This window comes from Miscanthus floridulus, chromosome 4, assembly GCF_019320115.1.
Source record: "Miscanthus floridulus cultivar M001 chromosome 4, ASM1932011v1, whole genome shotgun sequence".
In the NCBI taxonomy this organism is placed as follows: Eukaryota; Viridiplantae; Streptophyta; class Magnoliopsida; order Poales; family Poaceae; genus Miscanthus; species Miscanthus floridulus.
Genome location: NC_089583.1, coordinates 59,689,754 through 59,761,842, shown reverse-complemented (window position 1 = coordinate 59,761,842; position 72,089 = coordinate 59,689,754). Strand labels below are relative to the sequence as shown.

The window sequence follows — 72,089 nt, the reverse complement described above, 5'->3', positions numbered from 1 at the left end:
TTCTAAGCATGTAATGAGCATTGAAGGCAAAGGGTCTAGCATTCTTGGGCAAGGGTTGTGGCAGTGGAGTTTGACACTCATGAGCAAAGTGGCCTTCTTGTCCACACTCAAAACATCTCTTTGGCTTTGGCTTTGGCTTTGATTGTTGTTGTTGAACTTGAGCCTTCTTCTTCTCTATACTTGCCATATATCCAATGCCACTTCTATCCATCTTCATGATGGTGTTCATGAGTAGCTCACTTTGGAGGTGCTTGCCTCTAGCAAACTTGCTCAATCCAATCTTGAGATGCTCTTTCTCCAACTTGAGCTTTTTATTTTCTTCCTTTAGAGCATCATCTTTCTTCTCTTCCTTGAGCTTCTTGTTTTCTTCTTTGAGCTTCTCATTCTTAAGAATCAACTCTTTATCATGATCAAGAGTTTCTAGTACAATGGTGTTGTGGCTTTTCATTTCTTCAAGATCTTTCATGAGCTTCTCATTTGCGTTCTTGAGCTTGACATATTCATCATAGTCATTGCACTCAACCACTTGCTTGCCTTTGCCACTAGATCCTTGCTCAATGCTCTCATCAATCAAATCATCACATGATGTAGCTATATCAATCTTAACAACATGGTTAGTAGCATCATGTGGCTCATTTGGTAGGAATTCTTGAGCAATGACAAGAGTATCATGATTGATCTTAAGAGTTGTATACTCATCTTTTAGTTTGTTGTGACTAGTGATGAGCTCATTGTGCACCCACTCAAGTTTATCATGTTTATCTTTAAGCTCTTTCTTAGAAGATTTGAGCTCCTTGAGTTTGGATGATATAGCATCATTAGTTTCTCTAAGCTCATCATTAGCCTTTTCCAATGTATCGCACTTAGCGAAGAGTGAATCATTTTTAGCATCAAGCTTTTCATTTGTAGCTCTACTCTTTCTAATGATCTTAGTGTATTTTCTTAGTATTTTGACAAGATCATCATATGTAGGTGAATCATCATCATCGCTATCGCTATCATCATCACTAGCTTGCTCATCATCACTACTATCATCATTCTTAGTTACCTTGCGTTCACCCTTGGCCATAAGGCATAGGTGTGTAGAGGATGATGGCGATGGTGGCGGTGAAGATGCAAGATCAATAGCAATGGCGGCCACCTTCTCATTGTCACTATCATCATCGGATGATCCACTTGATGAATTAATGTCCGTGAGCCAATTACCGATAATGTAGGCCTTTCCACTCTTCTTCTTCTTATAGAAGTCCCTCTTTTTGCCATCTCTCTTCTTGTATGGCTTGTTCTTTTTCTTCTCATCTTCATCTTCATTGCTTGAGTCATCTTTCTTGCCCTTGTTCTTGTTCTTGAGCTTGTCTTTCTTGGGCTTTGTGCATTGATGAGCTAGATGGCCAAGTTCGCCACAATTGTAGCAATCCATTTCGGAGATTGGCTTTCTTCTTGAGGTAGTGAAGAACTTCTTCTTCTTGCCATCAAACTTGATGCCACTCTTATTTAGCTTCTTTAGCATCTTGGCGGTCTTCTTCACCAGGAGAGCAAGACTTTCTTCATCATCTTCTTCATCACTTGCGCTCTCATACTCAAGTCCTACTTTGCCCTTATCTTGGCTAGCTTTGAATGCTAAGTCCTTCTCTTTCTTCTTTGTAGAGGATGAGCCATCTTATGGCATGATGTGCATGTACATCTCATGAGCATTGATCTTTTCTAAGATTTGTGTCGGTGTAGCGGTGGAAAGATCACCTTGATGTAGCATGGTCACAATGTGCCCATATTTATCAATGGGGAGGACACTCAAGATCTTTCTCACAACGTCAGATGGTGACATTTGAATAAGTCCAAGCCCATTGACTTCCTCTACAAGAACATTTAAACGAGAATACATCTCATTATCACTTTCTTTGGGAAGCATTTCAAATGAATTTAGCTTTTTAATCACAAGATGATAGCGTTCCTCATGCTCACTCTTGGTTCCCTCATGGAGCGCACAAACATCCGACCATAGTGCATGGGCATCTTTGTGGTTCCTTACACGGTTGAACACATCTTTGCAAGGGCCTCTAAAGATGGTGTTGCGAGCCTTTGCAGTCCATTTTTCATAATTAACCTCATTGCCTTGTAGGTTAGTAGCATCCCGAGGTTTTGGGAAGCCTTGTGAGGCGGCTCTAAGAATACCAACATCTAGAGCTTCTAAGTACGCCTCCATGCGGATTTTCTAATATGGAAAGTCATCTCCCTCAAAGATAGGAGGAGGTCCATCCCCATAAGACATCTTGCTCTAAGTGGTTAAGCTTAAAAACATGAGCACGAGGCTCTGATACCAATTGAAAGGATCAAGATGCCCAAGAGGGGGGTGAATTGGGCTAATTCTAAATTTTCTTGCAATAATCAAATCCTACGGTTAGCCCAATTAACCCCTTGTGCCTAGAAAAGTGTTTCTATTAATCTAACGCACAATGGACTTGCACCCTATGTTCCAAACTTACTCTAGCATGGCAATTCTATGAATGTAAGAACAAGTATTGAATTGCTCAAAGTAAATAGAGAGAGGAACACGGTGATGTTTTGCCTAAGGTATCGGAGAGTCGCCACTCCCCACTAGTCCTCGTTGGAGCACCCGCGCAAGGGTGTAGCTCCCCATTGATCCGCGCAAGGATCAAGTGCTCTCTACTGGGTTGATTCTTTGACACTTCCATCGCGGCGAATCACCCAAAGCCGCTCACAACTTGAGTTGGGTCACCCACAAGCTCCGCCGGGTGATCACCAAGCTCCCAATCACCACCAAGCTATCTAGGTGATGGCGATCACCAAGAGTAACAAGCACGAACTCTCACTTGACCATACGAAGCCTAATGAGAAGATGGATGCACACTTGGCTACTCTTGATTCACTAATGAGGCTACTCTCTTGGATTCTCAAATCTCAATCACCTTACTAGGACCTTCTCTTCTTGGCACTCACAAACATGTTTCCTAGCTATTGGAATGAGCAAAAGTGACTCCACACACGAGTGGAGCTTCTATTTATAAGGCAGCCTAAAAAACGAACTGTTATGAGCTTCTGCAGGGTGACCGGATGCTCCGGTCGTATTGACCGGACGCTCTGGTTAGTTCAACCCGCAAACCAGTGAATATATGTTGACCGGACGCTGGCAGGGTCTAGGTCACCACTGACCGGACATGTCCGGTCGCATTAAACCCTTACTGGAACCTTACTGTACTCGACCGGACGCTGAACCCCTAGGGTTCGGTCAGTAATGACTAGATGCGTCCGGTCGTAGATTCCCTTCTCTAGAACCTTACTGGAGTCGACCGGACGCTGCCTCTCAGCGTCCGGTCACTTGACCTATCCAGCGTCCGGTCGCACCGAACACAATCTGCTTGATCAAATAAACTGATCGGACCCTACGGCCAGCGTCTGGTCGCACCGAGGCCAACGTCTGGTCAGCATTTGACCCTCCTTTCACTTCCCACTCTCGATCATGTGTGAATGAAGTTTGCTCCAAAGGATCTTAGGCATTCATAGGAGCTACCTAGAGCTAGTTTTAACAAGTGTGCACCACACCTAACTCACTAGACTCACCTAGGTCAAGCTACCCATCCATACCCCCCTTAATAGTACGACCAAAGGAAAAACAAAGTCCTAAACTACTCTAAGTGTCACTTCAACTCCAATCGACACTTAGAACTAGTCATCCTTAACCTTGTCGTCCATCCTTTGAAAACCAAAATGATTTCCACCGTAGGGGTATGACAACCTTGATTGCCCAATTGATCTCTATTACCATGACCTAACTTACTTATCTCTGCAAAACACACATTAGTCATAGTAATCTTGTATTGTCATTAATCACCGAAACCCAACTAGGGGCCTAGATGCTTTCAAACATCAAGTGAAGAAGATAATTCATGGGATGATGATGATGATGAGAAGATGGCTCTCTTTGTCAAGAGATTTGGCAAGTTCATGGTGAAGAAGGGCTATCATGCTAGAAGAAAGAAGTCTTCATCCAAGAACATGGAAGAGTCAAGAAGATGTTTCAAGTGTGGAAGCAAAGATCATCTTGTTGCTCAATGTCCATACAATAGCGACAATGATGATGACAACAAAAAGAACAAGAAGAAGGACAAGATGGCCTTCAAGAAGAAGAAGGGTGGTTCATATGTGGTCACTTGGGATAGTGATGCTTCCTCAAGTGATGATGATGATGATAGTGATGATCACAAGACCACCAAGAAGAAGGTTCTAGCAAGCATTGCCATCAATGAAAAGCCTTCTCTCTTTGACTCTTCATCATGCTTCATGGCTAAGGCCACTAAGGTACAAACTTGTGATGATGAAAGTGATGAAGAATATGATGATGATAATGAAAATGAAAATGATAGTGATAGTGATAATGATGAACCTACTAAGGATGAATTATTCGACATGCTAGAAGATGCTAGAGAACACTTTGACATCAAGAGAAGGGAATGCAAAAGCTTGCGTAAGGAACTAAAAGCCCTTAAGCAAGCCTTTGATGAGCTCAATGCATCTCATGAGAGGCTAGAGGAAGCCAATGAGAAGCTTAGCAAAGCTCACAAAAAGCTTGAAAAGGCTCATTCCTCTTTGCTTGATGAGCAAAATAAAAAGAAGCATGTTGATACTTGTGATGTAGGTTTAACTTGTGACATAATTGATGAATCACTATGTATGCCTATCATTGCTCCTTCTACTAACCTTTCTTGTAGTACTTCCACTTCCACCTCATCTAGTGGTGATGGTCTCACTTGTGATGCCTCACTAGTGGTTGAGAATGAGAATCTCAAGAAGGAGGTTAACAAGCTCACTCACACTTTGGCTAAGGCCTATGGTGGTGAGGACCGCTTGCTTATGTGCTTGGGTAGCTAAAGAGCTTCTCTCTACAAAGAGGGATTGGACTATACCCCCAAGAAAGGCATGGCGGCCTTTGCTCCTCACAAGACTAGTTTTGTGAAGAACAATGGTCGGTTTTGCACTAGTTGCAAGCAAGTTGATCATAAAGAGCAAGAATGCACCAACAAAAGCAAAAATGCTAATGTATCCTCCATTAAGCTTAATTCTTCCTATATGCTTATTAAGGGTACAAATGGTGTAAAGGCCAAGTTCATTGGCAAACCATGGATGGGCTCAAAGAAGAAAGCCATTTGGGTGTCAAAGAGCCTAGTGACTAACCTTCAAGGACCAAAGCAAGTTTGGGTACCTAAAAAGAATTGATCTTCTTTTGTAGGTCAATTATAAAGCTGGAGGAAGGCATTGGGTTCTTGATAGTGGGTGCACTCAACACATAATTGGTGATGCAAGAATGTTCAACTCAATCAATACCAATGGCAATGATGGTTATGATAGTATCACATTTGGTGACAATGGCAAAGGCAAGGTCAAGGGGCTTGGTAAGATTGCAATATCCAATGACATGAGAATATCCAATGTGTTGCTAGTAGAGAGCTTGAACTTCAATTTGCTATCCGTGGCTCAATTGTGTGATCTTGGATTCAAATGCATATTTGGGGTAGATAATGTAGAAATCATAAGCGTAGATGGCTCTAACTTGATCTTCAAAGGCTTTAGATATGAGAATCTATACTTGGTTGATTTCAATGCTAGTGAAGCTAGATTATCTACATGCTTGTTCACTAAGTCTAGCATGGGTTGGTTATGGCATAGAAGGCTTGGTCATGTTGGAATGAAACAATTGAATACATTGGTTAAGCATGACTTAGTTAAAGGCTTGAAAGATGTTGTGTTTGAAAAGGATAAGCTTTGTAGCTCTTGTCAAGCCAGTGAACAAGTTGGAAACACCCATCCTAAGAAAAGCATGATGAGCACTAGTAAAGCATTTGAGTTATTGCACATAGATTTGTTTGGGCCAACACAATACACTAGTATCGGTGGAAATAAATATGGATTTGTGATAGTGGATGACTACACTAGATACACATGGGTATTCCTTCTAGTGGATAAAAGTGATGTGTTTGCAACATTCAAATCATTTGTCAAGGGCATTCACAATGAGTTTGAAACAACCATCAAGAGAGCTAGAAGTGACAATGGTAGTGAGTTCAAGAATACTAGAATTGATGAGTTATGTGATGAATTTGGAATTAGACATCAATTCTCGGCTAAATACACTCCACAATCAAATGGCCTTGTTGAGAGGAAGAATAGAACACTTATTGATATAGCAAGGTCTATGCTTAGTGAGTACAATGTGAGTCAATCTTTTTGGGCCAAAGCTATCAACACGGCTTGCTATTGTAGCAACCACCTCTATTGTCACCGATTGAAAGAGAAGACACCATATGAGCTCTTGAATGGTAGAAAGCCCAACATTGCATACTTTCGGGTCTTTGGTTGTAAATGCTATATCTTGAAGAAAGGCACTAGATTGGGCAAGTTTGACAAGAAATATAATGAAGGATTCCTACTTGGCTATTCCACTACAAGCAAAGCATATAGAGTTTGGAATTTGGATAGTGGTACTCTTGAGGAAGTTCATGATGTTGAATTAGATCAAGTGGTTCTATTTCATTAGGCTCATTCATGAAAATCAAATGAATTTGATGTTTATATGGTATCACTATTGCTTCTATGCTTGACTTGATCTAGTGATAGCATATGACATGTTTATGGGTTTGTAAACCTAGTGTTTAATCTAGAAAATAAGCTCTAAGTGTTTAACTCAACATGGTACAAGATAACCCTTATTAGGAGGTGTGAAGAAGCTTGTCCTTGGATCAAACCGAGTTAAATATCTTTGGCAAATAATCTAGATTGGACCAAATTTGGGAAAATAATCCTCACCCCATTGATTGACATTGATAATCTCGAACCTACAAGTAATATTATCTACATTTAGAACCTTTGTGGTCATTGATGACAAAGGGGGAGAGAAACAAAGATAGTAGTAAAAATAGTGAAAAAGGGGAGAAACATAAAGATATACTTGATATATGACATAGGGGGAGAGAAGTGAAAAAAGGAAAGGGATAAATTAAAATTTTGAGCACACAAGTAGGAGGAGCAAGCTCATGAAGTTGTATGGTGCATTTGAATGTGTATTTCATATGTTTTGCTTGCCTGGCACAAGTTTTAAATTTCAATATCCATGCGTGTGTGGTGTATGATAGTTGTAAGATTAAATGATGAGATGAAATCACTATATAACTTTCTTTTCCAAGTAAGTTTTTACAAATGGTATCTTTTCAAAGTATGTTTCCAAGTGATAGAAAGCTAACCATGGTGCTAAGGATGGTATAATGGTGCACTCCGATTGGTATCACGCTTCAAAGGTCCATCTTTTATACCTTAGCATCATTTGGTAGACATTGACTCCTATATTTCCTATATAAGCATATGTGCAAGCTACAATCCAAACTCTTAGCACATATGTAGGGGGAGCAATTGCTACCATTTGGGGTTCATGAAACTTGCCCATATTCTTTTACAAATGGTAAATAGGCTTGGGCAAGCAACATGGATTCAATTGAATTTACTTCATATCTTTGTATAAGGGTTGTCATCAATTACCAAAAAGGGGGAGATTGAAAGCTCTAGTTTGGTTTTGGTGAATTGATGAAACCCTAAGTGCTAACCTAGTTTATCAAGTGATCATGAGATAGGTAGCACACTCCAAGTTGTGAAGCAAACAAAGATCATAGCATGATGAAGATGATGCCATGGTAATGAACAAGTGCTCGGACTTGGAAAGAAGAAAGAGAAAAACAAAAAACTCAAGGCAAAGGTATAAACCATAGGAGCTATTTTGTTTTGGTGATCAAGACACTTAGAGAGTGTGATCACATTTAGGGTTGATAGCCATACTATTAAGAGGGGTGAAACTCGTATCGGAATACGGTTATCAAAGTGCCACTAGATGCTCTAATTCATTGCATATGCATTTAGGATTTAGTGGAGTGCTAACACCCTTGAAAATATTTGTGAAAATATGCTAACACATGTGCACAAGGTGATACACTTGGTGGTTAGCACATTTGAGCAAGGGTGGAGAAGTTAGAAGTAAAAATGAGTTAGTGTCGCTGGTTATACAGTGACTGGACACTGGACCTCTAAGGGACCGGCGCGTCCGGTCATGTGTGACAGTGAGATGCTGGCATCGGTCTATTGACCGGACGCTGGGTTGATCGGCGACCGGACGCTAAAGGGCTGCGTCCAGTCAAGTGGTCGGTCTGCACTAGTGCTTAGGGTTATGCACCGGGCGCTAGGCTATGTCCGGTCAAGCTTGAATGGACGCGTCCTGGTCGATAAAAATCGGTTTTGGACCCTTACTAGAAATGACCGGACGCTGAGGGTCCAGTGTCCGGTCAACTGACCGGAGCATCCGTTCGGTCAAGGCAGATGACCGTTGGAATTCAGACACGTGGCTAACTACGAGTGACTGGACGCTAGGGGCTCAGCATCCGGTCAACTGACCGGAGCATCCGACCAGCCCGCATTATGCCTAGTGAAGGGGTATAATGGCTATATTTCATGGGGGCTTCTATTTAAGCCCCATGGCCAGCTATAGCTCACATCTTTTTGCCATTTCCATTGACATAGCAACCTTGTGAGCTTAGCCAAAGCCCTCCCACTCATCTCCATCATTGATTCATCATCATAGTGAGATTGAGAGTGAATCCAAGTGCATTGCTTAAGTGATTACATCTAGAGGCACTTGGTGTTCGTGTTTCACTATGGATTTCGCTTGTTACTCTTGGTGGTTGCCGCCACCTAGACGGCTTGGAGCAGCAAGGATCATTGAGCGGAGGGTGATGATTGTTTCTAGCTCCGATCGTGGTGATTGTGAGGGGTTCTTGACCTTTCCCCGGTGGAGAGCCAAAAGGTACTCTAATGGATTGCTTCGTGGCTTGTGTGATCCTCATCTTTGGTTGTGCGGCACCCTATTGAGGGTTTGGCGTGTGAAGCCAATTAGCGCGTGAACCTCCAAGTGAGTGAATCGCCAGAACGAGGACTAGCTTGTCGGCAAGCAAGTGAACCTTGGTAAAAATCATTGTGTTCATTCTTTGATTCCGAGGTGATTGGTCTTCATTGTTATTCACTCTTGTGGTTGATTGGTTCCTTCATCTATATGGCGGTATAACTTTCTTGATCACTCTTTTTACCTTACCACAAACTAGTTGTCAAGCTCTTTAGTGTAGCTAGTTGTGAGAGCTTGCATGCTTGGTTGGTGTGGCTCTTTAGTTAGCCTTTGAGAGCACACTAACATAGAGTAGTGTCATAGCTATTGTGTAAATAGATTCTACCTAAACTAGAATTGTGGTAGGTGGCTTGCATTTTGAGTAGGCTAGCGCAAAACTCGCTTCGCCTCATAATTGTCTAATCCTTTTGTTAAGTGTTGTTGTAGAAATTTTATTAGGCTATTCACCCCCCCCCTCTAGCCATTAGGACCTTTCAACCACTAAGGGGAAAGCTCTCCACATTACCTCACTGAAGGACAAAAGCCCATCGAATTGACTCAAATCGGAAACTAACTACTCTAGCTATTTGGGTGCACGGTGAATTGGAAAGGGATGGATGGTACATGGCCAATTTGAGGGTGATGGCACTCGGCTCAGAGGTGACAACGACGACGGCGAAAGCTTAAATCGGTGCCCGATAACATACTACTGCCCCGGGCAAGTTAGGCCCGACGCTGTACTCCCACTCATCCTTCGAACATGGGCAAATGCGAGAGGGGCCAGGCTCCTAGAGTTAGGCCTTAGCGTGGTGCGACTGGCTGGTGACTCTCTAGTCGAGGCGACAGGAAGGCGTGGTGTGTACACGCACGCAACCATGAAGACAAGGGCCGGCAGGGCCAACCCATGCATGTGTAGTTGCAAGGTCAATGAGAGCAGTGGTTGTGCCAGTAGTGCACATGAGCGTGCTCAGGTGAGTGGCAACACCGGGTCGAACGAGCCAAACATGCCGGTAGACACGACGGTGAGCACTGGCATAGACGGACATGATGGAAGGCAGAGCATCTAGGCCTACTGGGCCTGAGTGTGTGCGTGTGTGCGCGAGTCGCGAGCCAGGCATGCTACAGCAGTGATGACCAGGCGGTAGTGATGGCCGAACAGCCAGCGCGCTGCGATGAAGGTGGATAGCGGCGACTGGGCACGTGTGGGGTGTGCGAGCTGCGCCAGAGCTTAGCAGCAGGAGGCCATGGCCAGCAGCATAGGGAGCCACATGCTTGGACGTGGCTGCACAGGCGTGATGGTGGTGATGCGACCGGCGCGGCAGCACACACTGGGTAGGCCAGAGTAGAGGCACTAGGTCGAGAGGAGGCGGTGACCACGCCCAAAAGTGGAAGACGTGTCGTGCATGCTTTTTAAAGCTGCTACCACGGCCCATTCGACGATCTAAAAACCAAACCAGCCATTCTATCCTCCAGGGGTTATGTAGGGCTATTGACCTAAGCCACGACATCTTGCCACTTCCAAAGCCGATCGCTCTACAAAAAATTGCCGAACATGGCTTCGTCGACCCATTTACCGACTTACACGAAACGACTAAACCTCAAACGGTTTCGCGTTGAATCCCTTTTCCAAGCTATTTGTTACACTAGCTAGCGAACCCCATCTTCGGCCACACGTATTTCATCATTGCCTACGAAGTTCATACTACAAACTTTATCAAAGTTTGCATAAACGTTCTATAGTATTTTTGTTTGATAAAAATTCACTTAGAACCCTAAACGATATGAAGAGACATGAAATGTAACACTTGTTTCTTGTTTCAAATGAACATTTCAAGTTCTAAAAATTGATGTATACTCTATATTACACACATTTACACAAAAGTATGATGCTCATGCAGTGTTTTAGCAAAAACTGTACAATGTAACACCGGGAGTGTTACATAAACCATCTTCACTATGTTCAAGAGAGCATATTAGGCTACCAACCTGAGCTAAAACACGACACCACCTCCTAACTCAATTTTACAAAATAAATCACTAAACATTGCATTGTCTTGCTGTTTATAAACTTGAAATTATTCTAAGTCTTTGAGCTGAACTTGATTCCAAGTTGCATTTCTAGGCTATTAGAAATGTTAGCTACCAATGTTATTTTTCCATGGCAAGTATTTCATTGTCATCTATAAAGTTCATATTCCAAACTTTATTTAAGTGCTACATATATGTTCTATAGTGTTTTTTGTTCAATAAAAATTAGTTTTAAACCCTACTTGATACATATGAGTTATGGAATAGCTTCTCATTTAATATTTTTATTGATCATCTTAAGTTACAAAAATTTAATCTACACATTCCATCACATGCATTATGCTCATGACATGATTTGGTAATTTGTTTGTGGTGTAACACCGAGGGTTTTACAGCTCTCCCCCCTTAAACAAAATCTTATCCCAAGATTTCATATGAGTGCCTAGTGTAGGAAAAGGATAAGAAGTATACTTTTATCTTAAACCATTACCACGATACTTCAGGGACAAGATGGGGATAATGCTCTAGAATATAGCTCTCCTGTTCCCAAGTGGCTTCATCCTCTGAATGATTTTCCCACTGGACTTTATAGATTTTTACCACTTTGTTCCTAGTGACTCTCCCTTTTTCATCCAAGATTTTGACATGATGTTCAATATAAGAAAGATCAGGTTGGAGAGGGAGTCCTTCAATTTCCACCACTTCATCGGGAACCCATAGACACTTCTTTAACTAGGAAACATGGAAGACATTATGGACTGTTGATAGAATATCCGAGAGTTGGAGACGGCAAGCAACCGAACCGCATCATTCCAAAACTTTATAAGGTCCAACATAATGAGGAGCTAACTTTCCATGGACTCCAAATCGATGCACACCTCTCATCGGGGATACCTTTAGGTACACATGGTCACCAACTTCAAACTGCAAGGGCCTTCTCCTCTTGTCTGCATAAGCTTTCTGATGGTTCTAAGCTGCTTTCAAATGACTCTGAATAACACTGACTTGTTCTCTTGCTTCTTTGATAAAATTAGGTCCAAAGTAACCACAATCACCCACTTCCACCTAGTTAAGAGGTGTTCTACATTTCTTGCCATACAGGGCATCGAAAGGTGCCATATGAATGCTCTCTTGATAGCTATTGTGATAGGAAAACTTAGCTAAAGACAAACATTCATCCCACTTTTCTAGATAAGAAATGGCACAAGCTCTCAACATGTCTTCAAGTACTTGATTGACCCTTTCTATTTGACTGTCAGTTTGCGGGTGATAAGCTGAACTTCTGAGGAGGCGAGTACCAAGACAATTCTAGAGTTGCTCCTAGAAGCAAGAGACAAAGACTGACCCTCTATTAGAAACAATGGTAAGAGGAACTCCATGTAGGGTCACAACCCGATCAAAATACAACTTGGCATACTTTTTGACCTGAATACCTTGTATCCACCAAGAGGAAATGAGCAAACTTGGTAAGGCGATCCATAATGACCCAAATAGAGTCATACCCCTTTGTCATGTGGGGCAAACCCATAGACCCTTCCACAAATGTCACATTCTAAGATGTATTTGGTAATATCCTATTTCATATTTGGCCACCAATACAAGTGATGCAAATCATGATACATCTTGTTACTTCCTGGATGAATGAAAAATTTGGAGTTGTGAGCTTCATTCAAAATTTTTCCCCTAAGCTCATCACTTGAGGGAACCACCAATCGGTTCTTGAACTTCACCACACCTTGATCATCAATATTGAAATGAGGACCACGCCCTTTGGTGATTAGCTTCTTGCATTGAGGGATTTCCAAAGCATCTTACCTTTGCTCTATAATAATTTGCTCAAGTAAATCCAGAGACTAGGGCAATATGGGCTAACACTTCAAAATGGGTGAGGGGCAAAGATTCTTCATCAACCTGATGCGACTTCCAACTTAAGGCATCAGCTACCACATTAACTTGAGCCACCTCTGTTGCCTCATATTCAACTTGGATTGAGTGAAAATATATTTAAGACTCTTGTGATCCGTAAAAATATGTACTTTATTTCCCAATAGGTAATGCCTCCAAATTTTTAGAGCATGCACCACTGCAACCAGCTCTAAATCTTGGGTGGGATAATTCAACTCGTGCTTTTCAGCTGACGTGAAGCATAAGCAATCACACATCCATCTTGCATAAGCACGCAACCCAATCTAGTCCTAGAGGCATCACAATACACATTAAATGGCCTTTCATTATCTGGTTGAGCAAGAACAGGAGCAGAGGTAAGAAACTTCTTCAGGGCTTGGAAAGCCTCTTCACAAGCCAGACTCCATACAAACTTGACATCCTTCTGCAGCAACTTGGTCATCGGTTGAGCTATTTTGGAGAACTCGGGGATGAAGCACCAATAATAACCAGCAAGACTAAGGAACTAATGAATCTGATGCACTAACTTTAGAGATTTCCAATTTAACACATCCTACACCTTGCCAGGATCCACAGAGATGCCTTCAGGTGTTAGGACATGTCCCAAAAACTACACTCGATCCAACTAAAACTCACACTTACTGAATTTGGCATATGTGGCAGAACCGCCCAAAATAACACGCTTTCGGAGGTGCTCGTCTTCCACAAGACACTAAGCACCTCAAAAGTGAGCTACATCAGATAGTTCTGACAAGCACACCCCTAAGGGAGAACTCAAAACAATCCAGTTTTACATCTAGAATCCAATAACGAGTATGAGCTTACAATACTTAGTCCATTTTATACAACAAGAGTTCTTGGAAATTATTTATTACAATACCAGAGTTCAGAGTATGATAATTAAATAGCAGAATGAAAATAAACATCAAGCGAAAATGATACAAGGATCCATCTGTGCCCACTAGAAGAATCCTCCACACAAGAGCTACTCCTCAAGCTGCACCTACAACAAGGGTAAAATAAACCCTGAGTACACATTATACTCGTAAGACTTACCCGACTAGTGCAAATAGTTTCCTGACTCTCAAGGATATGACAAGCAATATGGGTTTGTTGTTTTCTTTTTCTTTGCGGAAAGCATCACTAATAGTTCATCCTTACAGTCAAGTTTTATTAGCAGTCATGATTACTTCATCAGCTAACCATTCTAGGTAAGCACTGTCTACTTTCAAGCAAGGGTTAAGCAATCAGAACCTATTTCACCATCTGTCATCTTCTAGTTTTTACTATGGTGCTAGACCATAGCCAAGTCATCCTGTCTCATGGAAATGACGATTCATGAACCAATATATCCTACCTGGGTACCCCAAAACACACACCCTATTTGTACCCCAGGCATAAACAAGACCCACCCATTCCACTCGTATCGTGGGTCTAGGTCCCCGTCCAAACTTAGACTCTAAACCCCACACTTGAGACCTGGTCTCAACATGGTGCTTAGACCTCCACCTTTCCCCACCTCTAATCAGTTGGTCTAAAAAGAGCCGGAATCCACGACAAGAGCGTAATGAGCCATCCCACTCCCATAAGCAAGTATGTGCTCAGGATAATAAGTCTGTGACCTGACTACCATCCACAGCAATGGACGGTCCTTAATTGACACGAACAGAGAAAACAGTGTAACCAAGCTAAGCCTTGTTGGCCGCGGGACACAACCTGTTACCCCCATCAATACCCATACCATATCTCTGCCCTATCTCTATTTTTCCTTTCATCATTTTATTATGAGAGTAATAATAATCCCATATTGTGAGCAATGGCAGGTTACTCACGCTACCGATGACCTAAGCATAGCATCTAGTTGAACCTGCACTAGTAAGACTCTTAGGATAGGTATATCTATGCATGTGGTTTCCATGAAATTCCTATAACGTAAATGCACAACACATATATATACGGTGAACTATAAAATAGAGGTTATGCACTGGGGCTTGCCTTGGGTAGATGTGGTGTTAGCTGAGTCAGTCAATGGTGGCTCTAGGACTTCCTCCCACACTAGGACCTCCTCCTCATATTCCTCGATGATCTCCTTGAACTCGCAATCGTCGGTGGTCACTATCTCCACCAACTCATTCTCTACATGCATCCGGTGATGATGCAACAACTTAGCATTTCGGCAACAACAACTCTTAAAATAAGAATACACATACCAAGCTACTACGCTAGCTCTAATGACTAAGATACTAAGCTAACTATCATCTTCATCAAGCAAAGTGTTGGGTTCAGCTAATAAGCACGTAGTTTTGCAATTTAAGGGTATACCTTTATTTCTACCAGTGATTTAATGTATATTGAAACAAAGAACATTTAACTATCCAAATGCTTAGTCTATTCTAAGGCTACAAAAATTACAGTGAGCACATAATAATACAATGAAGCTACCATAAAAATTTTAGGACTAAAGCTATCACCAATTTACCCCAAAAAATCCTACAATGATTAACTTAATAATTTTAAGCATTCTCAAATGATTTAATAGCTCCTAGTATCAACACATATAAGTATGAACTAAATACACCAATAGATAGACCATAATTTTAGGAACCTAACAAAATTTGTTTCATAATTTTGGAACACCTACACAATTTTATATTAATTACCAAAGATCAACTCAAAAATTAAATTAGAAAACCATTACTAATTTCCTAGGAAAAAGAAAAATAAATCTCCTGTGTGGCCCACATGCACGGCCCGCGTGATGCAGCGCGCGCGTGCAGCAGCCCGTGGTGGGGGAATCCCACGTGCACTGGCGCTTTTGCAAAATAGACCTCGCACTTCTCCTAAATTACAACTAAATCTTAATGCTATTTCCCCCACTCAAACCTTCTCACTTAACCCCCTAGCTTTCCTAAAATTCCCCTACGCTTACCACCGATGACTCAGCGCATGGTGGCACCGCGACGGTGACACGGCGTGGCCGCACCGGCCACCTAGGACCTGCGTCGACCCTCATAATAGGTCGGTCACCATCTTCAACCCGAGCGGCTATGGTAAGCGGCAGTGCAGGGTAAAATGACTTGCAGGGGAAGGTTGTAGTGGCACGCAGCCATCCGCGATGGTGGCGCCACTATTCTAGCAAGCTAGGGTAGCTATAGACCTAATTGGTTAGCGCACGAGCATCAGGAGGCTACCATGGACTAGGCCGAGGTGATGATTGGAGCAGAGGATGACGAAGAAGGGCTGGCCACGTGTGGCTGAGCCGTGCGGCGGTGCACCGCAACGGCACAGTCGCGTTAGTAATGACAGGGAGGCGATAGAGGTTCGTCTATGACACGTAGGGTGAAGAGGGGATGAAGGTGAATCTAGTGGTGCACAAGAATTGGCTCGGAGTGAAGTTATGGAGGGCAGCCCTTGGCCATGGCCGAGCGTGGCCTTATCGGCACGGCGGTGGGGAAAGTTCCAAATTGGAGCTTGGCAATGCCTTCTTCATGGTTGGGTGGGGTCAGGTAGTGAGAGAAGTTGATGATGAAGCCATGGATGTGCTAAATTGAATGGAGGTGATCGCTCAATGCTTAATTTGATGGCATGGCTCGACGACGGCAGCAGAGAAAGAGAGAGAGAGAGAGAGAGAGAGAGAGAGAGAGAGAGAGATGGGGTGTGATAGGTGGGCTTAGCTTGGGCTCACCTTGGTGAGATGTGGTCGGTGTGATCATGGAGGCACACGTGCAGATAGTATAGATAAGTGCGCGAGTCCACGACCAGCATGGCCCACGCGGCGTAGCGCCATAAATGGCAAGGCGACGGCAAGCTCATCCACGTGCGTGTGATAGTGATGGCGTCGAACCAGGCTAGTAGAGGTGCAGAGAGAAGTGTGGACGTGATGATGAGGCGACAGCACCGGCAGCGGCTACGTCACGGCATGGGTCGGCAGTGCGGCAGCACGGGGGGCTGTGCGGCAGTACCGCTTGGCTGTGCAAGTAGCAGCAGCGGCTCTGCGTGCTAGAGGCCAGTGGTGGCTAGGCCATAGCCAGGCCAGAGCAATCATGGCCAGCCATGTGTGGTAGCGTGCGTGTGACCAGCGTGTGATGCCGTGCAGCCGGGCGTGGTGATCGCGCTCACCGGCTGAACTAGCCCGAGAACATGTCATCCACAAATTTTAAAGCGTCTATAAAAACTAAACAGTTGTTCTTGGAATCAAACTACCTTCACCATGCTCAAGAGGGCTTATTAGGCTACCAACTCAAGCTAAAACACGACACCACTTCTTAACTCGATTTCACAAATTAAATTCCCAAACATGGCATTGTCTTGCTGTCTTGAATTTTGATTCCAAGTTCCATTTCTAGGCTATCAAAAATGTTAGCTAACAATGTTATTTTTTTACAGCAAGGATTTCATTATCATCTACAAAGTTCATATTCTAAACTTTATTTAAATGCCACATATATGCTCTATAGTATTTTTGTTCAATAAAAATTGGTTTTAAACCCTACTTGATATACATGGGTTATGGAATAGCCTCTCATTTAGCCTTTTTATTGATCCTCTTAGCTTCCAAAAATTTTATCCACATATTCCATCACATGCATTATCACATAAACATGATGCTCATGACATGGTTTAGTAATTTATTTAGGGCGTAACACCGAGGGTGTTACAGCTCTCCCCCCTTAAACAAAATCTTGTCCCAAAATTTCATGTGAGTGCCTAGTGTGGGAAAAGGGATAAGAAGTAAACTTTTAACTTAAACCATTACCTCGATACTTTGGGGAGATGGGGATAGTGCACCAGAATATAACTCTCTTATTCCCAAGTTGCTTCGTCCTTCGAATGATTTTGCCATTAGACCTTATAGAATTTCACCACTTTGTTCCTAGTGACTCTCTTTTTCATCCAAGATTTTAACAGGGTGCTCAATATAGGAAAGATCAGGTTGGAGAGGGAGTCCTTCAATTTCCACCACTTCATCGGGAACCCACGGACACTTCTTTAACTAGATAACATGGAAGACATTATGGACTGCTGATAGAATATCTAGGAGTTGGAGATGATAAGCAACAGAACCACATTGCTCCAAAATTTTATAAGGTCCAACATAATGAGGAGTTAACTTTACACAGACTCCAAACCAATGCACACCTCTCATCAGGGATACCTTTAGGTATACATGGTCACCAACTTCAAACTACAAAGGTCTTCTTCTCTTGTCCGCATAAGCTTTCTGATGGTTCTAAGCCGCTTTCAAATGACTCTGAATAACACTGACCTTCTCTCTTGCTTCCTTTATGAAATCAGGTCCAAAGTAACCATGGTCACCCACTTCAACCTAGTTAAGAGGTGTCCTACATTTCTTGCCATACAAAGCCTCAAAAGGTGCCATTCGAATGCTCTCTTGATTGCTATTGTTATAGGAAAACTCAACTAAAGTCAACATGTCTTCAAGTACTTGATTGACCCTTTCTATCTGACTATCAGTTTGCAGGGTGATAAGCTAAACTTCTAAGGAGACGAGTATCAAGACATTTTTGAAGTTGCTCCTAGAAACGAGAGACAAAGACTAACCCTCTATCATAAACGATGGTAAGAGGAACTCCATGTATGGTCACAACCCAATCAAAATACAACTTGGCATACTTCTTGGCTGAATACGTTGTATCCACTGGGAGGAAATGAGCGAACTTGGTGAGGCGATCCATGATGACTCAAATAGAGTCATACCCCTTTGTCATGCGGGGCAAACCCACAACAAAGTCCATGGAAATATCCTTCCATTTCCAAATAGGGATAGGCATACGCTGTAGAAATCCAGGCATATGCTATTCCTATCCAAATAGGGATAGGCAAGGCCTTAACCCTTCCGCAAATGTCACATTCTAAGATCTATTTGGTAATATCCTATTTCATATTTGGCCACTAATACAAGTGACGCAAATCATGATACCTCTTGTTACTTCCCGGTTGAATGGATAATTTAGAGTCATGGGCTTCATCCAAAATTTTTCTCCTAAGCTCATCACTTGAGGGAACCACCAATCGGTTCTTGAACTTCACCACACCTTGATCATCAATACTAAAATGAGGACCTTGCCCTTCGGCAATTAACTTCTTGATATGCGGAATTCCTAAAGCATCTTGCCTTTGCTCTATAATAATTTGCTCAAGTAAATCTGAGACTAAAGCAATATGGGCTAACACTTCAGAATGCGTGAGGGACAAAGATTCATCATCAATGTGCTGTGACTTCTGACTTAAGACATCAGCTACCACATTAGCTTTTCTAGGGTGATAATAAACTTCTAAGTTATATCTTGTGGCCATATCTTAATTTGGTGATGCTCAGAACAAAGATCAATCTTTGAAAACACATTAGCACTAGCTAACTGATTAAACAAAGTATCAATATGAGGTAAAGGATACTTGTTCTTAATGGTTACCACATTGAGAGGGCGATAATCCACACACATCTGAAGAGTGTCGTCCTTCTTCATCACAAAATAGCTGGACAACCCCATAGTGAAGAACTTGGATGGATGGATCCCTTCTCCAATAATTCTTCTAATTGTTTCTTCATCTCAGCCAGTTCCTTTGGAGCCATGTGGTAGGGACGCCATGAAATAGGAGCAGTACCAGGTTCTAACTCAATGGCAATCTCTACATCCTGATCCAGTGGTCACCCAAGTAGATCCATGAAAAAACCCCCAAAAACTCACAGACCATAGGAATAGAAGCAAGGTCAGGAGAAGCTTTAGCATAAGCAACAACTGGTAGGGTGGAAATAGAAGACATATGGAGAGACATTCTATTATTAGAAGAAGGAAGCTTTAACTCAACAATTCTTTGCCTAAGGTTCAAGACTACCCCATAGTTTCTCAACCAGTTCATTCCTAGTATTGCATCTATGCCTTGACCAGGCAGCACCTTAAACTGAAGACGATAAGAGTGAGTTGCTAACACTAGTCTCACTATGTGTGTGCTAGTTTTAATGCACAACTACGCACCCAGGATTCTGATTCTATAGGCAATAGGAATAGCTATAGTAGATATATTATACCTTTGTGCAAACCCCATAATCATGAATGAATGTGATGCACCAGAATCAAATAATACATATGCTGGGTGGGAATAAATGGTGAACGTACCAGCCATCATAGGCTCTCCCTGTAGGATCTCCTCAGCCTCAATGAAGTTAACCTGTCCCGAGTGGCTCATGGGAACCTTCTTTCTGATGATAGTCCTCTTGACCAAATGAGAGTTGGCTGAAGGCTGAGGAGACTAGGGAGGCTGATTCTGAGGGCACTCTCGGGTGTAGTGACCTTCCTTGCCACACTTGAAATAAGCACCTGGCTTATTCCCCAGTCCCTGACAAGGTGGAACCTGTTGTCCCTAAGGCTACTGCACCTATTGAGTAGGTGCATGGTACTGAGTGGGAGGTGTCTGGTGAGTCTACTGAGTCTAGCGAGACAACTGTCCACCCAGAGAGTGATAGGATACCCTCCTCACAACATGTATCTTTTAAGACTGTGGGTGACTAGAAGACCCAGTGATCACCCACTTGCACTTCCACTCAGCCTAAGAGTCACGCTAAAGTCCCTCCATAGCAATGGCAGCATTCACCAAAGCACCAAAGGTCTGATAGCCCCCTATATACAGCTTCTCTTGCAAGATGCATGAGAGTCCATGATTGAAACTGGTCCATCTTCTCATCAGTATCCACATGAGTCCCAGCATACTATGCAAGATGGTTGAACTTGTTCACATACTCCATCTTAGTCATGTTTCCTTGCTTCAGCTCTAGAAACTCAGACAGCTTTCTATTTAGCAAACCAGCAAGAATATAGTACTAACAAAAAGCAGTGGTAAACTCCCACGACGGGGAATCCCGCGCACACTGGCGCTTTTGCAAAATAGACCTCACACTTCTCCCAAATTACAACTAAGTCCTAACACTATTTCCCCTTCTCACAAGACTTCTCACTTAACCCCCCCGATCTTTCCCTAATTCACCCATGCGCACCACCAGTGACTCAGCACATAGCGGCGCAGCGGGCGGTGGCATAGCACGGCTGCACCGGCCACCTGGGGCTCGCGCTAGCTTGTTGGTCAGGCTGACCTTCAACTATGGTCCAACCGCCAACACCAAGCAGCAACGCGAGGCGACAGGACACGCTAGAGCGAGCTGCAGCAACGCGAGGCCATCCACGGCGGCAGCGCTCCTGCTCCGGTGAGCTAGGGCTGCTACGGACCTAACTGACTCACACGTGAGCATCAGGAGGCTAGCCATGGACCAAGACAAAGTGATGATTGGGGTGGAGGATGGTGGCTACATAGAGAGAGAGAGATGGGGCGCGATAGGTCGGCTCAGCTCGGGCTTACCTTGGTGGGACGTGGCTAGCGTGATCGGGGAGGCACGCAAGCAGACGCTACAGACAAGCGCGCGTGTCCATGACTGGCATGGCCCACGTAGTCATAGTGCCATAAATGGCATGGCGACGGCGAGCTCGACCACATGCGCACAGCATCTAACCAGGCTAGCAGTGGGGAAAGGATACAATGGATAGGCGCGGACGAGACGGACAATGCACAAGGCAGGTCGACAGTGCGGTGGGGCAGGCGATAGCGCCGCTCAGCCAGTGCGAGCAGCAAAAGCGAAGCAAGGTGCCATGGTGACAGCAACCTCGTGTGGCAGTGCGCGTGCTCGCGCAAGGCGATCCAGTGAGACGACGTCACGCTACCGGGACTGGTGACCGTGCCCACCAAGCCAACCAACCCAAGAACGTGTCGCGCATGAAATTTAAAGCGCCTATAACAACTAAACGGTTGCTCTTGAGCCTAAACCATCTTCACTATGCTCAAGAGAGCATATTAGGCTACATTGTCATCTACAAAGTTCATATTCCAAACTTTATTTAAGTGCTACATATATGTTCTATAGTGTTTTTTGTTCAATAAAAATTAGTTTTAAACCCTACTTGATAGATATGAGTTATGGAATAGCTTCTCATTTAACATTTTTATTGATCATCTTAAGTTACAAAAATGTTATTTACACATTCCATCACATGCATTATCACATAAACATGATGCTCATGAGATGATTTGGTAATTTGTTTAGGGCGTAACACCGAGGGTGTTACATTGGTTTATAAGAAACAAAGGTTGAATTTGACAAATGTCAACTAAAAACCCTTCTTTTGCATGTCATTTATAGGGGAACGCATTGCTTCAATCTTGAGTCCAATTATAATGGTCTGAGGTGTTGGCCCAATCAGATCTAGAAACTACCAGAGGGCAGGTTGGCCCTTGGTATCTTGGATTGAATGGAATGCAATGGCTTAGTTTTTTACAAAGACACTCCCTTACCCTTTATAGGCAGGGGGACTCCCACTTGCTACATCATATTCTAACCATTAAAGTGGATGCTGAGCATATTCTTAACACTAGGCTTGGAAGCCAAGGAAAGTAAAAATGTAGTAAAAGTAAGATACAAGTGCTTTAACACTTGGCTTATCTATAAATTCTCTCCCTAAGCCTTATGCCGAGCTCTGGAGGTGATCTACTATAGCCCAATCCTCTCCCTCATCTCCTGGAACTTGGACTTCCCTAGCGACTTGGTGAGAATGTCAACCAGCTGATCAGTAGTGGCAATGTGGCTGGCCTTGATGCTCCCATCCTCTAAGCAATCCCTGATGAAGTGATACTTGATGCGAATGAGCTTGCTTCTTTCATGGAAGACAGGGTTCTTGGCCAGAGCTAGAGCAGACTTGCTATCCATCTTCAGCTCAACCACATCCACCTTCCTACTATTGACACTTGATATGGCAAATAGATAAATCCGTAAGCGCAGGATGTCAATGTAGCTTTCACCCGGGAGTATTCTAGGGTATCGAATTTCCAAGGAGGCCGTGAAGTGGACTAGTGAAGAAACAAGAATGTCCAAGGATAGAACAAGGGTAGGTGGTAACAGGTAGAGAGGATATCTGTGGTTTCTAAGATACTAAGGTAAGACTAAGGAAGGTTATATCAAGGTTGTTTACTTTGGGGCGTACCTACCCTAACCTCACCCAAAGGGTTGATTAGGCACAAAGCATAATGAGCCCTACAATTCAATAACTAGATCCAACGTGGTGGAATACAGAGGATGGATAGAGCTGTCACCACCTGTCGCCAACCACAATCTATTTAGGGATCTAGCCGTAAACATAGGCAAGCTATAGACTAAGCACCACACTTAATCTATAGACTCACTACTCCAATCTAGGCCTCAATGAAATAAGATTGGAGCACTCTAACCAAGTGGTGAAACTTGTAAATAACAATAATATAAACAACACTTAAGTAATGCAAAAGTATAGAGTTACCACACAAAGATGCCAGACTTCACTCGAAGAAGAGCTTCATCCATAGAGGCACAAGTGGAGAGGATGCCGACAGCCTTGGCTCCTCCCCAAGATTCTCCTCACTCTCTCCCTATCTTCTACTTCTAAGTAGTAGAGCTACAGAGCTTCGCCTAGCTACTACTCTCACTTGGAGTGATGGAATGAATGGGGGATGATTACAAATGAGCTCTACACCACTATTTATAGCTCTCCAAGGTCAGTTCCTGCAAGGGGGTATTTGTAGACGTCAAGTGAAGGTCGGTGGCTAAACTTGGGCGTTGACCGGCGTCCTTGACCATCGGCCGACGGTCCATTTCCACCGACGTATGATCCAGTGGCTTGGATGGACTCCTGATGGTGGTTGCATGCTAGTAAGGTGGTTACTTCAGTCGGTAACTCCCTTTTGAGCATGACAATGGGCCCTCCAATCCATGTGACATGTGTTGATAGCCCTTGGATCAAACCGACTTAAAATCAAGGCATGGATGTGTTCCATGTGGCCTAGCACACAGATTGGTGACGTGGCCATGGCAAGGAGAGGCGGTTTGGTGCTCCCGGGCTGATCGCATGATGTCGTGGGCCGTTGCTCGACGTGGCCTAGGGCACTCTAGGGGTCTAGAGCACCTTCCATGGCCTTCCTAGGGAGTGGGGAGGCCTTGGGCCAAGTTTGGTGGCCTTTAGACACTTGTCCATGTCGTCTGATCTGAGCCCAGGTCACTCGACATCTAGTGTATCCAAACCGAGCCCCAACCCGTCTTGCGATCTTCTGCAAGGAATAACTTTGTCATCCGGACTCTGAATTGATTTCATGTATCTCGATGGGCTCTTCAACATGGTGCAGTGAAAATGGGCATTTGATGAAGTATCTTTGCATGTATGTAGCCTTCTTGCTCCTACACTTACATAATCATCACAACTTGTGGAAATGGTTAGAAATAAGCCCTATGACTATGGTTTATGTCATTTATATCACCAATTTAGGCATAGTTAATGGTCTAAAATGGGGTGTTAGTGACCATCAACAAGCTCCCCACACTGAACATTTGCTCATCCCGAGTAAAGGATTTGAACAAGAAAGATTACCAAACAAAGGTTCAGGTGGATTTGATACACAACTTTCTTAGGATATGATGCAAGCATAAAAGATATTCCAAGTGACATACTCATACTTATGGGTTTTGAAGTGGCTAGAACATCACCTTGGGCGGTTGAGAAAATGGAATAGTTCTGACTTGAAGACATAGATCACTTCTTCTCAAGTAAGATTGGAGTTTTTCACAATATTTTTCAAAACAAAACATAGCACATGTTACTCCTCATATGGTTCTCTCAAATCACTTAGTGGTATTTGTGTATATGTCCTCACCAAGATCTTTTGCTATTGCCTCAAGGCCCTACAACTACGGCTTATGTGGAGTTTTGGGTAGGAGAACTTGAAAGGCATACTTAGAATGTTTATATTGTAAAGTCAAAGCATGGTTCCATGGAGGAAAACAACATACAAACATGATCAAGATTGAAAGTGTGTGGATATGAGTGGAAGGTTGACTCCTTAAAGATTCTCTCTCCAAATCTAGATGCTTGAGATCATGGGCTATCTTTGATGCTCATCCTTTTTTTTGCTCGACCTTTTTTCACATCTCTCTCTCTTTTATTCATCATCTTTTCCAACTCTCTTTTTTCAACTCTCTTTTTTCATAACATATAGCCCATATCTCTTTTTAAGACTTGTTTGGAGAATGGAGAGAGATCTTGAATACATGGAGTCATTATTTGTGGAGAGGTGGAAAATCATGATTGTGAAAAGGTGGAAAGGAGTGTATGTGTTAGCTCTCAGTGTAAGAAGATAGCATAAGTGTGGAAGGCATGCTTTTTCTTACTCTCGGTGTAAGAAGATAGCATAAGTGTGGAAGGCATGCTTTTTCTTACTCTCAGTATAAGAGTAAAGCATATATGGGTGGAGTGTATGTGATCTTGATCATGTAAGCATGGTGCATCACTCCCTAGGGTCACACAATTTGACAAAACTCAAAATAAAATCTAAGCAGCAAGAAAGTGTGGGTTTGTCAAGATATTGCCTATGGATCTAGTAGGACATTTATACCATAGAGGAGTTATGAAGCCATGGTTTTAGATTTTGTTCAAAACAAAAGTCTCCAAAATACTTGTTTGGAAAGAAGAACTTGTCTTGTCATCACTATATCACACTTCACAACAACTTAGGTAATGTTATCCTAATTAAGTAAGGTTCCCACAAGCATTAAGTGAAAGACAGGGAATAAAGATTATGCAAGCCAATCTCATAAAATAAGTCATGATCAAATCTTGGGGTCATGTTTTAGAGTTCATCAAGTTTTAATAACATGAAGAAATTGGCCATTTAAGCATTCTTTTTCTGGGAGATAAATATAGGAGAGGGGTATCGAGATACAAACCAGCATCTCATATTGAGATGAAGTCCTGAGAGTTGATGTTGATGTGTGAAGTGCTTCTGTGTGTAGCCTCAGTGTTTTTCATTGAAGGAGAAGTTGCTTAAACTGAGGTTGGGTTGCCCAACCCCCACACCTATTCCTTTGGCATCAGTGCTTATTCAAAGACACAAAGGATGAAAGCAATAGGGTTCTACTAGTACAAATGTACTAGTGAACCAAAACTTTATTCCTCTTATTAAAAAGCAAACATAGCTGCATAGCATGATTGGAAATGAAACAAAAGCGCCTAAGCATTTATCATGCCTGTTGGTATTTATAAGTGCAAATAGAATATGAAGGATTCCACAAGCGCACATAATACCATTGTAGCATTTTACCAGGAGTATTCCAGGTATCGTTATTTATATTTTACCATAGAGAAATAATGGAGTAAAGATTTATTGAGTAACAAAGGAGTATCTATTAACATACCAACATAGCTAGAGCAGGGAATAAATATATTGATAGGAGTTAAGCATAACGACACTCAGAGGATAAATATATAAGATAACATAAACTAGTCAACTCGGGAGAACAACGGGCGAGGTAGATTCCTATGATATTTTTATTACAGGATCAAAGTATATATATATACCTGACTATAGTTAAGACTCACTCTACTCTTGTGCACTTCGGGACATCGCTTAGACGATAGAGAACCACAAAGTACAACTCTACTAACGCGACTACGGTCCTACAATTTAAGAACCTGCTCAATTCGGTGTTGACTACAAAGGATAAACGGGGCTGTCATCTCCCGCTGCTACCACACAACTAGAGAATAAGGTGTACTCATAGGCAGAACATCGTATAAGCACCATGCTTACACGAGTCTCGCCTACTTAGCCCAACCATGGTAAACTCATAAGCTAAGCACTCTATGAACCCACACACAAAAGTATTGAATACCTTAACTACGCGATATATATATATATATATATATATATATATATATATATATATATATATATATATATATATATATATATATTCAAAGTAAGCATAGCCATGTAGATAGGAATATGATAAATTGATAATAAGTCTTACAAAATATAGAAGTGAAGATACAAGGCTTTGCCAAACCTTCAAGACTAGATCCAGAACTTGAGCATGAGCCCAACTTAACCCTCACTCCCGAGCTACTAATCTACTACATTGGAGAGTTCTAGACCTAATCCTTCTGGTGTGTGTTGATCCAAATGAGAGATATGAATTAGAGTTTTCAAGATGACTCTAGGGAGGAGGGTAGGGGCTGCTATATATAGGCGGTAGCATCAATTCTAGACCCTTGGATCAAACCGACTTAAAAGAACGGCATAGATGTAATCCCTAAGACGGTGGAGAACCGACATAGCGAGGAGGGGCTGACATGTGGGGCCCATAGGCCGGCCCCCTGTCAACCTCTCGGCTTGATCTTCGGTGGAGAGTTTTATGGGGGTCTTCTAGAGTCTTCTGGAGTTGTTTTCGTCGTGGATAAACACGATTAAATCTGATGATTGGGTCCACCTTGCTGGTTTTCTGAATAAATCCTTCTGCAAACACAGATTCACCAAAACTTGTGAAATTTATTAGTTTAAATCCCTAGACCTATGTTGGTGATCCTTTTTATGCATTTATATAAGTTATATTAACGGTTTATGATAAACGTTATCAACCGTCAACAATGCCAAAGGAGAGATAAAGGTGAAGGAGAAACATACCTATGTCATGTGTATTGTTAAGTTAAACAGAGGTCCTAGTGAAAGTTGTGACACTTCTCAAGCCGATCATTAGAAGAAATAATATATGATGGAAAAGGAGAAAATAAACTCACATTGAATAGTATGTGATATGTGCAATTCAGCATATCAAAGCAATGTGGTTTGAAAGAATATGGCTATGAGTGGATCTCCTATGATTGACCTCCACAAGATAACATTTGAGATCATGGAGCTATTATTTTATATATATAATATACTTTTAATATACTTGGATCTTTATGTGTCCATATTTTTTTATTTTATTTTTATTTTACTTGGACCTTCATGTGTCCAACTTTTTTTAATAGCTCCATAGCTCTCTTGGTAAAAAGGCAAAAAGGGTATTTACGAAGGAGATAGTTCAAATCTTTGAAGTGCCACTAGTTCATAAGGTCACAAAATTTATCGAAACTCAACATGACAGCAGGTTGCATAAGAATAGGTTCATGTTTAAGCATTTGTTTTAGAGATGAGAATATAAAAACAAATCATGATCATTCAATTTTAACATCTGTTCAATAACCGGAATCAGCGAATTGACGCCATGTAGATTATTTTTTAGTGGATTGAAGCAATGAATTGTTGGTTATTTTGAAGCGGTGTAGATGCTTTTTTATTGGATTGAAGCAATTATTTTTTATGGTTTGATACTTGTTGATGATTTTTACTGTATTTTGGTGTAAATCAGAATAGCCACTAGATGGATAACAACAAATCAAAATATACTCGCTAAGTTTGTACCACTACTACTTGCCTACTTGGTTCAAATAAGTAGTAATACAAGAATTAAAAAGGCAGTACTACTCGATTTCAAACAATTACTACTTCAAGTCAAAATAAATACCGTTGCAAGTAGAGATACGATGTATCCTTAATTGCCAACGTCTTTTATTTTGAGAGTGGATTCATGTGATGAAAATAAAGTTTTAGTACTAGAGGTCGGTGTTTTTATTGCTGCGGGAATAATTTTTAATGTTGCAGGGATAGTTGGTGGATGTAGCTTGATTTTACATGTGCAGGATTACGTTAGTGGATTGAGTTTTTACGGTTACGAGATAGGGAGAGCTGGTGATTTTTTTGGTTAATAATTTGTTTTGAGAGAGAACCGGCACCGTTCGTACGCGTTTTCGATCTTTGACCGGGTTAAGCTATAGTCTTACCTATTTCGTTAACAGCCTAATCAGGACCCTGCAAAGTGCAAAAGGACTTTCTTGGAATGGCTTTATGTCTTGAGAAGGCCCTTTGTGTAATACAAGTATTAACTTGTTGCTATGGCTAAAGGATTAATCCAAAATACGTAACTTAACCCGGAGCAGTTTGTTTCAACGGGAAATGAGGAAAGTTGTATTCCGCCGTGGCCCGTGGATGAGTTGGCGTGCAAGCCAGAAAGTACCAGAAGATCAAGATACACAGGGTTCCTTTCTTATCCCGCCGCCGCCGCCAGCTGCGCCTTGCTCCCTCTGCCGCCGCCCCTCGCCGCGCTTCGTTGGCGGCGGCCTCACCGCCGGCTGGCGACGCGCACGACAAACCGAGGCCCCTCTTTCCACCACCCAAGTTCCCTTTCTTCTCTCTCTGCGGAAGCTGTCGGTGCTGCCCTCTGCTGGTACAGGTGTCTCAGATCCACCCGACCGGACCTGGATCGATATCTCCGTTTGCTTGGTGAGCAATCCTGACGTCTTCGGATGAACATGCTCTGCGATCTCGTTTTTGTTCCTCGCGGGATCTTCCATTTTCTTTTACTGTGATAGCAAGCAATGAAAAAATCCGAACTTTGGAGGGTGCTGGTCAAGCCTACTCTAATTCATCCATCCATGATTCCATCGCGCAGGGTCAACAAACTCTGGGGTTCAGCTAAACCCTCAATCCGTGCCTAACGGCCAGTCTGGTCCTGCAAGGTTTCTCTAGGATTTTTGCGCAATAACAGCCATGTGGAGGCTCAAGCAGTTCATCCCCAAGGAGCAGCCCAGTGGCCTGGAGGGTCGGACCGTCGATGTCGGCAATGTCAAGGTGCACGTCCGGGAGGCCATTGCCGAGGGTGGGTTCTCATCCGTCTATGCTGCCCGAGACCTGGTCAACCCAGTGAAGCAGTACGCCCTCAAGCACGTGATCGTCCAGGACGAGGAGTCTCTGGGCCTCGGTCCGGAAGGAGATCACGGTGATGCGGTCGCTCAAGGGACACCCAAATGTGGTCGCGCTGGTTGCACACGCCATACTGGACATGGGGCGCACGAGGGAGGCTCTGCTGCTCATGGAGTTCTGCGAGAAGTCGCTGGTTTCTGTGTTGGAGGGCAGAGGAGCGGGCTACTTTGATGAGGAGAAGGTGGCGCTCATCTTCCGGGATGTTTGCAATGCTATCTTTGCAATGCATTGCCAGACGCCGCCTCTTGCTCACAGGTGAGTCCACCACTTTCCAGCCTGTGGATTGATTGGAGCCACACTGCACAATGTTTCCACCAAGCAGTACTCATGTAGTTGATGCTTTTGTGGTTGCCTTTCCATGAAATAGTTGAGCAGCATTAATCTACCTATATCTCATGTGAAACCAAAATAGATGCAAGTTGGTCTTATGTATCCTTGAAAATAAACTACATCTATGTCACAGACTCACAGCAATGTTATACTGGATCAAGTAACAAAGTCCCAAACTTGCAAGTTCAATCAAGTAACAATCGAAAAGCATGTTGAATAAACTTATTTTTGCTCTATAGATGGCATCTTGGCTTGCAAACTAGATGTTGACGCACGTTACTTTTCACATTCATGGGTGGTGTTCTTGGTAGTTTTCCTTACTCTAAGGCATTCAGGACTATCGTTGTTCAGTTGTAGCCTGCAACAGATAATTCTGTGTGTTTTATTGGTTTTTTTTATCCTTATTGTACTGTTTGAGTGAAGTTGTATCCTGCAGGAAACTGCTATGCCAAGTTTCATTTCAGATCTCTATGACGGAAAATATAATTCATTTGCATTTGCAGGGACCTAAAGGCAGAAAATGTTCTTCTTGCTGCTGATGGGGCATGGAAACTATGCGATTTTGGTAGTGTGTCGACAAATCATAAGTGCTTTGATAAACCTGAGGAGATGGGCATTGAAGAAGATAACATCAGGAAGCACACCACTCCTGCATATAGAGCTCCTGAGGTTTATATTGAAAATTTCAAGTTTGGGCCCTTTCTCAGTCTGTTCTACATATTTATTTACTACTGTATGCTTGTTTACTGATTGCAGATGTGGGACTTGTACAGGAGGGAGGTTATCAGTGAGAAAGTAGATATCTGGGTAAACCACCTCTGCAGCTATCATCTTGCATTCTGGTTTTATGCAAATGTTGCCTATCATATTATATTATTGAATTGCAATTATTTTTTTCTTTGTACCTGATCAATTACTAATTAATAGTGCCATGAGTTGAACGTTAGTGTTTGTGGTTTTTTACAGGCTCTTGGGTGTCTCTTGTATAGAATCTGCTACTTCAAATCAGCATTTGATGGAGAATCAAAGCTTCAAATACTTAACGGGAACTATCGTATCCCAGAATTGCCGAAGTACAGTTCTTCTATTACAACACTTATCAAAGACATGCTTAATTCTTCTCCAGATGCCAGACCAGACATCACACAGGCAAGGGCTTTGCTTGATTGGCCATTCACTTCCATGAATTTAGGTTGGTCTTAATTAGTGCATACACCATGAAGCCAACACATAAAAGGTCTTCCGTTTCAGTGTTGTTGATAAATGTTCTGTTTTAGGTGTGGTTCCGTGTTAATGAGTTACTTCCATTGGAGCTGCAAAAGGATTTACCTGATGGATCTCCATCTGGATCAGCATTTGAATCTCAGACTTGCCATTGATGAAGGTTTGCAGCTGTTATTTTTTTGGTAGATTTATCTAGATAAATATTAGGAAGTGTAGGAAATGCTGTTGCGTGAAATCTCATATATATACTTTTGTGTGAATAGAAAACCGTCTCTTTTGTTAATCGCTCATCTTGGTTTTGTTAATTGCTCATATTTTTTTCTCTGCATCTTAAATTTTCCTTTGCCTGAATATAATTCTTCTTGCTTGTTCAATAACCTAAATTATTTCTCAGCAGCATCAACTGAGACCACAGCAAATGAGTGCCTCTTCATCATCAAGAGACAATATGAGGAGTACCTCTCTTAGTAATTCTTCCAACTGTGATGGCACCAAGGTCCTCTGAAAGCTATGGACAACAAGGGTTCTATGGGTGCATTTTGGTCAACTCAACATGCTCAGGAGCTATCTTTTGCTTATGACAAGGAGCCAGCTTTTGATGAAGAGCCTGTTAATCAAGTCACATCAAAGCAATCACATGGCTAAGAACCAGAACACACCAGCTCACAATTCATCTCGGAAGTCTCTGTCTGCATCAGTTGATAGTTCACCTGGGGATTTTGAAATTAGGTTTTCTGCAAATGGCTCGGAGTCTGGGCTGGAGAAAACCAAAACGGCAATAACAGAGAATAAAACAAAGATACAAACTACTGCCTTCAACTCCTTCGTGGCAGACTTCTGATAGTATCAAAATGAACCTCACAAAACAGTACTGACAATGTAAACATGACTAGCAAATTGAAAGAACATCAATTGGAAGCAGAAGTAACTTTACTCAAGGAACAATTAAAGATAGCAAACCTGGAGAAGGAAGAAATTTCGTTGAAGTTTGATAAGTTATCTGCGATTTGCTCCTCTCAGAGGCGAGAGGATACAAGAGCTTAAGCAAGCCTTAGCTGCAGCTTCTGTTACACCACCAGCTAAACAGTTCAGAGAAAATTCAAAGGTTGAACTCACCCCACCCAGCAAAAGCCTCGATACTCCGGTATGAATACTGCTATGCCCTTAAATTTCCCTTCTAGCCAGATATACCCAGTTTCAAGTTTCCACTTGGTCCAGATAACTGGCCAATGGGTGAAATCATTGAAGATAGAATTAGAAGTGGCTAGCTTGGCCAATTCTCAAAGTGTTTAGACTCAGTGATGGTGTGTGAAAGTTGGTGGGCCAATCCTGAACCTCTATTCTTTCCTGTCAATGGATAGGATTAGCCCATCCTACCTCGCATATTCCCTAAATCTAATATCCCTGTGAGGTCTAACTTAGCATGGCCTAGCCACTTTTCCTATTTGACATTACTGTTGACTAATTTCTGTCTAGATAGCCTAAATACCCTGAATGTGAATATTTCATCTTGATATATATCAGGAGGCTGATATATTAATTTACTGGTTTTCACAGCCGAGGGAGAAGATTGAAGGAACCCCTCCAGAGCTCCGGCAAGGCCTATTTACTTCAAGCCCTGGGAACACCAAGCCCTGATCTGAAAACATGGTCAGCTTTCCCTGAAGAGCCAAAAGCTCAAGCAGCTGTGAAGAGTGTCCACCCCAGGTCAGTCCGAACTCTGCGCGCATCAAACAGCAACAAAGCCAGCTCGCTTGGACAGTCAAATATAAGTTCTAGCACCGATCCATTTGCCTTTGGTCAAGATAGCTTTAAGGATGCTCCTTCTGGAACTGCACTTCCCCAGTTATCAAACATGGGGAATACTTCTCAGCTTCAATAGTCTGAATGTAGAAGAAAAGAAAGATGGATCCCTACCAACCAGCTGGATGGACTGGGTTTTGATTGTGCTATAGCAATTTATGGTGATACTTGTGCTATAGCAATTTACGGTGATACTATGTATGCCAAAAGAGTCGAGTACATATGGTCTTGGTGGTGTGGCATACTGAAGATGCAGAGAGGAATGCCTGAACTGATTTAGGTATGTGTGGCAACACTTTTGTACAATTGTTCTGGTGCTGAGCTAGCATCATAATGCATCCAGTTGTAACTTTAGTGCAAATGTAAGTTGCAACTTGCAAATAATTGCTAGATATTAGAAATAGGAAGATGTTTTTTCCTTCCTGTAGACAAGCTTGTGGTGTCCATGTCAATAAACAATGAATTTTGGACACATGCTATATAGATATAGCCATCTATTACCATTTCATGAATAAAAGGTATCGCCAAGGACTCGAGCGTGAGCGGCGCAGCAGACAGCGACGAGCCTTCCGAGACCTCGGAGGCCGCAGATTGGAGCGGCGCGGTGGAGGTAGATGGTGGTGGTGGGAAGGAGGAGGTCGGCTGAGATTGCGACATCGTTCCTGAGCAGTCTGATACCAGGCTGATAGGATTACGGATCCTACCGCGTAGATCACGGAGTCTGTAGGGGTGAGAGGGAGGTGGAGCAGGCTGGGAACCTCGCTGCCGGCGGCTGGACGCCGTGGTGGAGGATGGGGGGCTGCGGCTGTAGCCCTAACCCTCGCGTAGCTACAGTAACGGCCGCTACAGTAACGCGTGAACAGTAGAGGCGGCTAGGGTTAGGAACTCCTGGCTCCCAGGGGAAGCCGGAAACAATAGATTGTTTCTGCTTAATTATCCAAATGTCTTACAAGCCATATATATAGCTCTCACAAATAAGGGATATATCTAATAAATATGCTAAATAATAGATAATATGGGCTGACCATTTAGTGGTAAATAGCTAATATACTCACTTTAATGCTAGTTATTCATGTTGAATCACACGAACACAAATCTTTATGAATTCATTGTGATACATTTAGATTTGATTTGTTTCTATGATTTAACATGAGGCTGTGAGGATCTCTTCTATTTTGGTGTCAACACATACATCTTGCAAGCATGAGAATCCACTGTTTCCTCCAGTTCTCCTTGCACGGCTGATATAATCTCATCCTTCAAAACAAACAAAATCACAAACGCAGGAATAAGTTAGAAAAACCAACTGCAATATGAAATATAGAGAAAATATACTCCCTGTTCTCAGAATCAATCTTTAATGTAAGTTTCTCTTATAGTATTTATCGTTCATTATACAATCTTAATCATTAGCAAGTGGTTGAAATACAAATCCAGAGTTATATAACTTTTATAGCACGTAATTCACATATTTTTGGACTCATCATTAGTCAAAGCATGAATTTGTAGTCATACTGCACCTTACAAAACAAATGGGAGGGTATGGTTTTAGGACTTGTCTATGATAGATTAAATGCATCCTTACTGTCCACAGATCATGAGCATCAACAACGGTAGCTGCATTAAGTCCAATGCTCCACCAGCTGGCAGTAATGGATGCTTGAGCAGACCCTCTGTTCCATAGAACAACTGCAAATCTCCCTCCAGTCAAGGGACCAGCCCATACCTAACCACAAGGTTATGTTATATAAACAAGTGCTAAATATCATAGCTTTTGCGTTCTTGTATAGTTTATCTTACTTCTTGGTCTCCATCTTGTTGCACTTTGTGCCCTTGTACTCCAAGCCCATCTGCTCATGAATCATTTTAGTTTAGTATAATATCATTTCTAACTTGGAGAAACTAAGGAATGATCAGTGTACTTTCTTTACCTTGGTTAACTGCAATAACATTTCGATTGCTGAGGATTTCCTTGGTTTTGTTGCTCATTGAGCGGATGTCACAACCAATCAAGAGAGGTGCCTGCATCAAGCTAAGTCAGCAGCATGGTCTTATAAATGAGCAAAAATATGCCCAGATTGTTGAATTATACTTTAGTGATATTTTTTCATCTCTAATGCTAAGACCCAAATTAAGCATCTTATTACCTTCATTAAGGCCCATATGCTGAAATGGGAGCGGTACTCTTCTGTTGTCATCCCCCCATTTCCAACTTCCAGCATGTCTGGGTCTGAAAGCAGAGACAGCAGTTCATTCAAGACTAAAGAGAAAGTGCTGGAAATGTTTAGAGACATGTAGGACTAACCATTCCATCCACCAGGCCCTGCATATGATGCCCACTTGTCGTTCTTATCGGCGATGGCTGTCATGCTGAAACATTACATTTACAGGGCAACAAGTTGTATCAGGCATATTTTGCCAGGACAATGAATCCTGTCAGGATGTGACTTGTGACTGAACTTTACCTTGCCCAAGTGTCCTTGATGTCACCAGTTGTTCTCCAACTGTTTCCTACACCACCTGCCCATGTTGCTGGATCATCCACACCCCTAGTGAACAATATTATTTTTAGTACAGAAGGATTGAATCTAAATCATCCATTTGAGTTGCTCAAAAGAATGAACAAGTACCATTCGCAGAGGGAGAAGAAAATATTCCTCCCAGAATTGAGGAGCGCTTTGCTCATTGCATCATATCTGCATATGGTCATGAGCAAATCAGTCTCCCAAGGTAGCATGAATGAGGGAAACTGTTGAGAGCTCTTGTGAGTGCTGATCACCTTGGCTGAGGGCTTATTCCCTGGTTGTTGCAGTTATCATACTTCAAGTAGTCGATTCCCTGTGAATTGAATCATCAGAAGCATGATTTCAGTATGCAAGCAGCAAAGAAAGGCATGATCTTGACATGACTTAAGTTTGGTTCTAATTGAGACATGATGGTACCCAAGATGCAAAAGTTTTCGCGTCTTGGTCTTCGTATCCAAGCGATCCAGGCATCAACTTGCCGCAAGTTCGTGTCCTGAGGGGAAATGGTTGGTGTGATTTTATAGAGGAAAACAATCCAAAGCATGAAATCCACTGAACCAAAGTGTATGAGTGTTTCTAGTTCTTCCATAAGCATCTTGATGAACATTTTTCTGTGACTTTGTGTCTGTTCTTTTGTTACTATATGTAGGATTACCCTGCATCACTGTAGATCCCTAGTTTGAGCCCTTTCCCATGCACATAGTCTGCCAAGGCCGTTACTCCTGATGGGAATGTTGACGCATTTGCAGCCAGGTTGCTCTGTAGAAATGCAGAAAGCTAGATTACTACTAGTTCTTTTGGTACTCTGCATATATGATTGTACCGCCATTTACTCACCTGGGAATCCCTGTCATAGGCTGCCCAGTAATCATCTGCAGTTTCACAAATGTTGAGTTCTCAGGAAGTTTCAACTGGGCAAAAGAACGGCAGGGTCATTAGGAAATCTCAAGAGGAGGTACCTATGTTGATATATTCATATCCAAGCTTTGCTAGGCCAGTATCCACCATAGCATCAGCTGCACAGGCGAATCATCAACTTGTTTTCAGCATGCTGTGACTGATGCAAAATGCACCTGTTTTGTGCCAAAACAAAAGTAGCCTTACCGATTTGTCGAATGATCTCTTCGTTTATGTTCCGGTGGAAGTGATTCCAGCTATTCCACCTAAAAATTTATCATGCACTTCAGCACTTGTTGGTTCAAAAGATGTCAATGCAAATTGGATGAAACCATTAAAACGAAAACAGGAACTTAATGCAGATTGGATGAAATCATGAAAACAAGAAAAGGGTGAAAAAAAAAACCCAGGAAGTCAAGATGGAAAATCAAATCTCATCACCGAGGGATAATAAGAACTGAAAAGAACACAGGACAAAGGCTACAAGATGAATTACCCCATCTGGGGAGTCCGGCCAAGGCCATTCTCCAGCGCGGCTCTCCTCGCCACGGTTGATGACCTTGCCGACGGCCTGATCGCCGCTGCCAACGTCGATAGCAAGACCAAGAGGAAAGCACAGAAGGTCACCTTCCCCGCCATGGCTGGGCAAAGATGTGTGTGTCTCAGTGCGGCAAGTGATGTGATCCTTAACATCTACTACTGGTTTCTCCGAGGCCATTATATAGGAATTGGCCAGTATTACGACAAGAATCCGTTCACGAGTTTCGGATCCCACGGAGCAGGACAGCAAGGCCGAATCTGTTCACGAGTTTCGGATCCCACGGAGCAGGACAGCAAAGGCCGGCGGAGGCCAGTTTACTTTGGGCACTCCACACGATGATGCAACCTCTATTTTGTCACCGATTGATAGGGGCCTGCATTTCTTGTCTTGCTATCAAAATCTTTGTGCAGATACAAAGGGCCACAGAGCTGTTATATTAAGCGCTGCTTGGCAACACCAGATTTTCAACGTAACGGATCTTTCGGAAAAAAAAACACCAGATTTTCAAAATAAATGTAGGAATAAGGAGAACATGGGATTCGGGATCCCACTTAAGTTCCTTCCTACATACTGGAATGCAAAACAAAACAGGAATTACAGATGAAGCATTTGAATACAATGTCAGAAAAAAATCAGAAATTTGAACGTGTTTTGGCATTTGAACAGTTTTAATTAACATATTTACATATGAACATTTCCGACATTTATCTTGAGGGAAACCTTTTAGATTTGTCACAAATCCACATCAATATGTTGCGTTGACCAACAGATGCCAGCGATTTGTGAATCCACGCATCTGAATGGCTGTTAGTAATTTTGGCAACTTCTGGAAGGAACGCAACCGCCGTGTTTTTTATGTTGTCTCCAGGCTCCCAAATGTTCTCCTCGTAAGTCTCGTGGGATCGCCGCGAGTAAGGGCCTTCGCGAAATGAAAATTTTTGATGTCACATCGGATGTTTCGGAGATATCGGAAAGGATTTTCGGATACTAATAAAAAAAACTAATTACATAGCTTGTCTGGAAACTGCGAGACAAATTTATTAAGCCTAATTAATCCATCATTAGTTTTATGGCTAATCATGTACTAATTAGTCTTAAAACATGCATGTTAGTTACTGCAGCATTTATGGCTAATCCTGGACTAATTAGTCTTAAAACATTCGTCTCGCGATTTTCAAACAAACTGTGCAATTAGTTTTTTTCGTCTATATTTAATACTCCATGCATGTGCCGCAAGATTCGATGTGATAGTTTGGGGTGAAATTTTTTTTGAACTAAACCAGGCCTAATTCTGGCCTGGGCCGGCGAGTCCAAATAGCGTTCTAGTGGAGGCGACTCAGGGCGACACCTCCCGCCGCCGCACTCGGCCCCCCATCAGCGAGCTCCCTCGGCCAACGCCGCTACTTGCCGACGAGTGGTGGCGGGGGCCTGCGGTGCTGCTCAACAAGGCAGCCTCCGCACCCTTGCATCTCCTCTCTTCCCCACTCTCTCGCATCTTCTCCAAACCTCCCTTCTTCCATGGCAGATGAGGGGGCGTGGTGGCGTACCCGTGCCCTACAAGGCCAGATCCGGTGCCTGCATCCATGGATCTGCTCCCTTCGAGGCGGGCCTGCTGCTAGCGCCGGTGGTGACGGCGATGGCATGGCGGAGCTTGGAAGGCCGGCGGCGAGCACGAAGCTCCAGATCCAGGTTCTCTAGGCCCGGATCTAGCGGCGGCGTGGCGCACTCGGCTGGACGCATGCTGCGCAGCGCCGTGCTCCTGGTGGCGAGCATGGAGTTCGAGCTGCACGGAGCTTCAAAGGCCGGCGGGATCCGGTGCACCCTGCCCCGGATCTGGCGCGTGGGGGCCGAGCGGGCGCGGTGGCCGGCGGCCATACTGGCGGCCAGTAGGCAGCCGGTGGCATGCTAGGGCATGTATCCGGTGCCCTCTGCCCCGGATCTAGCGTGTGGACACCGGTGCGTGTGGGGGTATTAACCCCTATACCCTTACGGCTAGGCTTGGGCCGGCCCGGACCAGGGGGTCTGGCCCACTAGAAGACGACGCGCGGCCCGGCCAATCTGTTCGGAGTCCCGTGCAAGGAATCAAGGCAGATTTGGAGATCAAGCAAGATCCTGGTCGGTTAGAATAGGAATCCTTATCCGGCCACCTATGGCAATTGTAACTGGTTAGGATTAGTTTCTAGATCTGTAACCCTGCCCCCCCCGGACTATATAAGGCGGGCAGGGGACCCCTCTAAAAACATATCTCATTGACATACAGCGATACAATCAGATGCAGGACGTAGGTATTACGCCTTCACGGCGGCCGAAACCTGGATAAAACCTCGTGTTTGTCTTGCGTCGCCATCTTGTTTGCAGCTTGCGCATCTGTCTGCCGATAATCTACTACCTTGGGCATACCCCTAGGTAGACTGCCGACCATATTTCGTCGACAGTAGCGCGCCAGGTAGGGGGTGTGCGTACTGCTCTCCAGGCGAACAAGATGGTCATCATCCCCGGTTCCATGGCTATGCCGAACGGCCTCATGTTCACCATCGGCCAGATCACCTGGACCATTGGCTCCGACGACTTCATCGCCATGACCACGGAAGAGGCGCGGATTCAATCTGCGTCGACCACTACTTCACCTGCATCGGCTACGGCTCCGACCACGGTGGATCTGGCTCCGGCCACGCCAGCATCGTCTTTAGCCACGCCGACAACCCGTTGTCCGCTTCCTCGCTACAAAGGGAGGTAGATCGACAACACCGACCTGCTCGACTCCATCGATCGGGTCGGCACCAAACTTGCTGAAACCCTAGCTCTGGTAAGTTCGATTCAAAGTCAACCTAATGAGCAGGTAACCACTACCCACAACAGATCTACCCGACCAGCTCGGGCCAGTCGTCCTGCACGACTCGGTACGGATCTCATGGTTACATCTACTCCTGAAGGGCGCTCCGTTCGTCGCCGGCCAGCCCCCGCGACGGGTCTCCGACTCTCCGAGTACGAAGCCTCGATGGAGAACTACTAGGCCCAGCCCTACGGCCTGCGCAACTTCGTCAACATGGTTCGGATTGAGGATTATCAAGAAGGATCGATCCACACAGTTCGAGAGGGTGGCTCAAGCTCCTCGTCCAGCATCGCATCTAATGGCTCCGTCCACACCGAACTCTAGCATCATGACAATGAAGGCGTTGAATACGATCTGGATATCCTAGACCATGCCCCGGGGTTCCCATGATTCCCATCCTTCCCACCAAGGCGCAGAGATTTGATCAATGTTGTCAGTAATGACGAACCACCGGCAGTTGGTGAAACAGAACAAGAAAGGCTAGCACGCGAAGCACGCAATATTGACCGGTTTAATCAGCCGACAAATCGAAGCTGAGGAAGAAGAGGAGGCACGACGCATAAGGGTCCAGCCGCGCGACCTTAACAATGCCTTTGACAGGGTAGGGGACAAGCAGGTCTTCAGGACTCCAAGCGCCAACGTAGCTGTTGCTATGGCGACAATGCAACGACTACCCAATACCTCAGAAACCCAGGCAGTTCGTGATGATATACAAGCTTACCTGATGGCTGCTATGGCACAGACCAGCAAAGATTGTAAATCAAGCCCGGGCTCCATCCGTCTCAGTTGAATCAAGCCACAGCCGCCAGTACTCAAGTCGCTCATAGCCACCCAACCAACGTGGCTCGTGCAACAATGATCCATCAGACAACCATCAAGGCGGGAACAGTGGCCATGATGGTGGTCGGGATGACAACCGTCGCGACTACCAGGACGACAACCGCCGAGACAACCTGCGATAATCACCGTGATAACCGTGGTCACAGGGTTAACCAGGGTGGCAACCGGGATCGCCGTGATGGCAATAACGATCTCCGCCATTACCTCGGAGAACGCGATCTGCGCGATCAGCATTAACCAAAGAGCCAACGATCGTGCATCCCACAAAAGCTATCGCCGTATGGAATATGATACTACCCACGGCCCTCCGGGTTTGAAGCAGTTTACTCCACACCTTCGCCAAGTCATATGGCCCAAGAACTTCAAGCTCGAAAAACTTCAGAAGTACGATGGTAAGGAGAATCCCGAATTATAGGGTCATGCTCTACGAAACCGCGTGCAGATCAGTCCATGGCTGATGAGAACGTCATGTCTAATTACTTCCCAGTCGCCGTCGGCCATGCAGGCCACCAATGGCTGGTCAGCTTGCCGGTGAACTACTTTGATTCTTGGCAAGAGCTCAAGCAAGCATTCATCGACAACTTCATTGCTACTTGCGAGCAACCCGGCAACAAATATGATCTACAGCGGATTTGAGATCGCAAAGATGAGCCACTGCGCGAGTACGTCCGACGCTTCTTCGGAGATGCGCATCAAGGTCCCGTCAATCTCTGACAACAAGGCAATCGAGGCTTTCATCACTGGTCTCCGCTTCCACGATGCCCTAAGGGACAAGCTCCTCCGCAAGAGACCTGAATCAGTCACAGCGCTCCTGGCCACTGCTAAAAAATATGCAGATGCCGATGATGCTAAAAAGATAATCATCGAAGAAGCAGCAAGGATTCCACGCTCCGACCACCCCCCACACCGCGACGACTACCGCGGCAACCAGTGGTCGGAACGACAATTTTTATTGTAGCAACCAGCGCAACGATTCCCACGACCACCACGACCAGCGTAATCAGTGGCGTAATCGCCGTGACGATTACAGGGGCAAGCGTGCTCGGGAAGACAACGACGAGGTCAACACTGTTAAAAAAGGTGGCAAACGACACAACTACAAAGAAGACTACGCCAAAGCATTGAAAGGACCCTGCCAGCTCTATCCCAAGTCAAACCATACCATGGAGAATTGTCGTGTCCTCAAATCTATCTACACACTGCCAACTAGGCTCCTGGATACATCCGACAAGCCTAACTGACGCAGGGGAGCAGCATAACGAGGACAACGACGATGAAGACGCAGATCCCCGTCACAAGTACGTCAAGCCAACCGATCGCGTCCACACCATCATTGGAGGCAAAGTGTCCATCAAGACCAAACGAGAACACAAGTTGCTCGCCCGCGCTTGCTTGAACGTGGCCAACGCCAACAACCTCATCGCCGATCCATGGCTCCCTCCTTGGTCTCACCGTGAGATCTCCTTTAGCAGAAAGGACCAATGGGCTGCAATACCTAAGCCAGGATGTTTTTCTCTGGTTCTCGATCCTTGTATCAACAAGGTTCAGTTCGACAGAGTGCTGATTGATGATGACAGTTCCATCGATATACTATTCAAGAACAGTTTGCCAGCCCTGAAGATAACCCAGGCTGATCTCAAGCCATACGAGGCATAGTTCTGGGGTGTTTTCCCTGGACAGAGCTCCACACCTCTCGGGCAGATCACGCTACCTGTGCAATTTGGTACCCCGGACCACTTCCGCACCGACTACGTCAACTTCGTGGTCGCTGACTTCGACGGCACCTACCATGCTATCCTTGGTCGACCAGCGCTCACCAAATTCATGGCCATACCTCACTACAGGTATTTGGTGCTCAAGATGCCTACCAAGAAAGGGGTTCTAACTCTTAGGGGCAACGTATACGTAGTTTATACCTACGAGGACGACAGCTTCAAAATAGCAGAGGCTCACGACCTCTCTATTCGCATGGCCGAGACCACGCTCGATGCCAAGAAGACCCTAGCCGACCACCTGGAGATCCTAGAGCTTGAGGCCCCATGCAAGAATGTCAAGTCCAAAGAGCACAAAGCGATCCAGTTGGTCGACGGTGATCCCAGCAAAACAGCCCTTATTGAGGCCAACCTGGATCCTAAATAGGAAGACATGCTTATTAGGTTCTTGAGGAGCAACATGAGTGTGTTCGCATGGAAACCCGCTGACATGCCTGGTGTACCTCAGAACTTGATTGAGCACTCCTTAAATGTTGACGGCAAGGACAAACCTATCAAGCAAAAGCTACGATGGTTCGCTCGCGACAAAAAGGAGGCTATTAGGGTAGAAGTTACACGGCTTTTGGCAGCCGGATTTATCAAAGAAGTGTATCATCCGGAGTGGTTAGCCAACCCAGTTCTTGTACGTAAAAAGAATAATGAATGGAGAATGTGCGTTGATTACACTGATCTCAACAAACACTGCCCTAAAGACCCTCTTCGGCTTACCTCGCATAGACGAGGTCGTAGATTCAACTGCCGGTTGCGAGTTGCTTTCCTTTCTCGATTGCTACTCTGGTTATCACCAGATCACTCTCAAAAAGGACGACCAGATCAAGACATCCTTCATCACGCCCTTCGGTGCCTACTGCTACATGACCATGTCATTCGGGCTCAAGAATACTAGGGCTACCTATCAACGCGCCATACAGGCCTACCTCAAAGACGAGATAAAAGACGACCTCATCGAGGCTTATGTTGATGATGTAGTTGTTAAAACCAAGGAATCATACACCCTTGTTGACAACCTCGAACGTACCTTTGCAGCTCTTAACACATTCCAATGGAAATTAAACCCAAAGAAGTGTATCTTTGGTGTCCCATCTGGTATATTGCTCGACAACGTCATCAGTCATGATGGCATACGCCCTAACCCAGAGAAGGTAAAAGCTGTCTTAGACATGAAGCTGCCCAAAAAGGTGAAGGATGTTCAGAAGCTTACCAGGTGCATGGCTACCCTAAGTCGTTTCATATCAAGATTAGGCGAAAAAGGACTACCATTTTTCAAGCTGCTCAAAGCATCCGAGAAGTTTGAGTGGTCGGAGGAAGCGGACGCTGCCTTTACACAGCTGAAACAATTCCTTACATCACCTCTAGTGCTCACTGCTCCTAGAGAAGACGAAATCCTCCTGCTTTACATTGCGGCAACTAATCGAGTGGTCTCCACTGCCATGGTGGTCGAGCGCGATGAGCTTGGCCACATCTACAAGGTACAACGACCAATATATTTCATCAGTGAGGTGCTCAATGAATCCAAGACCAGGTACCCATAGATTCAAAAACTGATCTACGCCATACTAATCACATCTCGAAAGTTGAAACACTACTTCGACGGATATCGCATGGTGGTCATGACTGAGTACCCTCTGGGAGACATCATTCGCAATAAGGATGCAAACGGGTGCATCGTCAAATGGGCAATGGAGCTATGTCCTTTCTCCTTGGAATTTGCAAGCTGTACTACAATCAAGTCTCAGGCACTTGTCGATTTCATCATTGAGTGGACAGACTTAAGCATACCTGCCTCTTAGGGGCCCGATGAGTATTGGAAGATGTACTTTGATGGCTCTCTCAACATCGATGGCACAGGAGTAGGAGTCCTTTTCGTGTCACCATCCAAGGAGCAGCTCTGATACATCCTCGGGATTTATTTCTCGGCGTCTAATAACGCCGCCGAGTACGAAGCATGCCTACATGGCCTGCACATTGCGGTCAAGCTCGGTGTCAAACATCTCTATGTCTATGGAGACTTGGCTCTGGTCATCAACCAACTCAACAAGGACTGGGATACGACCAGTGAAAAGATGGATGCATACTGCAAATCGATCAGAAAGCTAGAAGGCAAGTTCTATGGCATCGAGTACACTCATGTGGTCCGAGACAAAAATCAAGCAGCAGATGCGCTGTCAAAGTTAGGATCATCCCGAGCCAAAGTCCCACATGGCATATTTGTTCAAGACCTGCTCACGCCTTCCATCGAAGAAGAAGATCCCACGGTCGACAAGCCACCAGACCAGCTATTGGTGGCTACGGTTCCGGCGTCAAACACCACCGAATCACCTCCGACCACAAAGGAGCCTGATTGGAGAGTACCTTTCATCAAGTACCTGACAGATGGTAGCGGTTACACCGATCGGATAGAAAATGAACGCCTGATGCGTCGCAGTAAGTAGTATCTACTCGTCGATGGCAAATTATGGCGCAAGAACGCGAAGGAGGAAATCTTGATGAAGTGTATAACCCAGGAGGACGGTGAACATCTCTTGGACCAAATCCACTCTAGCTCCTATGGCAACCACGCGGCCTCGAGAACACTAGTTGGCAAGGCTTTTCGAGCAGGGTTCTATTGGCCGTCAGCCGTAGCCGATGCAGAGAAGCTAGTCCGCCATTGTGAAGGTTGTCAGTTCTTCGTCAAGAGAATCCACGTACCAGCACATGAGATTTAGACAATACCAGTCTTCTGGCCCTTCGCATGCTAGGGACTAGATATGATCGGGCCTTTCAAACCGACCCCTGGGAAATTTACATGCGTCTTTGTGCTAATCAACAAATTTTCCAAGTGGATAGAGTACATGCCCCTGGTCAAGGCATCTTCAGAAAAGGCTATTGCGTTCATCGACCAGGTCATCCACCGCTTCGGCATACCCAACAGCATCATCACTGATCTGGGTACTTAGTTCACCAGGAATGCTTTTTGGGACTTCTGTGATGAAAGGAGCATAGTAGTAAAATACGTCTTGGTGGCGCACTCTAGAGCTAATGGACAGGTCGAGCGGGCAAATGGTATGATCTTGGACACACTTAAGAAGAGGATGTACAAAGAAAATGACAAAGCTCCCAGAAGATGGCTCAAAGAGTTACCAGCCGTGGTCTGGGGCCTCAGAACCTAGCTCAGTCGCAATACTGGCATATCACCATACTTTATGGTTTATGGCGCTGAGGCAGTGCTCCTAGCGGATATAGCCTTCAGATCAGCACGAGTAGAGAACTTCGATGAAGACAAGGCCAATGAAGTACGGGAGCTAGAAGTGAATAGTGTAGAAGAGAAGCGGCTCGATTCTTGTGTACGAACAACCAAATACCTTGTTGTTTTGCATAGGTACTACAACTAGAACGTCAAGGAGCAGTTCTTCGTGGTTGGGGACCTAGTCCTAAAGTGGAAGACGAATCAGGCGGGCATCCACAAACTCGCAACCCCATGTGAAGGGCCCTTCATGATCAAGGAGGTTACACGACCAACATCTTACAGGTTAGCTCACCTGGATGGTACAGACGTACCCAATTCATGGCACATCGATAAACTTAGGCATTTCTATGCTTAACTACTGAGATATGTACCCCTCTTGTACTTTCGATTTAATTCAATAAAGCTATTATGATTTCTCCGACCACTCTAATGTGTCACTTCGAAGTATATTGTTATTCTAACTCAACCAGTTAAAACCGACCACCATTCCTTCTCGGGTTTTCGGAGCAGGCCCTGTCTCCGGTTCCTCCCAACATGTGCATGGGATCTGCTCTCTATGCTACGGGTGATCGGTAGGTCCTCTCTGGTTTGACTTGTGTGTGTCTACGTGTGCACAAGCTACGCACCTCACACTCTGACCACAAGACAAACTAGGGCCATACAAACCTTTCAGGATGACGTGTCGACTAAACTGGTACAACTAAACAAAACGCTAACAAGTTCTCACTTAGTTACACCAACATGATATCCAAGCTTAAATACGTTTTCTACAAAACAAACAAGCTTATGCTAATATACAGTTACGTTATTACAAGCTTGCCTGAAAAGGTCTAAGTTTACAATAACACAACTACATCTTCTTCCACAGCTATAGCCTATACTATTGGCTGGTCGAGGCACGCGGCACCTGCTGCTCGCTGGGCCTGACATCATGCAAGGGTCTCAGAGACTCTAGCATTGATCAAGCTGAAGAAGATGGCCCCGCCGATGCCTGGCTGGTTGAGACCGCATGCTTCGCTGGTTGGCTTAAAAATGACGGTGCTTCTAGCTGACTTGTTGATGGCGTTCCCTATATAGGTGGTGTCGCACCTCCACACAGGTTAATGTCGCCAATTATTTTTGCCGACAAGTCTAGCTGGGTCATCCGTAGCTCCTCGACCTTGTCTGGATCTACCTCCTTTGGGTATCTAGCCTCCAGGCACTTGAGATCGATCAAGGGGTAGTGAGCACATACCATGCTTAGCACATGTGCGCCTGTGTACTCACCCGCCTCCTTCACAAACTCCTGGAACCATCCCCATGCCTTTCGGCATCTCTCGATCAATCCTTGCTGCGGCGTCCTTGGCACATCCTCTGCTAGCACCGGATCAATGAGGTTAAGAACCGACAAAATGCCCATTGCCACCTCCTGGCATCGGTTTTTCTAGGTGTCATGATCCTTGGTGATCTCTTGGCCTTCCAGCCATCATGGTCTTTTATCATGGCCTCCAGATGCTTCTTCGCATTGATTTTTATAACTGCAAACCGTACATGCTGTTAAGACGCTATATTACGCCAAACTACGGCAAGCAACAAAAATGGGTCAAGGGGTTTGGAAAACTTACCTTTCAGCTCCTCTGTCATCTTGGTCGTGTGGTCCCAGAGCTGCACCTGGTCTTGCGCCAGTTTTCTATTGTCCTCTTTCAGGCGATCACACTCCACGACCGCACGACTGTTCTCCTCTCGAAGACGGACCACTTCGGCTTCTAAGCCTGCACTACAGCTGTTACTATCAACAACGCAACAACACTTGTTAGTAATCGTTGTGATAAAGTGGCTACTTACTTGTTCTTTCTCGCTCTTTATTACTGAGCTGGACGACTAGGTTCTGATTCTGGGACTCTTGCACCGTCTTTTCATGGTTGGCGGCTTCAAGTCGCTGGCGCAAGTGTTCCACCTCCACCGTCAGCTCCTTGTTGCTTGCAGCGATCCCCTCGATCTAGTCAAAGCATTTCTTGTGGTACCTTGTGGTCTTCATTAAGTCCTGTGTGCAAATATCTAAGTAAGACAGCTGTGACTAGACAGTGAGATCAGGGGGTGAAGCAAAGCTTACCTACACTTCCGTCACCAGCCGTTTCGCCGCCCGTTCAACTTTCTTGGTTTCTTCAACCTCTGGGATTTCCTCATGGACAACCCATTGGTCGTTCCGCCAATGCGACACATACACATGTTGTCACTTGTCCTGCAGATGGCCCAGGGCCTCCTCCACTTTGTCCTCTTCGGGCTCTTCTTTGGGTCTCGGTGCTGGTCCGGCGTCAGCAACTTCTACGATCACCAAAGCCTTCCCACGGGCTTCAGCGTTGGTGAATGTGGGCTGTGCTCTCACCTCCGGTTGTTGCTCCTCGATCTGCTCTATCACCCTTGATGCTAAAGTGTTGCCCTCAGCAGGTCTAGCACTCGGAGCACTCATGCCCGGCTCAGTTGGTCCCTCGACCACCTGCTCGGGGACTGTTGCCTGACTACTCCCTTGCTGAGGCACCGACGGATCTTCTACTATGGCTTCCTCGATGACTGGCTGCTGGGCAGTCTACTCTGAACTTATTGGAGGAGCCATGAAACTTCCGGCTAGCTGGTCCGGACTTTCTGTGGACGATGAACTAGTACATCCGAGAAAAGTTCAGAAGGCAACCATATTCAATGCAAATTGCTAACTAATAATAAGTTTACAAATACTAACATGTTAGAAGCATGAAATGATGTGGTGAAGGCGCGTCTCTTCGGCCGCACTTGCTCCACGTGCTGTGCGGGTGACTCATGGTCTCCCTCCCCATCCAGCACTATCGCTGGGCCTTGGTGCCCGACACCTCTGCCACTTGTCCTTCGCGCTGCAGTGGTCGGTGGTGTGCTCGATCAGGTTGTCGTTCCTGTCGCCAGTCGCATTCCTTGACCAGGTACTCCCGAGGTTGACCCGGCTACATCCTTCACCGCCGTCGGCAATGTGGGTCCCATAGGCGCGGAGGAGACACCCTGCTCCATCGATTCTAGTTGTTTCCTCCTCTTTCGAGGGACAAGTTGAAATGTGTCTGCATCCTCTCCCTCCTCTACGTCATCGTCCGACCAGGCAAAAATCGCCTGTCGACGCTTGTTGGCCGATTTCTCCTTTGGGCCCTCCTCGGGCTCATTGATGCTTAGCGACCCCCGATGAGCAGGGTGGTTGCTAATCTCTTCTTTGGCTGTTTGGGGGCAGCTGGCCACTTACCAGCGGCTAGGGCCGCTGCCTCCTCTCTAGCTCCTGAGCATAGCCCAGTCGACGTCCTCGTCTTTGATCTCGACGCTGGTCTGGGTGGTGGGACCAGTCTCCTTATAGCCACTCCACTCCAGGGGGTGGCGACACAAACACTATCGCTATATCCCGATCATTAACCTAGGTAACAAAAATGGGTGAACACAGTAAGTTTCCACTTATCCTACCACAATATAAAACTACGGGTACAGGGCAAGATGAGTTACCTTTGGGGGAGGTCGGGCAAGCTTGAAAGCATGCTCGATGTCATTCAATCTGGCATAATTTGGATCAACTAAGTTAAATAGCTCTCCCATTCTGGCTTTTACTTCGATTTTGTCAAGCGCCTCCTGCCTCGTCCTCGTCGGGTCCACGCTACCTTGATATTCATAGCCAGGATGTACTCTCCTCTGGCAGGGCTAGATCTGTCGGCTGATGAAGTTCCCGACCACGCGCGGACCACCTAGTCTTTTCCACGGGATCATTCCAAATATTTCTGGAATTTGTTCCAGGTGCTCGGGCTTCTCTGACCAGCTTGTCCTCTTCTCCGAAATGTACCCCACGTCACACAGTGTAATCGTGTTCGGCTCCTCACGGATGTAGAACCATTTCTTGTACCAGTCGTCTAGCGATGTGTTCCATGGGCAGTGCAGGTACTGGGCTTTCATGCCATCACAGAGGTTGAGGTACACACCCCCGGCTATCTTCAAACCGCTGCTTCCCTTCTTCCGCAGATAGAAAAGATGGCGGAAAAAATCGAAATGGGGCTAGAAGCCGCCATATGCTTCACAAAGATGTATGAAAGTGGCTGACAAGGAGGATCGAGTTGGGATGCAGATTGCAAATCTCAATCTCGTAGTAAAGACAAAGCCCCTGAAGAAAAGGATGTACTGGAACCCCAAATCCCTGCTTAAAGAAGTCTTCAAACACCATGATCTCACCTGGTTGTGGATCGGGGTACCCCTCACCCTCCTGGCGCACGCCATCCTACGAGCTCCTTGTTGTGGAGTACCCCCATGGTGATGAGGTCTTCAATGGTCTGCTCGTTGCTTCTTGATTTCCACCACTCCTTCGCCATGACTCCTGCTTTCTTCTACGCATCACTTTTCACCATGAATCTAGCCTTGCTGGTGAACGAGGAAATGGCGGAGGATTGATTGGTGGTAATTTCGGAGGTATTAGGGTTGGCGAGAGGAAGAAGATGGCTGCGCCTACTGAATGGCAATGTGGTTCAGTAAAAAGTAACTTACCTATCTTATACTGTATTTAACCCAAGAGTTATGCCGTTTCGTCTGCCTGAGATTCTTGGGAGACGTGCGCACGTGCTGCAAACTGGTTGTTTTCACAGCCTCGAGATCTATGCCAATATATGCGCCTCTTCGTTGTTAGTGTGGGAGGGCCCACGCTGACGCACCTACTTACAGGTGCCACGCAACTGTTTGTTTGAAAAGACAAAAAGGCAGTATGACGTGCTATACCTGTCTACTTTTTTTTGACCAGACGTGTCAGATTGGACTTGATAGAGCAAGTAAATAAATAAATACAAAAAATAATAATACAAGTGGCATATGGTTTTTCGCCACACTTCTCGTGCTCGGGGACTGTCCAGACCACAATCGGGCTCGGGCTCGGGGACTGTCCAGACCACCATCGTGCTCGGGGACTGTTGCGACTATCCTTGTGCTCAGGGACTGTCCAGACCACCATTGTGCTCGGGGACTGTCCAGACCACAATCGAGCTGGGGGACTGTCCAGACCATAATCGAGCTCGGGGACTGTCCAGACCACTATCGTGCTCGGGGACTGTCCAGACCACCATTGTTCTTGGGGACTGTTTCGACCACTCTCATGCTCGGGGACTGCCTCGACCACTCTCCGAACATTACTCGGAGAACGCTCCCCGAGGCTACATGTGATTTGTACTCACATACAATTGAGAGGCATTTATTTGGACCTTGCCACAATGCTGATACCTTCGCCTTCCAACAAGCTCGGGGACTACATCGGTACTGATGCACCTGCCGATGCATCTTGTATTGCTTGTACGACGATTGGATTCTCAACTGTCAATGGGAATTCTTTTTAGACCCTGGCACCACTATGCCTACATCACCTACTACCAGGCTCGGGGACTAAGTGAGCACACTTCACCTTGCGGTGAATGTGCTTATTTTATCGACCCCTACGCTCTGACTATTGGCCATAACTACTATTGTACAAGGGTCACTTACATTTCTTTTCAGAAATACAAGTGGGCACACTTGATCAGGAAAGAAATCTTTTTCTTTTTTCTTTAGAGCACCATGCATTCTTCGAACAACCGAAATCTTCGGCTATAATCGTGGTCTACTGCTCTCTGTTCTGACCAGAATACTAGCACATTCGCTTGGTCAATGTTTCAACCAGTTGGAGATGACATGAAGACGGATCGCATTAGCCGAAGTAGATCGAATGGCGTGTCGCAGCATAGTACATGGTGCTCAGGGACTAGCTATGGGGGTATTAACCCCTATACCCTTATGGCTAGGCTTGGGTTGGCCCGAAAAAGGGGGTCTGGCCCACTAGAAGACGACGCGTGGTCCGGCCAATCTGTTCGGAGTCCCGTGCAAGGAATCAAGGCAGATTTGGAGATCAAGCAAGATCCTAGTCGATTAGAATAGAAATCCTTATCCGGCCACCTATGGCAATTGTAACTGGTTAGGATTAGTTTTTAGATCTATAACCCTGCCCCCCGGACTATATAAGGCGGGCAGGGGACCCCTCTAAAAAACATATCTCATTGACATACAACAATACAATCAGACGCAGGACGTAGGTATTACGCCTTCACGGCGGTCGAACCTGGATAAAACCTCGTGTTTGTCTTGCGTCACCATCTTGTTTGCAGCTTGCGCATCTGTCTGCCGATAATCTACTACCTTGGGCATACCCCTAGGTAGACTGCCGACCATATTTCATCGACAGCGTGCGGCGTGGCAGCGACTGGGCGGACGGAGGCCCTTGGTTGCCCACCTGTGCAGCGCCGGGGTGGCTAACTCTGTCTCCCTGTCCCTGCGCGCACAGTAACGCTGGAGCGGCACGCGGAGGGCGGCCCCGCGCGTGGTCGGCACTGTCTGCGGGCATGCGGGCGGTTCAATCCATAGCTCCAAGGTGCGCTGCTCTGCCATGGCATGTTCCCAGCGATGGAGGTCGGGCTCAGGGACTCCCACATGGGTGACTCCTGTGCGGCCGTGGGACTGGCGCTGGTGCGCTTCAACAAGGATGTGTTCAACGGGCCCGTTCTCATGGGCCCCGCCGTCAGCGCGAGTGGCATCCGTGTCCTCATCGAGCTCTGGCGACGCCACTGCTCGCGCTCAACGGCCTAGTGGACGCCATGCAGAGACCGCTGATGGATGAGCTCCATGTGCTGGGCGAGCTCCACGCGCTGTGCGCGGTCGTGCTCGGATCCGCGCTCCGCACCGGGTACTGCAGCCGTAAGGAGGTGGTGGATGCGCTCCTCGCTGAGGGTCTCGTCAAGCACCTCCTCTGCTTGAGACGACAGGCTATAATTCATGGGTTTAGGGAGCCTAGGCAAAAGCCATGCACGCCCCTGTCTGTGCGACCGACGGCGACGCCCTCCGACGCCGTTTACCTCCTTGGAGGTATCGATGTGTTGTTCCTCTCCTCCTGGTGAAAACCTAGCTCTAGTTATCTAGAGCTGGTGGTGGTGGTGTCAACGACGTCGTGTCCCTCTTCAGGGCGCCACTATGGAGGGGCAGATTCCAGCTCCCGCAATCATGATGGCCAATCTGCGCTTGCTGCATCTACTAAGCAAGTTCTAGGACGCAAGCCCTTACGGGCTTGGTGCTCTATTCATCGATGGTGGCGTCCGTGGACGTCACTCTCCTTCTTGAAGGCATCGATGCAAGCATACCCACTTTCGTGCGTGCCCCCACGCGCCCTTGTGCTCTCCTCGGTTGCTCTCCTCTCCATCTTGTTGTTGGTATGGCTACCCTATTACCCCTTGGCCTCTGCAAACACTACTTGTTGTCTGGTGCTCGTCACCAACGTCTTGCTCTGTCGTTCTCTACATCACTTGAGTGCTTCGTCTCATCATATGCTGGGTGGCGGGGACCTTTATCTCCTCTCTGGATCTCCTCGTTCTCCTCCTAGTGATCCTCCCCCTTTGAGGCTTCCTTCTCCCAAATGGCGTTGGCAGGCGTTGGTTGGAGCTCAGATGCGCTCTTAGGCTACCGCCTGTTGGCTCTGACTCAATGCCTTGTAGCTTCCTGGCTGCCGTCTGTCGGATCTCACTCAATACCTTACAGCTGCATGTGATGTGGAGCTCTTCAGAGTACGTCTTTGGTGGTGGCATAGGTTAGAAAGTTGTGCTTGCAGTCGCTTCGGCCAGTAGGCAGACTTGGTAGCTGAATCATCTTGTGTTTGTGGTTGTTCTGTTAAGTGTTGTATTCCCTCTCTCCTTAGTTCTTATCATGTACCTCTCAGAACTCTGTATTGGGATTGTCGTTATGCCCTTCCACCTCCTGGCTAGTCCGGCATTTGTGGAATTAAATTCAGATGGGGAGGCCCCCCGTGTTGACCACAAAAAAAATTCTGGCCTGGCCGCGTTGCTTAGCTTGCTGATGTCTAGAGGAGATTGCTGTTGTTAGTCGCGCCATTTGTTACCATGTAATCCTCGACGTTTTTTGTTCCTATATGTACTTTGCCCAATCAGGCTTGCGGGCAGGCGTGCGTCTTGCACTCCAATCCGCCGGCCATGATCTGTGGCGAGTACTCCTTGTAAGGTCTCTGTACCACTCCTCTTAATGAAATACACGAAAGTGTTCACGATAAAAAAAAGTAAGAGGTGTACTGGCCGCACCGAGGAATCCATGGTTAGCCAGGTACCATCTTATATTAGACTCAAAGGCAGCATAGTTAGTTTAGCCTACGAATCATACAAGGCGAGCTTCTTTGCTAGCTTCAGCAGCTTTTAAGGCAAAACATGGTTGGCTCTGAATGTGCATGTAAGACTATCTCCAACAATTCATACCCAAACACAACACCCATTCCAGGTTTTAGGTCATGTACAACGAGAAGGTCACGCACCCAAATCTTATCTTCTTCAATAGCGTACCCAAAACTCGCGAAGCCGGAGCCGCATTCGGCTCTGCCCGCCGAGGTCCCTAGCGCCGCCGCTGCCGAAGCCTCCTTTGCCCCGCGCGACCGCCGGACCTCGAAGCCGCCGCCGCCGCCCTCCCTCTCCTTCTTCCCCTTTCCTCCTCCTCCTCCACTCTTCCTGCTTCCCTCTCCCTGCCCGCGCCGCCGCACGTGCACCTCAGGGGTCGGGGTCGGATTCCCGTCGGCCAGGGACCGTGCGCCACCAGGACCGCGCGGTTTGCCAGAGTGGAGCACGACCGGCGCCTGCTTCATCGGAGTCGAGCACGTCCACTGCTGCCGCTCCAGTGCTTCCCGAAGTGGTGCGCAGATCTCGTCAGACGTGGGAGGGAGAGGGGAGGGGGGCTCGCTGGAGTCGGATGGGGGCTCACCGGAGAGGGGAGGCCGGCCTCCAGCAGGATGCTCCGCCGCACGTAGCATGCACAAGCGGAGAAGCGCCGACATGCCACAAGAGATGGGGGAGCAGCGGCTGGAAGGGGATTGGGGAGCAGTGGCTGGAAGAAGAGGAGCAGCGGTCAGACCTAGGACCTCATGCGGCGGAGGGAACAGCGGAGCCTGCGGTCGCGCTGGCCATGGATGCACTCGTGAAGCTACCTGCGCCGGATCCATGGAGGAGGTGTGCCGGACGTCGGCCATGGAGGAGGCCGGAGCAGGGGCGCAGGCACCCGCGCCGCCGGGGGAGGCCCGAGCAGGAGCCGTCGCCGGTGCACCTCAGCACGCCACCTGGCCCGCCCGTCGTCTCCTCGCCGCTGCGCCCCACGGCCGTGCCCTCCGCGCCAGAGATTGGGTCGTGCGTCGGGAGGACGCTTATTTGCCTTCCCTCTCTCCTCCCACGCAAAATGCGTAGTCTGATTGCATAGCCTGTTGGAGGGGGATTTTTTAATGTGCACCACGTATTTTGGGTCAAGATGCCCTTTATGCATAGGCTGTTGGAGACGGTCTAAGCTACCATAGTGTGGCGTCTTGTCTGACTCTTTAAGTACCATCTAAACTTCTGCAGCCAGCTGTCCATACTCAAGAAGCACCTACCATGGTGAACAAGGTCTCACCCTCTTGTAGGCTTATATGCATGCAAGGCCTTCTTGAGCTAGTCACAATGGTCAGGCTGGGCGTTCGGTTTAAACCGACACTTCGGTTCGGTTTTTTTCGGTTCCTTAAAAGTTCGGTTTTCAAGAATGAGAAGCCGATCGGTTAATCAGAGAATGTGAAACCGACCATTTCGGTTTCGGTTTTTTACTTTTGTTTTTCGGTTTAAACCGAGAAAACCGAGCCTACCTCCCCTACGTAGTCGCTCGCATCCGCAACGCGCGCAACTTCGCCTCGAGGAGTAGATGCGCCGCCGCCGCCGCCACCGCCTGCTCACATCTGTGACGCGCCACCGCTGTCGCACCGTGGAGCAACCGCGCTGCGCAGCCACCGAGCCTAGCTCGCCTTGCCTCATGTCGTGCAGGGCCGCCACTGCTCGCCCACCGCAGCTTCCGCACTCCGCCAGATCACCTCCCAGTTGCGCCGCCACCGCCGCTTGGATTTATTAGGGTTTTCGCATGGGGAATCGGGTGGGAGAGGGAGAGGGAGTCGGATGGGAGACGGGGAGAGGCAGTCGGATGGGAGACAGAGACTGGGGGTGGGAGATGCCTCTCGGTACTTCGGTTCGGTATGGCATAGAAACCGAAGCCGAAGCCGAACACCGAACTTCACAGAACTAGAAACCGAAACCGAACCGAAAAACCGAACTACCGACTATTCGGTTCGGTTTCGGTTCGGTGAAAAAGCGCCCAGGGTGACACAACGGTGAGATTCTGTTGGCAGGGCGTCAGGGAATGCTCATTTTTTGCAACACCAGAGATCAGGAAGCTTGGTATAGTTATTACTTCTCACTTTTTACAATCACACATGCATTTACATTGAATGACCACACCACAATATGCTCGCTTCGTTTACTTCTATCCTATTTGTTCAGGTTAAGGCGAACAAGTAACAGTCTTTTATGAATTTCTTGTCCTTCTCCCTCTCCGGGACACCTGAATTTGATGATTTCGACAGGTACACACACCGGTGAGAATCGGTTCTAGCTACTTTGGAGTCAACACATACATCTTGCAAGCATGAGTATCTACTGTCTCCTTCAGTTGTCCTTGCACCGATGATGTAACCTCACCCTGTAACCAAAACAAAATCACATACACAAAACAAGTTTGAGAATTCCTTGCAAGGGAAAAGATATATGCTATGGTAGATCTTGTCTATGATCAGAGAAAATGCATGCTTACGGTCCACAGATCATGAGCATCGACGACAGTGGATTCATTAAGACCAATGCTGCTCCAGCTGGCAGTGATGGATGCTTCATCAGACCCTCTGTTCCATAGAACAACTGCAACTCTCCCTCCACTTAGTGAACCAGCCCAAACCTGATGACAAACAAGATCATGAATATATTATAAACCATCTAGTTTGCTGCTACTCATGCCATTCTGCCTAGCTTGTTTACTTACTTCTTGGTCTCCATCTTGTAGCACTTTGCGCCCTTGCACCCCAAGCACATCTGAACAATTCACCAATCGTTCAAGCTCACTATCATATCATCTCATATTTCATAATTGGAGAAATGAATGAATGAACACAGTTATTTCCTTTACCTTGATTAACCGCGATGACGTTATGGTTGCTGAGGATTTCCTTGGTATCGTTCCTCATCGAGCGGATGTCGCAGCCAATCAGAAGAGGTGCCTGCATCACGGCAGTTCAGCGCTATGGTCATGAAAACGAGCAGTTCTATTGTACTGATGGTTACAAATGTCATTACCTTGGCTAGAGCCCAAATGCTGAAATGGGAGCGGTACTCCTCTGTTGACATCCCCCCGTTTCCGACTTCCAGCATGTCCGGGTCTGAAAGCATAAATAAATAGCATCTCACTCTGCATTCAAGAAAAGGCAAGCCCAAAGTCTGTAAGCTTATATGATGGACTAGGCTAAGTGGCTAACCATTCCATCCAACAGGCCGTGCATATGATGCCCATTTGTCATTAGCATCAGCAATGGCCGTCATGCTGAAGCATTACAAGTGAAAAGATGCATCATCAGATATTGATATGGCTAACAGCATGAGTAGTGAGTAGGGCATGTTCATGCTCCCAAATGGTAAAGCTAGCTTAATGTGTCAAGTAAATGAAGACAAGTTCCTTCCTTGTGAGCTTCACCAAAGTCTTGCACATATCGTTATTAGCACAGTTTTAGCTTGTCAAGGTATATTGTACTCATGTTCACTGATCTAAAAGAAAGGGTGTATATAATGTTCACCTTCCCCAGTTGTCCTGGATGTCACCGGTTGTTCTCCAACTGTTTCCTACACCACTTGCCCATGTTGCTGGGTCATTCACACCCCTACACAACAACATTTTCAAAACCAAACAACTGAATTCAAAGTTCGAACACAAAATTCAACATCTGTTAAAAAAGAGAGGAATAGTTACCATTCACAAAGGGAGAAGAAAATATCCCTCCCAGAATTCAGAAGTGCTTTGCTCATGTTGACATATCTGAATTTTGTCGTAAGCAATTTTTTCAGTCTTTCAAAGTAGCATCACAAGGAGGAACTGCTAAAATCTAGGGAAAGTCGATGCTCACCTTGGTTGCGGACTCAATCCCTGGTCGTTGCAGTTGTCATACTTCAAGTAGTCAACTCCCTTAGATCATTACAATAAAAGAGAAAGAAAAAAAATCAGTTGTGGCAAGAAAGAAAGGCTTTGGTTTCAATTTGCACACGTTTAGAAAGTTTCAATCTAGATGGCACAAAATATACCCAAGACGCGAAGGTTTTTGCATCTTGCTCTTCATATCCGAGCGAACCAGGCATCTGATTGCTGCAAGTTCGTGACCTGAAAGGAGAAAGCATGTGTGATTTGAGAGGGAAAACCAAAACACAAAGCACGGAAATCCATTGAACTGAAGTGTATGGATTTTTTTTCATCCTATCTCTGCCAGCTAATTTTATCTGTCCTTCAGCTTTGTGGTTCTTAATTATATTTATTATGCGTACCCTGCATCACTGTAGACTCCGAGCTTGAGCCCTTTCCCGTGCACATAGTCTGCCAGGGCCTTTATTCCTGATGGGAATGTTGATGGATTTGCGGCAAGATTACCCTGGAAAGTAACAAAGCTGTTTAGCTTACCAATGGAGCAGAGTCTAGCCATTTCAGCAATGTCATGCTGATCCATCTAGTTTTACTTTGCTAAGCAACATAGTTGAACTCTTATGTACTCTTTATTCAACATATATAAATCTACGTTAATGCAGTGCACACCTGGGAGTCCCTAGCATAGGCTGCCCAACAATCATCTGCAGTGTCACAACACAAATGTAGAGTTCTCAAATTTCTTTTTTCAACTGAGAAACAGATAAATGAAAAGAGACAAGATAACAAATCTCAAGAGACTACCTATGTTTAAATAGTCATAACCAAGCTTTGCAAGGCCAGTATCCACGATCGCATCAGCTACACATACATATCATGATTTATGCAGGATTTTGTGATACAATCCCAACTGATTCAATGCTGGAGGAGTGTAGCCTTACCGATTTGCCGAATTATGTCTTCGTTTATATTGCAGGCGAAGTGATTCCAACTGTTCCACCTGAATTTGCCATATATTTAGTTAAGATATGTTTTTTTTTAATAATGGAAGACTTTATTAAAAAACTTCAAGGACAATACATCGAGTTGATACATAGTCTTGGAGGGCACTTCCGGCCTCTGCCTAACAAGAAGCATATAACCAAGCAAACAAAATAGATCACACACACTCTAATGGCTATCAATCCGTAGACTCCACCGACATCTATGTGCCTGTTGGTTCAAAAATAACAGAAAAAATTTCCAGCACTTCTATGTTCACAGTGGTGTTTTGAAGTCTTAACTGGTGTCTATTGTGGTGTCATGCACTTGGAGCTGAAGAAGGCCTGAAACTGAGTACTGTATTTCTAGTGCTGATTGCTGACAGGACTCTGTTTGAGAACATTCCAACCAATGCACGCATGCTTTCTAACACGAATCAAGGAAACAAGGGCAAAAGAGAGATTTATACAAATAAGGATGTGAGTGCATCTTACATGTTTTTTCAACAACACAACACTGCAAATTAAAAGAAACAGACCTTTGATCTTTGAAAGTATCAGAGGAGTGAAAAGGAACACAGATAGAACCAGGAAATATAATCCAGATATTTCTACCCCGTTCGTTTGGCTGATAAGCCATAACTGAAAGTATCGTTCACTGATTTGTTGTAAGAGAAAAATACTGTTCGTTGGCTGAAAAAGTACGATAAGCCAAGCGAACAGGTGTTCATAGAAAAAAAAAGAACTTGTCACCAAAAGGACACACGCATGTCCATGTACTTGAAGAAGAAAACCCTGAAAAATAACACCACACAACTTGTAAGGCTAATAAAAGATCAGTTACCCCATCTGTGGAGTCAGTCCAAGACCATTCTCCAGGGTAGCTCTCCTCACCACCGCCACCGGGGACCTCTCCGGCCGGATCGCCACCACCGACGTCGACAGCAAGATGAAGACGAGAGCACAGAGGAGTGCTTTCTCTTCCATGACAAAGAGGTGGGCAGGGCAGGTAACTGCTGCAAGAGTGATGATGTGGTATTTAATGTCTCCTTGTTAGTTTCCATGTCGTTATGTTGTATAATATATATTTCCATGTCGTTATGTTTTTTTTTTTGTGTGTGTGTATATATATATATATATCTACAAAATAAGTTATTCTGTAGCCACCTCCATTTACGATAATTTTATATACTAATTTACGATAATGTTAATACATATTTACGATAGTTGGGTTACTATAACACATGGAGATATTTACCATAACGTTATAATAAACCACTTAGTAAGGAGTTACTATAACCTCGTAAATTATTATAGTAATTATCGTAACTCAAAGTGGCTACAAAATAAATTATTTTATAGCCAGCTACATAATATATATAGCAATGGGCCAGCATCAGGACAACACTTCGTCACGAGCTTAGCTTCCCATGGATTGTTTGCCGTGTAAAGTAAGTTCTTGTTATTCACATATTTTCTGTAGCTAATAAGGGTTGATGAGTTCAACTGCTGTTATTAAGTGTAACCTTTTTTTTGGCATTGATTATAGCTGTTACAGTTGATGCAACTTTGACGTGTAAAAAGTTCGCCTGCATATTTGGTACAACCTTCTAACTGAAGATAATTTACTAACGTTAGAAAAATGAAGACGTAGACCCTACGACTACGAGAGTATGAAATGGTGCTTCTATAAAGATAAAAACTGCGGCATCGAACACACACGGGCATTCATCGGTAGTCATGGCGATAGGCCCGTTCGCTCGGAGGAATTTTAGTAGAATTTAGAGAAATCTGAATGAATCTTAAAAAAATTTGTGAGAGAAAAATACTATTCTAAATGAAAAAAAGAAGTGGATCAAGAACACGCGAACCGGACCTATATCTAAAAAAAAAAACTAACCCAGTACGTAAGGTCATTGAACCTACTACTAACAGGTCATAAGCACGATTGCCTAATTACTGCTGCTAATCGATTTCCCTAAAAAAACTGATGCTAATCGAGACTTATTTCCAACTGTCCCCGCCCTAAAAAAACTGATGCTAATCGAGACTTATTAAAAGGTAAAACACAATGACTTTTGTAGGTAAATGCCTGTGATGAAGAGGTAAAACAAAAAAGATGAGGCGGTAAACTCTCTGGAAATTATGTCACTTAAACTTCTAGGAGCATGTCTAGCGGTCTATCTAAATTCACTACTTATCCTATATTTGATAGTGGATGTCAATAAATCCACTCTAGCAAGCTACCTATTTAGCTACCTATTTTTATTGATCAACAATTTTTTTCAAACACTGTCTACATCTGTTGGGCCACCAGACTTGGCTACATAATTTTTTTCACCCACTGGCCTCTCTGTTTCCTTCGTCGAGTGCTGTCCGACCCGCACGCGCCCGCTGCCGTCCGCACGCCTGCAGGCCGCCAGCGCGGCGCGCGAGCTCCCCGGCGCGAGTTCCCGGCAGAGCGCGGACTTCCTCGCCGGTGCGCCCGCTGCCGTGCGCCCGCTGACGTCTGCCTGCCCGGCGTGGCGGCCTGCCCCCGGCGCGGCTCGCTGGCCCCAGCGGCGGCGGGTTTGCAGACGGCTCGCCGCTGGCTTCTTCCCCGGCCGTCCGCAACTGACTTCATCCTCGGCCGGCTGCTCCTTCCCCTCCCTAGCCAGCTGCCTCTTCCCAGCGGCCGGGGTCTTCTTGTCCAGCGACGGCAGGGGATCCTTCTTCTCCAGCGACGGTCTCCTACGCGGCCGGCTGCTTCCAACAATGCTCCTCCTGGCCGCGTCGTTCCCTCGCGACAACGTTGTCTCCATGGCTGAGTTCCTCCATGGCACGAGGAAGAGGATGACATATGGGCTCCACATGTCATTGGCTACTGAATTGAATTTGAGAGCCACGATTCACATAGTATCGCCGGAGTTGGAAGTAAAATTTAGTTAGGATAAAAATAGGTGGCTATCTAAACAGATAAATAGGTAGTCTGATTTAGGTAGTGTCGTTGGAGATGCTCTGAGGTACTCGTGTACGATTATCTTGAAAATTACATTTTTAGATGAATATAAAATGTTCTTTCTCTACCTAAAATCTAGTACGCTGGATATGTCCGAATTAGTATTATCTTAGATGCAAAACGTTAAACAGTCGGTCATCCTCTGTTTAGCGTTTAAAAGGATGATTAGATAGTTTAAACGGTTGCATGTACTGTAGCAGTAAATATACATATAAAAGTATATTCTCTGTGCAAACTTTAAAGTGCAATTTAAGTCCATAGACAATAAATAATTATACATATAGTCATACACATAGTCATATAGACATCGTTTAAATAGCATCAAAATTTCTCCTCCATGCTTGCAAGCCCAATTTCACCCACCCAAAAAATTCATTTAACACCCAAACTTTCATAGTTTATTGCCTAACGATTGTTTAAATGCTTCTTTTGGTGTTTACACCGTTTGGCCACTGTTTGATGCCATCGTCCGTTTTTTGACCAGTTTGACCGTTTAGACATGTCTAGTGTTTAATTTAGTGGCTAGAGCCTAAACTGTATATGAACCCACAATTTAGCTTAAAATGCGTGTAGACCACCGTTTAGACACATTTAGACGAACATTTATCTACATTAATAATTAATGACATGTCTGGTATAATCAACATCATAGTGACAATATTGTTTCAATTAACAAAGTCCACTTGTAGATGGTGCTTATGCATGTGTAGGGGCAAAAATGTGAAAATACCAAAAACCAAGCACCATGATACAAGTAGAGCAATGGGGGACATGGTAGGGCCACCAGGGCCCACCTAGTGGGGTTGGTTGATTGCACTAGTGGTCGCCCGACCTGGTCCCACTCCCTACCATGTCACTGATCCATGCCTTGCCAAGGAAACACATTTTCAAGCCATCTCATGCACTGGTCCAAAGTCGGTTGCATCCAAGGGTTGGTATGGACTCAACCTTGGATTGGAGGGCCCACCACGGGTGTATGGACAAGTTTTGTGGCGCCAAACCGATATTGTGCAACTGTCAATTGCCACGGAGCATGAACCCGCATCGTAGAATGGTGGGGTGGTGCATCCTAGGGTCGGTCGACCCTAGAGGGTCGCCTAATGCCACCAGGTCTCCACCGACCTTCCACTCACTCCTACAAGTAGCCCCCTCCTCCTTAGTGTTGTAAATAGGTGCTTGGCGCCACTTTGTAAATCATCTTCAAGTGGAAGGAGAAGATCATCCAAGGAAGTAGTGTAGTTGAAAGATTCTAAATGGCTAGAGGGGTGAATAGTCTATAAAAATTCTCTACAAATACACTAGAGCAAGTTGTTAGAACACTAAATGGCTTAATCCAATTTCGCTCTAGCTCTACAAGGGTTGCAAGCCATCAATTCCAACAATTCTAGTTGCTATGATGCACACAAGAGACTAAGTCACTATACACTAAGAGCTCTCAAATAAGCTACACTAAAGAGCTTCACTAGGTGGAACTAAACTAGCAAGCAAGCTCTCAAAACTAGCTACACTAAAGAGCTTGCTACACAACTAGTCTGCAAAGAATGTAAGGAAGTAAGTAGGGTGATTATACCGTCCGTGTCAAGGAATGAACCAATCACAATATGAATGCTAAATCACTCACTGGAAGAGTTCCAATCATAAGGGACACCAAGATTTTTCTCCTGAGGTTCACGTGCTTGCCGGCACGCTAGTCCCAGTTGTATCGACCAACACTTGGTGGTTCGGTGGCTAATTGGCACCACACCAAGCCTTCACTAGGCACCGCAAGAACCTACCACAAGTGAGGTAACTCAATGACACGAGCAATCCACTAGAGTTACCTTTCAATGCTCCGTCGGGGAAGGTACAAGTCCCCTCACAATCATCGGGAGATGACCACGAACAATCATCAACTTGTGCCAATGCTCCTCCGCTGCTCCAAGCCATCTAGGCGGCGGCAACCACCAAGAGTAACAAGAAATCCATAGCCACAATGATCCTAAAGGGCCACTAGATGCAATCACTCCAGCAAATGCATTAGGAATCACTCCCAATATCACTATGATGATGAATCAATGAGGGAGATGAGTGGGAGGTTTTGCTTAGGCTCACAAGGATGTCAAGTATGTCAAAGTGCCAAGAGGGTGAGCCCTAAGTCGGCCAACACCTATTTATAGAGCCCCCTTGGCTCAAAGAGCCGTTGGCTCCACGTAGGCAGGACCAGACTCATCGATCAGACTCTGAGTTGAGTCCGGTCGCTAGGGTTTGGTCGCTCCTAGCCGTCCACACATCCTCGCTTTGAATACCGATCATTGGATCTCAACAGCTATAATGGTCAGCACACAATCAACCAAATGACCGGACTCACCTCTATGAACTGACCGGACCTAGACACCCCCAAGTCTGGTTGAGAACAAAGAGCCCCCAGAGCACCAAAACATGACCGGACTCAGTCCAGTCCTTGTGATCGGACTCCCGCCTAGGTCCGATCCTTACTGCATCACCTGACCATGCACACTAGGGTTAGGACCGGACATTAGTGAACAATGTTTCACCAGGGTCCGGTCGTTCTTCTCCAGCAGGGTCTAGTCGCATCAATTTTTACACCGAGAGCACCTAGCTACATCAAACCGAGTCCGATCAAGCATGATCGGACTCACCACCTAGGTTCGGTCCTCCTCATCGAGCCATGTTACCCTCTCTCGCTACTGTGCTGATGTCATCGCCTAACCGGACTCAGCCGGTAGGGTCCGATCTTGGCCAGTGCCTAGGGTCTGGTCCTCACTAAGCCTTCTCGGCCCCTAGTCACAACATTGACCAAACTCTAGCAACCAGGGTCTGGTCCTGGTCAAGCTAGGGTCCAGTCATAGACCAGTGCCTTCTTTTCTTTTTCTATCACCTCAAACACTTCACCCTTGCTTCCAAGTTGCTAACCACAAAGTATAGAACTTGTGTGCCCATGTGTTAGCATTTTTCAAAGCATTTTACATGGGTTAATTGTTAGCACACTAGGTCCCTAATGCATATGCAAGAATTATGTCACCTAGTGGCACTCGATAACCGCTTAGCCAAATATTTTCCCTCTTTATAGTATGGCTATCGATCCTAAACACACTCACACCCTCTATGGTGTCTTGAGTGCCAAAACAAAAACCTATTTGATACCTTTGCCTTGATCAACCTAGTTTTTGTTTTTCTCTTTCTTCTTTTCCAAGTTGGAGCACTTGATCTTCAAGTTTTGGTCACCACCATCACCATGACCATCATCTAGCTCCACCACTTGGCTTTGGACCATCCTCTCTTGTCTACACACTGAGCTCAAGGATTAGTCCATAGGTTTCATCAATTATCCAAAACCAAACTAGGGCTTTCAATCTCTCCTTTTTTAGTAATTAATGATAACCTTTTCACAAAGATATTCAATAATATCTTTTTAGATTCATGCTGCTTGCCCAAATTGGTAGCATTAGCTCCCCTTACATATGTACTAAGAGTTTGGATTTGAAAGCTTGCACATATGCATGGATAGAAAGTATGGGAAAGTAATGTCTACCAAATGATGCTAAGGTATAAGAGATGGACCTTTGAAGCATGATACCAATCGGAGTGCACCAATATACTATCCTTAGCACCATGGTTTGTTAGATATCACTTGAAAAGCAACACAAAGAACTAGATATCCTCATGAGATCAACATTATAAGCAAGGTACTAGTACTACTTGTGAAAACAACTTCAAGGCTTATCTAACTATCATCCTATGCATGCTAGTTCTTTATTTCATCAATCAATCCTACAACTAGCATACAACACACAAGCATGGATAAGAAATTTAAAGACCTTGTGTCATGCAAGCAAACATATGTAATGTCCATACAAATGCAACATACAAGTTCATGAGCTTGCTCCCCCTACTTGTGTGCTTCAAATTTTAATTGATGCCCTTCTTTTGTCAAACTCTTCCCCTTTGTCAAAGCTATCGTCTTTGTGGACTAATTCTCCCGCTTTGGCATTAATTACCAGAAAAGGTGAGCTCAAATTTTAGATAGGTAAGGGTGAGATCATGTTATATGAGGATCATTTTCCCAAATTTAGTTCAATCTAGATCACTTGCAAAAGATATTTAACTCAGTTTGATCCAATGGCAAGCTTTTTCACACCTACATTTAAAGGGTTATCTTGACAATGTTGAGTTAAACACTTATAGCTCATTTTCTAGATTAAACACTAGGTTCACAAGCCCACAAACATGTCATATGCTACCATTAGATTATTTCAAACATAGAAGCAATAGTAGTACCATACAAGCATCAAATTCATTTGAATTTTCATGAACGAGCCTATAAAACATGAGGAATGACTAGATGCACTAAACAAGTCCTTAGCATAGGATGAATGACATGTCAAAAAAATTACCTTTCTTTGCTCAAAGGAGAGGCATGTCATATAAGTGGGGGTGCATCAACACATATTTGAGAAATCCAAAATATTCAATTCATTCCTTAGCTTGCAAAACCTCTTCCCATCCAGTGGCTTGGTGAATATATCAGCAAGTTGATTATCGGTGCCCACACTCTCAATACAAATGTCCCCTTTTTGTTGATAATCTCTTATGAAATGATGACGAAAATGTATATGCTTTGTTCTTGAATGTTGAACCAGATTGTTGGTGAGCTTCAAAGCACTCTCATTGTCACATAGAAATGGCACTTGTTTGAATTTGATTCCAAAGTCATTCAAAGTAGCATTCATCCAAAGTAATTGAGCACAACAACTACCAGCCGAAATGTATTCCTCTTTGGCCGTTGAAAGTGCTATACTATTTTGCTTCTTTGATGACTAAGATACAAGTGATCTTCTCAATAATTGACATGTGCCCAAAGTGCTCTTCCTCTAAACCTTGCATCCCGCATAATCGGAGTCTGAATATCCAATCAACTCAAATCTTGCTCCTTTGGAATACCACAATCCAACATTTTGTGTATACTTTAAGTACCTCAATATTCTCTTTGTTGCCTTCAAATAACTTTCTCTTGGTGAGGCTTGAAATCTTGCACATATGCATACACTAAACATCACATCTGGCCTTGATGTGGTCACAAGAGTAGGCTTCCAATCATAGATCGATACATCTTTTGATCCACCATATTGCTACTAGCATCACTATCCAAGTTTTCATTTGTTCCCATAGGTGTACTAATAGCCTTTGCATCATCCATTCCAAACTTCTTGAGCATATCTTTGATGTACTTGCCTTGACTCACAAATGTACCATTCTTCAATTGCTTGATTTGAAGACCAAAGAAGTAACTAAGCCCTCCAATCATGGATATCTCAAACTCATTTGCCATCATCTTTCCAAACTCTTCATAAAAGTCTTGATTGGTTGATCCAAATATGATGTCATTCACATAGATTTGTAACACAAACAAGTCCTTACCTATCTTCTTGGTGAAGAGAGTGGTGTCAACCTTACCCATCTTGAATCCTTTAGAGAGTAGGAAATCCCTCAACCTCTCATACCATGCTCTAGGTGCTTGCTTCAAGTCGTACAATGACTTCTTCAACTTGTAAATATAGTTGGGCTTCTTGTCATCTTCAAATCTAGGTGGTTGTTCAACATAAACTTCTTCATTGATGTAGCCATTGAGAAATGCACTTTTCACATCCATTTGATATAGCTTGATGTTGTGGGCACAAGCATAGGCTAATAAGATCCTAATTGTTTCCAATCTTGCAACCGGGGCATATGTTTCACCAAAGTCAAGACCCTCTACTTGAGTGTAACATTGTGCTACCAATCTTGCTTTGTTTCTTACTACAATCCCATCTTAATCTTGCCTGTTGTGAAAGACCCATTTGGTTCCAATCACATTGTGTCCCTTTGACCTCTCAACTAACTCCTATACTTGATTTCTTATGAAGTTGTTTAGTTCTTCATGCATGGCATTTACCCAATCAATATCTCTCAATGCTTCATCTATCTTCTTTGGCTCAATGAATAACACAAAAGAGAAATGCTCACAAAATGATACCAATCTTGATCTTGTTTGTACACCTCTAGAAATATCTCCAATTATAGAGTCCAATGGGTGATCTTTTGCTACATTGATTGGTTGGAGCACTTGAACTTGATTGCTGGCACTTGGTTGGTTATTTGGTTGAGATGATGAACTAGCCACTTGTTGTTGATCTTGCACTTGAGCACCACTTGTACTAGCTTGACTTTGATCATGAGGAGCACTAGCTTGTACATTTGAGTTAGAGAGCACTTGATTCTTGTCATCTTCAACATCAATCACTTCTCTAGGCCTTATATCACCAATGTCCATCTTCTTCATTACATTAACCAATTGAGAGTCTCTCACATCATCTAGATTCTTATCTTTCTCTTAAGAACCATTGGTTTCATTCAAATTCAAGATCATGAACCTCCTCAAGAGTACCGCTAGCCAAATTCCAAACTCTATAAGCCTTGCTAGTAGTGGAGTAACCAAGCAAGAAGCCTTCATCACATTTCTTCTCAAATTTGCTCAATCTAGTGCCTTTCTTCAATATGTAGCATTTGCAACCAAAAACCCTAAAGTATGCAATATTGGGCTTTCTACCATTGAAGAGCTCATAAGGTGTCTTCTCCAACATTGGATAACAATAGAGGCGGTTGCTATAGTAGCAAGCCATGTTGATTGCTTTGGCCCAAAATGAATCACTAACATTGTACTCACTTAGCATTGATCTTGCCATGTCAATTAAATATATTCTTCCTCTCAACAAGGCATTGGATTGTGGAGTGTATTTGGTCGAGAATTGATGTCTAATTCCAAACTCATCAATTCTAGTATTCTTGAACTCACTACCATTGTCACTTTTTACTTTCTTGATTGTTGTTTCAAACTCTTTGTGTATTCTCTTGATGAATGTCTTGAAAGTATCAAACACATCACTTTTATCAACAAGAAAGAAGACCCATGTATATCTAGTGAGATCATCCACTATCACAAATTCATATTTGTTTCTACCAATGCTAGTATATGTTGTTGGTCTAAATAAATCCATGTGTAATAACTCAAATGCTCTAGATGTGCTCATGATGCTCTTCTTAGGATGTGTGTTGCCAACTTACTTTCTAGCTTGACATGCACTACACAACTTATCCTTCTCAAATATGACATCTTTCAAGCCCCTTACTAGATTATGTTTATCAATTTGTTCAATTATATCATTCCAACATAGACAAGTCTTCTATGCTATAACCAACCCATGCTAGACTTAGTGAGCAAACATGTTGACAATTGAGTTTCACTAGCATTGAAATCAATCAAGTATAGATTCTCATATCTAAATCCTTTGAATATCAAGTTAGAGCCATCTATACTTATGATCTCTACATCATCCACACCAAATACACACCTAAAATTAAGATCACAAAGTTGTGCTACCGACAACAGGTTGAAGTTCAAGCTCTCTACTAATAGCACATTGGAAATGCTCAAATCATTGGATATTGCAATCTTACTAAGCCCTTTGAGCATGCCTTTGCCGTTGTCACCAAATGTGATACTATCACACCCATTGCTATCATTTGTGTTGATTGAATTAAACATTCTTGAATCATAGGGCATGTGTTGTGTGCACCCACTATCAAGCACCCAATGCCTTCCTTTGGCTTTATAATTAACCTACAAAAGAAGATCAATTCTTTTTAGGTACCCAAACTTCATTGGGTCCTTGAAGGTTAGTGACTAAGGCCTTTGGCACCCAAATGGTTTTCTTCTTTGAGCCCACAATTGGTGTACCAATAAACTTAGCATGCACACCATTCACACCCTTGGTAAGCATATAATAAGAATCAAATTTGATTGAGTATACATTGGTTGGTTTGTTCTTGTTCTTGCAATATTGCTCTATGTGCCCAACTTGCTTGCATTTATTGCAAAACTGACCATTGTTCTTACAAAACTAGTCTTGTGTGGAGCAAAAGCTGCCTTGCCTTTCTTGGGGGTATAGCCTAATCCCTCTTTGGTGAGAGAAAAATCTTTGGCTACCCAAGCACTTTAGCAAGCGGGCCTCGCCACCATAGGAATTTCCTAAGGCACGAGTGAGCTCATTGACCTCCTTCTTGAGAGACTCATTCTCAACCATTAGTGAGGCATCACAAGTGAAACCATGACTAGTAGATGAGGTGGAAGTAGTAGTGCTACAAGAAGGGTTAGTAGGAGCAACAACAATAGGCTTGTAGAATGATTCATCAATAATATCACAAGTCAAGCCCACGTCACATGATACAACAAACTTATGCTTGTCTTGCTCTAGGAGAGAGGAGTGAGCCTTTTCAAGCTTAGAGTGAGCTTTGCCAAGCTTCTCATGGGCTTCCATTAGCCTCTCATGAGTAGCATTGAGCTCTTCAAAGGCTTGCTCAAGAGATTTGCATTTCTTGCACAAGTCTTTGCACTCCTTCCTCTTTAGCTCAAGACATTCATGAGCTTGTTCCATCATGTCCATGAGTACCTCCTTGGAGTACTCATCATCATCATCACTCCTACAATCATCACTTTCACAATCATCACCATCACTTTCATCATATTTTACCTTAGAGGACTTAGTCATGAAGCATGATGGTGTGTTGAAGAGAGAAGGCTTGTTATTGATGGCGATACTTGCAAGTGTCTTCTTCTTGGATGTCTTATCATTATCACTAGACTCATCACTATCTAAAGAAGGATCACTATCCCAAGTCACAACATAAGAGCTAGCCTTCTCCTTCTTTTCCTTCTTCTCCTTCTTCTCATCCTCTTCATTGTCACTATTGTATGGACAATTCGCCATGATATGATCCTTGCTCTTGCATTTAAAGCATCTTCTCACTTGATCTTTGTTCTTGAAATTGTCCCTTCTCTTTGTTGACTTGTAGCCATTCTTCTTCATGAACTTACCAAAGTTCTTCACAAATAAAGCCATGGATTCCATGTCAAAGTCACTAGCTTCTTCATCATCATTTGATTCTTCTTTCTTTGCTTTGCCCTTGCTCTTGGATGATGTGCTAGCCTTGAATGCCACTCTTCTTCTTCTTGTCCTCATCCTTCTTCTCATCTTGGTCAACCCTCTCCATTTCCACATGGTATGTCTCTTATGTCATGACATCACCTAATACTTGGTTAGGGATTATGTCCTTCAATCCTCCTCTAATGATGATCAATCTCAATGTCTCAAACCTTGGAGGTAGACACATCAAGAATCGATGAGAGAAATCATCATCTTGCATTTTCTCACTCAAACTCGTGAGATCGTTGACAATCACTTGCATTATAGGGAACATATCCGGAATGCTCTCATCATCCTTCATCTTGAAGCTTGTCAACTTGTCCTTGAGAATGTACAATTTTGCACTCTTGACTGCCGGTGTGCCCTCATATATTTCTTCCAATCTCTTCCACACCTCACTAGCTATCTCAAGATCTTTGATTTGCTCAAACACCATTGAATCAATGGCAATGTAAATGGTGTTGAGTGTTGAAAGGATCAAGATGCCCAAGAGGGGGGTGAATTGGGCTAATTCTAAATTTTTTTTGCAATAATTAAATCCTATGGTTAGCCCAATTAACCCCTTGTGCCTAGAAAGTGTTCCTAATTGTTCTACTGCATAAAAGACTTGCAACCAAAGTTCTAATCCTACTCTAGCATGGCAACTCTAAGAATGTAAAGACATGAAATGAATTGCTCAAAGTAAATGCTCAAAGTAAATAGAGAGGAAGGAACATGGCGATGTTTTGCCGAGGTATCAGAGAGTCGCCACTCCCCACTAGTCCTCGTTGGAGCACCCACACAATGGTGTAGCTCCCCTTGATCTGCGCAAGGATCACGTGCTCTCTATGGGTTGATTCTTCGACACTCCATCATGGTGAATCACCCACAACCACTCACAACGTGAGTTGGGTCACCCACAAGCTCCGTCGGGTGATCACCGAACTCCCAATCACCACTAAGCCGTCTAGGTGATGGCAATCACCAAGAGTAATAAGCATGAACTCTCACTTGACCACGACAAGCCTAATGGGATTCTCAAATCTTAATCACCTCACTAGGACCTTGCTCTTCTTGGCACTCTCTAAGGTGTTTCTTAGCTGTTGAAATGAGCAAAAGTACCCCCACACACGAGCGGAGGTTGTATTTATAACACCGACTGAAAAACGAACCGTTATGTGCCTCTGTGGGGTGACCAGATGCTCTGGTCAATATACCCCAAACTCCAGTGTTTATAGTGTGACCGGACGCTGGGCAGCTTCCGATCAGCACTGACCGGACGCATTCGGTCGTGATTTTCCCTCTCTGGAACCTTACTGGAGTGGACCGGACGCTGAGGGCTAGCGTCCAGTGACATGACCTCACAGCGTCCGATCAAACTAGATGCAATCACCTTGGTCAAATGAACTGACCGGACCCTGAGCCAGCGTTCGGTCACACCGAAGCCAGCGTCCGGTCAGTATTTGACCCTCCATTC

At 44.8% G+C, this 72,089-nt stretch overlaps 3 protein-coding genes and 1 pseudogene across 3 annotated transcripts; 1 reads left to right on the top strand and 3 right to left on the bottom strand.

The window, feature by feature from the left end:
• Nucleotides 1–28,793: 28,793 nt before the first annotated feature.
• On the top strand, nt 28,794–33,461 carry LOC136551544 (uncharacterized; annotated as a pseudogene).
• Nucleotides 33,462–34,038: 577 nt separating this feature from the next.
• LOC136551543 (alpha-galactosidase-like) lies at nt 34,039–37,008 on the bottom strand. The gene is made up of 15 exons (XM_066543079.1): nt 36,866–37,008; nt 36,577–36,635; nt 36,432–36,488; nt 36,310–36,344; nt 36,128–36,231; nt 35,890–35,965; nt 35,727–35,785; nt 35,578–35,643; nt 35,413–35,496; nt 35,253–35,317; nt 35,095–35,177; nt 34,879–34,969; nt 34,748–34,797; nt 34,533–34,673; nt 34,039–34,204 (listed from the first exon to the last, which is right to left on the bottom strand). Exons 1-15 carry the CDS (start codon nt 37,006–37,008, stop codon nt 34,118–34,120), a joined length of 1,200 nt encoding a protein of 399 aa, XP_066399176.1. The 3' UTR covers nt 34,039–34,117.
• Nucleotides 37,009–56,072: 19,064 nt separating this feature from the next.
• LOC136551541 (alpha-galactosidase-like) lies at nt 56,073–59,602 on the bottom strand. Its single transcript, XM_066543078.1, has 15 exons — nt 59,460–59,602; nt 58,577–58,635; nt 58,440–58,496; nt 58,305–58,339; nt 58,040–58,143; nt 57,803–57,878; nt 57,628–57,686; nt 57,474–57,539; nt 57,301–57,384; nt 56,986–57,050; nt 56,807–56,889; nt 56,640–56,730; nt 56,496–56,545; nt 56,271–56,411; nt 56,073–56,159 (listed from the first exon to the last, which is right to left on the bottom strand). Exons 1-15 carry the CDS (start codon nt 59,600–59,602, stop codon nt 56,073–56,075), a joined length of 1,200 nt encoding a protein of 399 aa, XP_066399175.1.
• Nucleotides 59,603–60,900: 1,298 nt separating this feature from the next.
• LOC136548544 (uncharacterized) lies at nt 60,901–70,681 on the bottom strand. Its single transcript, XM_066540030.1, has 2 exons — nt 69,946–70,681; nt 60,901–61,478 (listed from the first exon to the last, which is right to left on the bottom strand). The coding sequence occupies exons 1-2, from the start codon at nt 70,679–70,681 to the stop codon at nt 60,901–60,903; spliced, it is 1,314 nt and encodes a 437-aa protein (XP_066396127.1).
• Nucleotides 70,682–72,089: the final 1,408 nt, after the last annotated feature.

Coding starts and splice junctions, on each gene's coding strand:
- LOC136551543 (XM_066543079.1), bottom strand. CDS start 37,008: ATGGCGGGGAAGGTGACCTTCTGTGCTTTCCTCTTGGTCTTGCTATCG. Junction 36,636..36,865: donor GGCCGGACTCCCCAGATGGG/GTAATTCATCTT, acceptor ATAAATTTTTAG/GTGGAATAGCTGGAATCACT. Junction 35,644..35,726: donor GGAATAAGCCCTCAGCCAAG/GTGATCAGCACT, acceptor GACCATATGCAG/ATATGATGCAATGAGCAAAG.
- LOC136551541 (XM_066543078.1), bottom strand. CDS start 59,602: ATGGAAGAGAAAGCACTCCTCTGTGCTCTCGTCTTCATCTTGCTGTCG. Junction 58,144..58,304: donor CCTATGCTAGGGACTCCCAG/GTGTGCACTGCA, acceptor GTTACTTTCCAG/GGTAATCTTGCCGCAAATCC. Junction 57,051..57,300: donor ATCCAGGACAACTGGGGAAG/GTGAACATTATA, acceptor GTAATGCTTCAG/CATGACGGCCATTGCTGATG.
- LOC136548544 (XM_066540030.1), bottom strand. CDS start 70,681: ATGAGAAGAAGGATGAGGACAAGAAGAAGAAGAGTGGCATTCAAGGCT. Junction 61,479..69,945: donor GGAAGCCCATGAGAAGCTTG/GCAAAGCTCACT, acceptor AATTCAATTCAG/TAGCCAATGACATGTGGAGC.